At 39.0% G+C, this 72,089-nt stretch overlaps 1 long non-coding RNA gene across 1 annotated transcript; it reads left to right on the forward strand.

Moving 5' to 3' along the window:
* Positions 1 to 23,846: 23,846 nt before the first annotated feature.
* LOC138891851 (uncharacterized) lies at positions 23,847 to 30,331 on the forward strand. The gene is made up of 2 exons (XR_011408189.1): positions 23,847 to 24,138; positions 30,112 to 30,331. It is a non-coding gene; the product is annotated as an uncharacterized lncRNA (long non-coding RNA).
* Positions 30,332 to 72,089: the final 41,758 nt, after the last annotated feature.

Raw genomic sequence — 72,089 nt, forward strand, 5'->3', positions numbered from 1 at the left:
CAAATAATTCTTTCACAATGTAATAAATTCCAAATATATTCCCGTCATTGATAAGTGTAACCTTATAAGTTACAACATAATTTCAAGTATGATTAGGCTCCGAGTATTATTAAGCACGATTTATGTCGAGGTCGTACGACCCAATCCAAAATAACGTGTACATTGCCGAGGGATGTGCGTCACGATCCATAGATGAATTTATCTACTGCCGAGGCGTTCGGCCCACTCCACAAGAAGAGAGGATACTTTATAAGCATTTGACTTAAACATTATAACATGGCTAATACACAATATAATAAAATTTCTATTAACGATCAAGTAATCCGCTAAAACTTTAAGTAAGTGAAATTCGGTCTTTTACAATTCCTCTAACAAGTTCTAATATAATTTTGGCACTTAAATTAACAAATAGGGTACAAACATTACAAGTAATCCATGATTTGGGTCCTAAGCTACCCGGACATAAGCATGAATAGTAGCTACGCACAGACGCTCGTCATCTCGTGCGTATGTAGCCCCCACAATTAGAAGTAGATATTAATTTAAATCACCTATGGGGTAAATTCCCTCTTACAAGGTTAGACAAGAGACTTACCTCGTCTCAAGGCTCACTTTCCGATCACAATTTTGCTCTAAAGCCCCAACTTGGTGCCGAACAATACAAAACTAGTCAAATGTTATATAAATTAATCAATACATGTTTAAAATTCTAACTATTAGAGTGATTACCCAACCCCAATTGAAGGATTCCTAAAATTTATCCCCCGGCCCACGTGCCCGAATTTCAAAAATATTTGAAGAAAGTTGTTACTCATAACCTCACGAACTCAGATATATAATTTTTACTCAAATCCCTAATCATTTTCGTGGTTAAATCCCATTTTTATCAAACTCTAGGTTTTTTATCTAAACCCATAATTTTCACAATTTACATGTTAAAATCTATCCTTAATCTATGTATTTAACTCACATTAGATAGAATTTACTTACTTCCAAGTACTAGGTGAAATCCCCTCTCCAAGAGCTCCAAAATCGCCCAAGAGGTGAAAGAAAATGAGTCAAAATTGTCTAAGTCCCGCATTAAATGGACCATTCTGCCTCCAGGACTTCCGCATCTGTGGTCCCTGGGCCGCATCTGCGGAAGGTTCATCGCAGATGCAGTGCTCCCTTGACTGGATTAAGTCTGCATCTATGGAATGAGGGTCGCTTCTGCGAGGCCGCTCCTGCGGCAGATGAGCCGCACCTATGCAAGTCTCGCTTCTGCGGTCGCTTGGGTTTCTGGCTGCCTATGCTGGGCTACTTCTGCGGCTGTTGGCTGGCTTCTGCGAGCTCACACCTGTGGTTGGCCCTCCGCAGGTGCGGTTACACCAGAAGCTAGGTGCTTCAGCTGTTCACCCATGGCTAAGCGACCTCCGCGCATCGTCCGAATGGCATCCGAGGCCCCCAAGGCCCCGTCCGAACTAGCCAACAAGTTTGAAATCATAAAACGCACTCGTTCGCATCCTCAAAACGCGTAAAACAACATCAAAACTAAGAGTCACACCCCTGACCAAATTGAATCAACTTATGAACTTCAAGTTCTTCTAACTTATTCCGAACGCACCGAAACATACTTAAACTACTCGGAATGATACCAAATTTCGCGTGCAAGTCTTAAATAACCATACGGAACTATTCCTAGGCTCGGAATCCCAAACAGACCTCAATAACACCAAAACCTACTCTAAACCAAATTTAAAGAATTTTTAAACCTTCAATAAGCTAACTTTGAACCTTAATCGCCGAAATGCTCCCGTGTCATCCAAAACTCTATTCGAACATACGCCCAAGTCCAGAATCATCATACGAACCTATTGTGACTGTTAAATCTCGGTTCCGAGGTCGTTTACTCAAAACGTTGACCAAAGTCATACTTTGCCCGTTTTGCCAACCTTAAGGAACCATGTGTTCCGATTTCAACCCGAACCCTTCCAAATCCCGAACTAGCCATCTCCGCAAGACATAAAACATCAAAAGCACATAGTTTAGGGGAACGGGGACCTAGGAAGAAAAACGACCAGTTGGGTCGTTACAGTTTCGCATGGACCTGGCACATTTCAGGTCAATTGGAGTCCGACAACATATTGACCTCTGATTTTCTGGCCAATTCGACCAAATAGCAGCTTTTGCGTTTTCCTCGGATTAACAAAAATTTTAGATTATACTAATCAAATATCATCAACATTAAGTAGATATTACATGATTTTCAAAATAATCAAAATTCTCGGAACAAATATTCATGCTCAAAACAGTGCAGTTTTACAAAAAAACAATCTTTGCATGTAATTCAAAACTTGCATATCAACATGATGCTCCTTTTCATGTTCATCCAAATTATTTAATTAGATGTGAATAGGCTCTGATACCAATTGTTGGATTATATATCGTAGCGAAAGCAATTTCAGTATCCTATTCATGTGTAAATTAAACAATTAGCACATACAGAGATTATACGAGTAAGCACTTGAAGCGCGAACAAAGCAGATTAATCTCAGTCTCCAGTTCCAGAGTAGCAAGACCGCGATCTCAGCAAAACATTCCACAGTCTTCTACTGTGTTACCCAAATAATATCCGGAAAGAGAGAATTTCAGGTGGGCGAAATTCCAAGGCAAAAACGAGTGCAAAAATGGCCAGCCCTATATTGGATATTGTCACGACCCAAAATTCCCACCTTCGGACCGTGATGGCGCCTAACATTTTACTTGCTAGGCAAGCCAATGTTAGAATAATATTATCCATTTTTAAACAATTTTTAAATGTATTAATAACAAGAAAACAAATGCGGAAGCAAAATTTGAAATATAGTGAAATAATCCATCAAATAACGGTGTCTAAATACCATCCCAGAATTAGTGTCACAAGTGCACGAGCTTCTAGAATAAATACAAATAAAGGTCTGAATAAAGTAAAGCTATCTAGAAATAAACACACAGCTAAAGTGAAATAGACGGGGACTTCAGAACTGCGGACGCCATGCAGTTATACCTCAAGTCTCCTCCGAGTAGCTGAAATCCGAGCAAAACTACGGCACGCCGCTGGGACCAACTCCAAAATCTGCACAAGAAGTGCAGAGTGTAGTATCAGTACAACCGACCCCATGTACTGGTAAGTGTTGAGCCTAACCTCGATGAAGTAGTGACGAGGCTAAGGCGAGTTACTTACATTACCTGTACGCAATATTAGATACAACAATAATAATAGAAATAAATCAAGTAACTCATTTATAATAATTGAAGCCAACTCAGCAGTCATAACCTATTATCATTTCCATCAATTCAGTTGCATCGTGCAACCCACTCTCACAATATATTCACATTCAATTCTGTTGCAGCGTGCAACCCGCTCTCACAATTTATTCATTTTAGTCAGGTCTGTTGCGGTGTGCAACCCGAACCTCCAATATCGACTTTTAATAAGTCTGTTGCGGCGTGCAACCCGAACCTCTAATATCGACTTTTAATAAGTCTGTTGCGGCGTGCAACCCGATCCTCCAATATTGACTTTTAATAAGTCTGTTGCGGCGTGTAACCCGATCCTTCAATATTGACTTTTAATAAGTCTGTTGCGGCGTGCAACCCGATCCTCCAATATATTCATTATAATCAATCATGTTGCGGCGTGCAACTCGCTCCTCCAACATTTTCATTTACCAATTCTTATAGAAGAAATTTTCCCAATAAATGTATCAATTAATATAAAATTACAAGACAACAAGCATACAATAATTATGGTTTAATTATAAAGCAAACAATGACAAATAGCAAATTATTATGGAAATACGGGAGCAAATAGGCAGTTTAATATTTATTATGCTAAATGTCAAATAACAATTAAGGCACATAATTCAAATAACATGTAACAAATAATGCAGGAATTCAAGAATTTATATTTACAAACAATTAATTTGACGACGTATAGACACCCGTCACCTTGCCTATACGTCGTTTACATGTAATTTACATAACAAACAATTTAAGGGTTCTATTCCCTCAAGTCAAGGTTAACCCCGACACTTACCTCGCTGTGCAAATTCCAATCAATTATTCAACCACAACTTTTCCTTTTAAATTTGCCCCTGAAAGCTTCAAATATATTCACAAACAATTCAATATATTCAATACTAATCATAGGAATTAATTCCATATGAATTTACTAATTTTTTGGATAAAATCCGAAATTCATTAAAATATTCGGCAGTGGGACCCACGTCTCCAATCTCATAAAAACTCGTAAAATCCGAACACCCGTTCCGATACGAGTTCAACCATACCAAATTTGTCCAATTCCGATATCAAATGGACCTTCAAATCTTAATTTTTCGTTTTTGGTAAGTTTTACAAAAATTCCAATTTCTTCCATCTAAATTCGAAATAAATGATGAATATAGACATGGATTTGTGAAATATAATCACTTTTGGTTAAAGAACACTAACCCAATTCAAAGTCGTGAAAATTCCCCTTGAAATCACCCAAATCCGAGACTTAAAACTCAAAAATGAGTAAAAATGGCTAAGATCCGATTTTATGTATTCTGCCCAGCATTTTCGCATTTGCGGGCTATATTTTCGCACATGCGGTCTCGCATTTGCGAAATGGGGCTGCCAGGCGAGGTTCCGTATCTGCGGACAAAAATGTCGCACCTGCGATGCCCGCTTCTGCGCAAAAGGGCCGCACCTGCGAAGACCGCATCTTCGATGGAAGTCTCGCTTCTGCGAGCTCGCACCTGCGGTCAAAATTCTACAGGTACGATTACACTAGAACCCAAAATTTCAGATTTTGCTTAAGTCCAATTCTTGTTCCGATTTCGATTCGAATCACACTCGGGGTACTCGGGACCCAATCTGAATATACCAACAAGTCCCGTAACATAATACGGACTGACTCGGGGTCTAAAATCACGTCAAACAATAATGAATTTACAATTCACACCCCGATTCGAATTTTGAGTTTTAAACTTTCAATTTGCAAATCTCGTGCCAAAACATATTAAATGAATCCGGAATGACTTCAAATTTGGCACACAAGTCATAAATGACATAACAGAGCTGTTCAAATTTCCAGAATCGGATTACGGCTCCGATATCAAAAAGTCAACCCCGTGGTCAAACTTGGAATCTTTAGCCTTAAATTGCTGGTTCCGTTAATTGGTCATAATTTGAGCTAGGGACCTCCAAATTAAATTTCGGGCATACGCCCAAGTCCCAAATCACGATACGGAGCTACCAGAACTGTCAAAATACTGATCCGTGTCCGTTTGCTAAAAATGTTGACCAAAGTCAACTCACTTGAATTTTAAAGCTCTATTTCAAATTTTAATCTATTTTTCACTTAAAAACTTTTCGGAAAAATGTACGGACTATGCACACAAGTCGAGGAATGATGAATGGTGCTTTTCGAGGTCTTAGAACATAGGATTACTTATTAAATTCAAAGATGACATTTTTGGGTCATCACATTCTCCACCTCTAAAACAAACGTTCGTCCTCGAACGGAGTTAGAAAGTAGTACGTGAGCTTTTGAATAAGTGTGGATATTTACTCCGCATGTCCGACTCGGACTCCCAGGTAGATGCCTCTACCGGCTGACCTCTCCATTGCACCCGAACTGAAGGATAACTCTTAGACCTCAACTGTCGGACCTGCTGGGCTAGAATAGCCACCGGCTCCTCCTCGTAAGTCAAATCTTTGTCCAATTGGACTGAGCTGAAATCTAACACATGGGACGGATCACCATAATATTTCGGGAGCATAGACACATGGAACACCTGATGAACTGCTGATAAACTAGGTGGTAATGCAAGCGTGTAGGCTACTTCACCCACCCTTTCAAGAATTTCAAAGGGTCTGATATACCTAGGGCTTAACTTGCCCTTCTTTCCGAACCTCATTACACCTTTCATAGGTGAAACCCGGAGCAATATTCTTTCTCCAACCATGAATGCAATATCACGAACTTTACGGTCGACATAACTCTTTATCCTAGACTGAGCTGTGCGAAGTCGATCCTGAATAATCTTGACCTTTTCCAAGGCATCCTAATCAGTACCCAACAACCGAGCCTCTCCCGGTTCAAACCAACCAGCTGGCGATCGGCATCGCCTTCCATATAATGCCTCATATGGAGCCATCTGAATGCTCGATTGGTAGCTATTATTATAAGCAAACTCCGCAAGTGGCAAGAAATGATCCCAAGAACCTCCAAAGTCTATAACACAAGCGCATAGCATATCTTCCAATATCTGAATAGTGCGCTCTGACTGTCCGTCTGTCTGTGGATAAAATGATGTACTCAACTCCACCTGTGTGCCTTACTCACGCTGTACAGCCCTCCATAAATGTGAGGTAAACTGCGTACCTCGATCTGAAATAATAGACACGGGCACACCGTGAAGGCGGACAATCTCACGAAAGTAAATTTCAGCTAACCTCTCTGAAGAATAGGTAACTGCCACTAGAATGAAATGGGATGACTTGGTCAACCTATCCACAATGACCCAAACTGCGTCAAATTTTCTATGAGTCCGTGGGAGTCCAACAACAAAATCCATAGTGATACGCTCCCACTTCCACTCAGGATTTTCTAACTTCTGAGGCAAACCACCAGGTCTTTGATACTTGTACTTAACTTGCTGACAATTCAGACACCGAGCTACATATACAACTATATCCTTTTTCATTCTCCTCCACCAATAATGTTACCGCAAATCTTGATACATTTTGGCGGTACCTGGATGAATAGAATACCTGGAACTGTGTGCTTTTTCAAGAATTAATTTACGAATTCCATCCACATTAGGCACACAAATACGACCCTGCATTCGCAGAACCCCATCTTCCCCCACAGCAACCTGTTTGGCATCATCGTGCCGCACAGTGTCCTTAAGGACAAGTAAGTGAGGATCATCATACTGCCTCTCTCTGATGCGCTCATATAAAGAAGACCGAGCGACTGTGCAAGCTAGAACCCGACTGGGTTCTGAAACATCTAACCTCACAAACTGATTAGCCAAAGTCTGAACATCTGTAGCTAATGGCCTCTCACCAACCGGAATATACGCAAGACTGCCCATACTCACAGCCTTTCTACTCAAAGCATCGGCCACCACATTGGCCTTTCCGGGGTGATACAATATGGCGATATCATAGTCTTTCAACAACTCCATCCATCTTCTTTGCCTCAAATTAAGATCCTTTTGTTTGAATAGATACTGGAGGCTACGACGATCAGTAAATACCTCACACGAGACACCGTAGAGGTAATGCCTCCAAATCTTCAGCGCATGAACAATGGCTGCTAATTCTAAGTCATGAACATGATAATTCTTCTCATGAACTTTTAACTGACGCGACGCATATGCAATTACCTTTCCATCTTGAATTAATACTGCACCAAGCCCAATGTGAGATGCGTCACAATATATCGTATACGATCCTGAACCTGTGGGTAATACCAATACTGGCGCCGTAGTCAAAGCGGTCTTGAGCTTCTGAAAGCTCAACTCACACTCATCTGAACATCTGAATGGGACACCCTTCTGGGTTAGTCTGGTCAATGGGCTTGCTATAGATGAAAACCCTTCCACGAACCGACGATAATAACCTACTAGACCCAGGAAACTCCGGATCTCTATAATTGAAGTAGGTCTAGGCCAATTCTGAACAACCTTAATCTTCTTAGGATCCACCTTTATGCCCTCTGCCGATACAACATATCCAAAAAAGGCAACCGAGTCTAACCAAAACTCACATTTTGAAAATTTGGCATATAACTTATTATTCTTCAAGGTGTGAAGCACACTTCGAAGATGCTGCTCATGCTCCTCTCGACTGCTGGAGTAAATCAAGATATCATCAATGAATACAACCACAAAAGAATCCAAATAAGGCTTGAACACCCGATTCATCAAATCCATAAATACTGCTGGAGCATTTTTCAACCCAAATGACATCACTAGGAACTCGTAATGCCCATACCGTGTCTGAAAAGCTGTCTTAGGGACATCAGATGCCCTAATCTTCAACTGATGGTAACCAGATCTCAAATCAATTTTTGAAAATACCTTGGCACCCTGAAGCTGATCAAATAAGTCATCAATTCTTGGCAGCAAATATTTGTTTTTGATAGTGGCCTTGTTCAACTGCCGATAGTCTATACACATCCGTATCGAGCCATCTTTCTTCTTTACAAATAATACTGGTGCACCCCAGGGCGAGACACTGGGTCTAATGAATCCCTGATCAAGCAAGTCTTGTAACTGCTCTTTCAATTCTTTCAACTCTGGCAGGGCCATACGGTATGGTGGAATAGAAATGGGTTGAGTGCTCGAAGCCAAATCAATACAGAAGTCAATATCTCTGTCGGGTGGCATCCCCGACAGATCTGCAGGAAATACTTCTGAAAATTCACGAACAACTGGCACTGAGTCCATAGAAGGGACATCCATACTGGGATCGCGAATATAAGCAAAATAAGCTAGACATCCTTTCTCTACCATACGCCGAGCTTTCATATAAGAAATAACCCTGCTGGCAGAATGGCCAGGAGTTCCTTTCCAATATAACCGAGGTAGCCCCGACATAGCTAGGGTAACTGTCTTGGCATGACAATCCAATGTAGCATGATAAGGAGACAACCAATCCATACCCAAGATGACATAAAAATCTACCATATCAAGAAGTAGAAGATCCATACTAGTTTCAAGATTACCAATAGTAACCACACACGAACGATAGACATGATCTACTACCACAGAGTCTCCCACCGGTGTAGATACACACACAGAAGCACTCAGAGAATCACAAGGCACAACCAAATATGAAGCAAAATAGGAGGACACATAGGAATAAGTAGATCCTGGATCAAATAGAACTGAAGTATCTCTATGGCAAACTGGAATAATACCTGTGATCACAGCATCAGATGACTCGGCCTCAGGCCTAGCTGGAAAAGCATAAAACCGGGGCTGGGCCCCACCACTCTGAACTACGTCCCTGGGACGGCCTCTGACTGGCTGGCCTCCACCTCTAACGGTCTGACCTCCACCTCTAATGGCCTGACCTCCACCTCTAATGGCCTGACCTCCAACTCTAATGGCCTGACCTCCACCTCTAGCTGCCTGACCCCTGACTCTAGCTGGCTGAGCAGGCGGTGAAGCAACCGGTGCCTGTATGATGGCACGAGAATCTTGCCGAGATATGTTACTCGCCAATCTAGGGCAATACCTCCTGATGTGACCAATGCTCCCACACTCATAACACCCATCCTGATGCCGTGGCTACTGAAGCTGACCCAGATGGGCTAGTTAACCACTGTAGTAACTCTAGAGTGGTGGTGCACTGATATGAGCTGAATGTGCACTAAATACTAGCTGCCTAGAGTAAGGCATAATAGGACCGTGACTCCCTGAAGCACCAGGAGATACATGAAGTGCTGAATGAAACGGTCTGGGAGGATGACCCCTACCAAAATTACCCCTGCTTCCAGACGAGGCACCACTGTAACCACCGAACTGACGAGGCCTCTTATCGGACCTCTGCCCTCTTTCCTGTGCAAGAACCATCTCGATCCTCCTTGCGACATTAGCAGCTGCCTAAAAAGAAATCTCACTTCTGGTGTCCTTGGCCATCTGAAGTTTGATAGGGTGAGTGAGTCCCTCAATGAACCTTCTCACTCTCTCTTCCTCCGTAGGTAGTAAAAGGAGAGCATGACGGGACAAATCTACAAAACGGGACTCATACTGAGTAACAGTCATACTGCCCTGCTGTAGACACTCAAATTGCTTGCGGAATTTCTCTCTCAGTGTGACAGGGAGGAATTTATCTAGAAATAGCTGAGAGAAATGCTCCCATGTAAGTGCAGGCGATCCGATTGGTCGGGTTAATGTATAATATCTCCACCACCGCTTGGCGGAACCCATCATCTGAAATACAGCAAAATCAACCCCATTGGTCTCAACTATACCCATGTTCCGCAGCACTTCATGGCAGCGCTCAAGATAATCATGTGGGTCCTCAGAAGGTGTACCACTGAAGTGAACTGGAAAGAGCTTGATAAACTTATCCAGTCTAAATAAGGCCTCAAAATACATGGCGGGCCTATCACCGATCTGTGCCGCAACAACTGGATGAACTACCCCAACTGGCGGGGCTACTGGAGCCTGATTCTGGGAGCTATCTACTCCGGAGCGGGAGTAGTGGGAGTTTGTGCTCCCCCCAGCCTGTGAGACGGCTGGTGCCACTGGAAATGTACCATTCTGGGACACACCCTCCATAAGACTCACCAATCGGACTAGAGCGTCCTGAAGCACTAGAGTGTCTATGAATCCTTCCGGGACCTGAACTGGTCCAACTGGTACATTCTGGACTGGGACCTCCTCCTGAAGGTCTATCTGAGGTTCTTCAACAGGTGCAGCTGCTCGGGCTATGGACTGATCTCTACCTCGGCCTCGGCCTCTAGCACGGCCTCAGCCTCGACCTCTACCCCTGGCCATAGTTGCCATCGGGGGTTCTGGTCCCTGTACATCGGTAAAAGTATTACGTGTTCTCACTATCTGCGAGAGAACAAGAGTAGAATGGTTCAATCATCGATGATAGAAAAAAATCACACGAGAGAATAAGAAATAAGTGATATTGTTCCTAAACTTCATAGCCTCTGAGAGATAAGTACAGACGTCTCCGTACCGATCCTTCAGACTCTACTAAGCTTGCTCGTGACTCGTGAGACCTATGTAACCTAGTGCTCTAATACCAACTGTCACGACCCAAAATTCCCACCTTCGAACCATGATGGCGCCTAACATTTTACTTGCTAGGCAAGCCAACGTTAGAATAATATTATCCATTTTAACACAATTTTTAAATGTATTAATAACAAGGAAACAAATGCAGAAGCAAAGTTTGAAATATAGTGAAATAATCCATCAAACAACAGTGTCTAAATACCATCCCAGAATTGGTATCACAAGTGCACGAGCTTCTAGAATAAATACAAATAAAGGTCTGAATAAAGTAAAGCTATCTGGAAATAAACACACAACTAAAGTGAAATAGACGAGGACTTCAGAACTGCGGACGCCATGCAGTTATACCTCAAGTCTCCTCCGAGTAGCTGAAATCCGAGCAAAACTATGACACGCCGCCGGGACCAACTCCAAAATCTGCACAAGAAGTGCAGAGTGTAGTATCAGTACAACCGACCACATGTACTGGTAAGTGTTGAGCCTAACATCGACGAAGTAGTGACGAAGCTAAGGCGAGTCACTTACATTACCTGTACACAATATTAGATACAACAATAATAATAGAAATAAATCAAGTAACTCATTTATAATAATTGAAGCCAACTCAACAGTCATAACCAATTATCATTTCCATCAATTCAGTTGCAGCATGCAACCCGCTCTCACAATATATTCATTTTAATCAAGTTTGTTGCGGTGTACAACCCGATCCTCCAATAGGGACTTTTAATAAGTCTGTTGCGGCGTGCAACCGATCTTTCAATATTGACTTTTAATAAGTCTGTTGCGGTGTGCAACCTGATCCTCCAATATTGACTTTTAATAAGTCTGTTGCAGCGTGCAACCCAATCCTCCAATATATTCATTATAATCAATCATGTTGCGGCGTGCAACCCGCTCCTCCAATATTTTCATTTACCAATTCTAATAGAAGAAATTTTCCCAATAAATGTATCAATTAGTATAAAATTACAAGACAGCAAGCATACAATAATTATGGTTTATTTATGAAGCAAACAATGACAAATAGCAAATTATTATGGAAATCAGGGAGCAAATAGGCAGTTTAATATTTATTATGCTAAATGTCAAATAACAATTAAGACACATAATTCAAATAGCATGTAACAAATAATGTAGGAATTCTAGAATTTATATTTGCAAAGAATAAGAGAGAAATAATTATTATATTAATTAATTTATGATTAAAAATAATTTATGATTTTTTAAGTAAGCAGGCAAACAATTAATTTGACGACGTATAGACGCTCGTCACCTCGCCTATATGTCGTTTACATGCAATTCACATAACAAATAATTTAAGGATTCTATTCCCTCAAGTCAAGGTTAACCCCGACACTTACCTCGCTTTGCAAATTCCAATCAATTATTCAACCACGACTTTTCCTTTTAAATTTGCCTCCGAAAGCTTCAAATCTATTCACAAATAATTCAATATATTCAATACTAATCATAGGAATTAATTTCATATGAATTTACAAATATTTTCGGATTAAATCCAAAATTTATTAAAATATTCGGCAGTGGGACCCACGTCTCAAATCCCAGAAAAACTCACGAAATCCGAACACCCGTTCCGATACGAGTTCAACCATATCAAATTTGTCCAATTCCGATATTAAATGGACCTTCAAATCTTAATTTTTCGTTTTTGGAAAGTTTTACAAAAAATTCAATTTCTTCCATCTAAATCTGAAATAAATAATGAATATAGACATGGATTTGTGAAATATAATCACTTTTGGTTAAAGAACACTTACCCAATTCAAAATCGTGAAAATCCCCCTTGAAATCGCCCAAATCCAAGACTTAAAACTCAAAAATGAGTAAAAATGGCTAAGACCCGATTTTATGTATTCTGCCTAGTATTTTTGCATTTGCGGGCTATATTTTCGCACCTGCGGTCTCGCATTTGCAAAATGGGGCTGCCAGGCGAGGTTCTGCATCTGCGGACAAAAATGTCGCACCTGCGGCGTCCGCTTCTGCGCAAAAAGGCCGCACCTGTGAAGACCGCATCTGCGGTCAAAATTCCGCAGGTGCGATTACACTAGAACCCAAAATTTCAGATTTTGCTTAAGTCCAATTCTTGTTCCGATTTCGATTCGAATCACACTCGGGGTACTTGGGACCCAATCCGAATATACCAACAAGTCCCGTAACATAATACGGACTGACACGGGGTCTAAAATCACGTCAAACAACACTGAATTTACAATTCACACCCCGATTCGAACTTTGAGTTTTAAACTTTCAATTTGCAAATCTCGTGCCAAAACATATTAAATGAATCCGGAATGACTTCAAATTTGGCACACAAGTCATAAATGACATAACAGAGCTGTTCAAATTTCCAGAATCGGATTCCGGCTCCGATATCAAAAAGTCAACCCCGTGGTCAAACTTGGAATCTTTAGCCTTAAATTGCTGGTTCCGTTAATTGGTCATAATTTGAGCTAGGGACCTCCAAATTAAATTGCGGGCATACGCCCAAGTCCCAAATCACGATACGGAGCTACCAGAACTGTCAAAATATTGATCCGTATCTGTTTGCTAAAAATGTTGACCAAAGTCAACTCACTTGAATTTTAAAGCTCTATTTCACATTTTAATCTATTTTTCACATAAAAACTTTTCGAAAAAATGTACGGACAGCGCACACAAGTCGAGGAATGATGAATGGTACTTTTTGAAGTCTTAGAACACATAATTACTTATTAAATTCAAAGATGACATTTTTGGGTCATCACAGATATATATAGCCACTTTTTTTAGGTTAAAACCTTTTTCCAAAACCTGTTAGGTTTTCTTCCACTAAGGAAATGTTTCCTTTATTTCCTATTATTTAGGCACAATAGAGACCACAAAAGTTTATTAACAAGGCTCCCTATTATGGAATTTATTTTGAAATTAATTCCTACCATATTAAATTAAGAATTATTCCACTAAAAATTCGTAATTGCACTCCTTAGTTCAATTTCGAAATTCTTTCATAAAATCTTATTTAACTCCCCATGTTAAGATTCAGATACTATTCAGTCAAATTAAATTACTGATAATTTAATTTATTGATTACTTCCTTTAGACTACTTCAAACTACATCAAACAACATCAAAACGACGAATCACACCTCAAATCAAAATCAATGAACTTTGAACTTTCAAAGTCTATATCTTGTGTCGAAACACATCAAATCAATTCGGAATGACTTCAAATTTTACACACAAGTCATAAATGATATAACTGAGCTATGAAAATTTTCAGAATCGGATTTCAAACTCGATATCAAAAAGTCAACCTCTCGGTCAAACTTCCCAAAAATTCAACTTTCGGCATTTCAAGCCTAATTCTACTACGGACTTCCAAATAAAATTCCGATCACGCTCCTAAGTCCAAAATCACCATACGGAGCTGTTGTAATCTTCAAAATTCTATTCCGGGGTCATTTGCACATAATTTGACATCCGGTCACTATTTGAACTTAAACTTATAATTTTTCATCAAAATTCCATATCTCGGGCTAGGGACCTCGGAATTTGATTCCGGGCATACGCCTAAGTCCCAAATCACGATACGGACCTAACAAAATTATCAAAACACTGATCCGAATCCGTTTGCTCAAAATGTTGACCAAAGTCAACTCAGTTGAGTTTTAAAGCTCTAATTCACATTTTAATCCATTTTTCACCTGAAAACTTTCCGGAAAATTTTATGGACTGTGCACGCAAGTCGAGGAAGGATAAATAGTGCTTTTCGAGGTCTTAGAACACAGAATTAATTATTAAATTTAAAGATGACATTTTGGGTCATCACATTCTCCACCTCTAAAACAAACGTTCGTCCTCGAACGGAGTTAGAAAAAGTACTTGAGCTTGTGAATAAGTGTGGATAACGGCTACGTATATCATGCTTGGTCTCCCAAGTCGCCTCCTCGACCGGATGACCCCTCCACTGAACCTTCACGAAAGCAATATTCTTTGACCTCAGCTTTCGAACCTGCCTATCTAAAATAGCCACTGGTTCCTCAATATAAGATAGATCCTTGTCCAACTGAACCGAACTGAAGTCTAACACATGAGACGAATCCAAGTGATATTTTCGAAGCATAGAAACATGGAATACCGGATGAACTGCAGAGAGACTAGGTGGTAGCGCAAGTCTGTAAGCCACCTCTCCAACTCTTTCAAGAATCTCTAAAGGCCCAATATACCTAGGGCTCAAATTGTCCTTCTTCCCGAACCTCATCACACCCTTCATAGGCGAAACTCGGAGCAATATCCGCTCACCAACCATGAATGCAACATCACGAACCTTCCGATCCGCATAACTCTTCTGTCTAGATTGGGTTGTACGAAGTCGATCCTGAATCAACTTAACTTTTTCCAAGGCATCCTGAACCAAGTCTGTACCCAAAAGTCTAGCCTCGCCTGGTTCGAACCAACCCACTGGAGACCGGCACCGCCTACCATACAAGGCCTCATACGGAGCCATCTGGATACTTGACTGGTAACTGTTGTTGTAAGCAAACTCCGCAAGTGGTAAGAACTGATCCCAAGTACCCCCAAAATCTATCACACACGCACGAAGCATATCCTCCAGTATCTGAATAGTGCGTTCGAACTGCTCGTCCGTCTGAGAGTGAAATGTTGTACTGAACTCTACCCGAGTACCCAACTCACGTTGTACTGCCCTCTAGAACCGTGATGTAAATTGCATAACCCGGTCAGAGATGATAGATACCGATATGCCGTGAAATCGGACAATCTCGCGAATATAGATTCGAGCCAACTGCTCGGAAGAGTAGGTAGTCATCATAGGATTGCAATGAGCTGACTTGGTCAATCTATCCACAATCACCCAAGCTGCATTGAACTTCCTCTGAGTCCGTGAGAGCCCAACAACGAAATCCATAGTGATCCTCTCCCATTTCCATTCTAGAATCATTAACTTCTGAAGCAATCCACTCGGTCGTTAATGCTCATATTTCACTTGTTGACAATTTAGACACCGAGCTACATATTTCATTATGTCTTTCTTCATCCGCCTCCACCAATAGTGTTGTCTCAAGTCTTGCTACATCTTCGCAGCACCCGAATGTATGGAGTATCGCAAACTGTGAGCCTCCTAGAGAATCAATTCACGAAAACCATTCATATTTGGCACACATAGCCTGCCCTACATCCGTAATACATCTTCATCTTCAATAGTGACTTCCTTGGTATCGTCATACTGAACTGTGTCCTTAAGGACAAGTAGATGGGGGTCATCATACTGACATTCCCTGATACGATCATAAAGAGAAGACTAAGAAATCACACAAGCCAAAACTCGACTCGGCTCGAAAACATCCAAACTGACAAACTGGTTGGCCAAGGCCTGAACATCCAAGGCCAAAGGCCTCTCTGCTACCGGTAAATATGCTAAGCTGCCTAAACTCTCTGCCTTACGACTCAAGGCATCGGCCACCACATTGGCCTTCCCAGGATGATAGAGAATGGTGATATCATAATCCTTAAGCAACTCCAACCATCTTCGATGCCGCAAATTAAGATCCTTCTGTTTAAACAGATATTGTAGATTTTGGTGATCGGTGTAGACCTCACAATGGACACCGTACAAATAATGGAGCCAAACTCTTCAAGGCACGAACAATAGCTGCTAACTCAAGGTCGTGGACTGAATAATTCTTCTTATGAACCTTTAACTGTCTGGATGCGTAGGCAATCACCCTACCGTCTTGCATCAACACTGCGCCGAGTTCAATACGCGACGTATCACAATACACAATATAAGATCCTGAACCTGTAGGTAATACCAACATTGGTGTTATAGTCAAAGTTGTCTTGAACTTTTGGAACCTCTCCTTACATTCCTCGGCCCATATGAACGGAGCACCCTTCTGGGTCAATCTTGTCTTAATAGTTGTTCATAATCAATTACAAAAACATCAATTAACTTCATGTTAACAAAAATCTCGTTTTAAACCTTCACAATAATGATAACGAGATACGAGACATGAAGACCTCATAATTATTTACCCGAATTAACGAGTCACCTTTAACGTCACCTAGGAGGGAACCTACCTCGTAGGTTAAAACTCAATAATTACAACATAAAATTGGCAAGTATGCACAGAGAATTTCATATAGAATTTTCAAATAAGCCTAACAGGCATGACTCCCTATTAGTACTATAATACAAGTTAAAATTCACAAGAGAGAACTTAAACACAAGAATTTTCCTCACAAGGATCTCGTCCTTATATAACTTCCACCGCAGCTCGTAGCCCAGTTTAAACATATCAGTTTATATTAAAATGCGAGGATCTTGTCCTCGGTTCTGAATCACAAGTAATATGCACATTGTGCCAATTGAAAATTTCCATTTTCTCCCTTTAAATAATTTCGGTTACACCAAATCACAACACATAATGAACCCCATACCGGTAAGGCATATAATTCACAATTTGTAATTAATTATTCGGAATTTACATCAAAATTTACCGAAATGAGTAACAGAAAGCCACATTTAGCCTCGCAGCTCTTATTAGTGACCAACACGAAATGATAGGCGTAGTTATCTCCATAAAATCTCCCAACAGGGGTAAACACATAAGTAAATTATAGAATTATGAAGCTCACTCATAAGTGGAGCACAATAGGAAGACTCGTTTCGATATTGAGAACCAAATCAACTTAAGGAAATTATTCCTTTATATTAAATCGAGGTCGTACCTGTAACGACACCATCTGATGTAGCGACCTCTGCCATACCGTAAAATAAATATATCAACGGCTGGGTCTCCACCTCTAGGACGCCTTTTACTCGTCTGTCCTCCACCCTTAACTGGTCGTGTGGGTGGTGTAGTAACTGCAATGGGGCACGTAGCCTGAGTGCTTTGATGAAATATGTCTCTCCCAAGTTTGGGACAATTTTCTCATAATGTGCCTAGTATCACCGTATTCATAACAACCCTTTTGCGGGTTAGGCTGATCATATTGAGTCTGTGCAGATAACTGGAATAACCATTGTAGGAACTCATGTCGGTGGTGCATTAAAAGAACTTACTGGAGCACCCCGAGTAATCCGATGTGCGGACTCGGCTGGCCGACTGCCCGAGCCCCCTCCATAATGATTTATACTTGCAGAGTAGAATCCACCGAATCCCCCAGAACCTTGAGACCTCTTGGTCTCCTTAGTTTCCTTTTTCTTTACCCCGAACACGTTCTAATATTTTGGCAATTTGTACAACTAGCATAAATAAAGTATCAGCTTATAGCTCCCGAGTCGTACAAAATTTTACGATTATAATTAAGTCCTTTAATGAGTCTGTGGACTTGCCCTCTGGCTGTAGGAAGAAAAGTAGGAGTATGACGGGCTAACTTATTAAACTTGATGGCATATTCTGACATCGTCAATGGTGACATGATGCAAGCGTTCAAACCCTATGCACCACGCATTACGGAGAGTACGGGAAATAAACTCTTTCAAAAGCGTTTCTGAGAACTAAGCCAAGTGGGCGGTGTTGCATTGGCTGGCCTGCCCTCTTCATAGGCTTACCACGAACACCGATGGTGAAATATCTCTCCCAAGGCAAATTTCTTCTTTTGTTATGCTGACTTAACATTGTTGAGCTGACCCATTTCTTAACATACTCTTCGACTCTTCTTTGGGGTAACCCTTACCCTTATTTATACACAATGATCACAAAAGTAGAGCTCCATACAGACAAATCTTGGCACGAACCACATAGTCCATAATCTCGTCAACAACTATACTTACTCCGAAGCACCCCAAAATCCGCAACAGTGACGTCCACGCTGAGTAGACCTTCTATAAATTTAGAGTTCTTTCTATAATGGTATTGAAGTATAGGATTATTAAGGAGGCTTACATACCGCAAGTCCTAAGCTTATCCTCCACAAAATCCCAGGTCTTAAACATGTGTAAATTTTAGGGAACCTTTCAGTACCACATATATACATTTCAGGCCAAAACTGATATAATACATGACCCCGCAATCCACCCATTGATAGTGGACTCCCTCTACTCGGCGCGAAGTCATAGGTCACAACGTCCAATGATCCTCAATAATAACCTTCACAGCTTGTATAAATCAACCAGAAGCCAACGTCCGTTGCACCCCCACATGATTCACTAGGTGATCTCTCAATACGTCCGTATCTTCAGTCGGAACCACACGTTGAGGTAATGTTTGAGCATCTCTGGCTCCCTCATAGTCCATATACGGCATTACGAACCGTCGACACACAACTGATATCGAGTGCGCAATGTCATACACGAGTGGATACAAAGGAATATAAGATATATGTTTCAAGCTAAATCAATGCCGCACGATAAGGAGTCAAAGAAGTGAATATTTCCTAACAGTTCCATAGCCTCTCGAAGATAAGTACAGACGTCTCCATACCGATCCGCAAGACTCTACTAAACCTGCTTGTGACTCATAACACCTATGAACCTAGTGCTCTGATACCAACTTGTCACGACCCCAAATTCCCTCCGTAGGATGTCGTGATGGCACCTAGTCTCTAAGACTAGGTAAGCCTATCAATGCGGAATAATAATAAATATCTTAAATAAATAAACTACAATTCAAATAATTTTAACTCCCAAAACCCGGTAGAAATAAGTCACAAGCTTTTAAGAATTTATTCTCAATGTCTCTATATGTCAAGGTCTAGATAAAATATAAGGAAGCAACATAAAATGATAGAAGGAGACTCCGGAGTCTGCGGACGCTGGCAGATATACCTTGAAGTCTCCGTGCACAGGTAACTCAATGACGTCTAGGCTGGTAAAATGTACCTGGATCTGCACAAAAAGATGTGCAGAAGCGTAGTATGAGTACACCACAGCGGTACCCAGTAAGTGCCAAGCCTAACCTCGGTAGAGTAGTGACAAGGTCAGGTGAGGCCCTACTAAAATATAATAATGGCATGATAAAATATTTATCAATGTAGTAAAATAAAATAACATTGGAAATGAATCAAATAGTATGTCACATTTAATGACATCAAATAATTACAAATAATATCTCGTGGAATCAAAACAGAATTTCCTTCAACTTTATGAAAATCACAATAATAATCAAAGGCAACTACGGCCATAAATCAATATCAACAAGGGCACTCCCGAGGTACCGCCTCGTAGTCCCAAATCATAAATAAATTCACAATATCTCATTTCCTTATATCACCGCGGGAGCCTTCACAATTTATTTAAAGAAAATATTTTTCCCGAAATAGCATCCCGCATTTTAGCCGTCCTTATCACACCGCATGACTTCTAGTAGTTCCCCTACTAGCCACGCATATCAAGCCACCCTTATCTCACCGCATGCGTTTCAACACCCAGACCTTATACCACCGCATGCGTATCAATATCACAATATATCACAATTTGCACCTCAAGTGCTCAAATAATTTAACTTGCCAAAATAATTCAACAACAATATTTTTTCACAATAAAGAGCTCACGGCTCATGCCAAAATAAATCATCAATAATAGTTTGTCACAATAAAGAGCTCACGGCTCATGCCAAAATAAATCATCAATAATAGTTTTCCACAATAAAGAGCTCACAGCTCATGTCAAAATAATTCATCAATAATATTCTTCCACAATAAAGAGCTCACGGCTCCCTCACAATGAGTATAAAAATATTCAGGAGTAAATAATTTAGGAAAATAATATTTCAAAATCTTTACTACGTTGCTTCAATATCAAGTTTAAAAATGTCAAATACTTCATATTAATAATATTTAATTTAAAGAAAATTAACCTTCAAATAATGCACAGAATAAAAGAAACCAAGTTTCAACTAAACAGGTAAAACAATTAGTAAGAAAAGATCAAACAAATTTGAAGTATATATCTCACATCAATGATAAAGAATATAACAAAATAAAATAATTTAATAAATGCGCAACAGTGATCTACACAATTTAAAAATATAATCTTTCGCAAATTAACCCGTGTACACACTCGTCACCTCGTGCACATGACTTTCAACACATTTCAATAATCACATCAATACCAATTCTAGGGGAAATTTCCCCACACAAGGTTAGACAAGTCACTTACCTCGACTTGCTCCAATTTAACCAAGTATTATGCTTTTTCCTCGAATTTCCGACTTCGATCGACTCGTATCTAGTCATAATTAATTCGATACAGTCAACAAAAATTATAGTAATCACTTTTATAAGAAAATATTATATTTTCATTAAAATCCGAAATTAGCTCAAAATTTGCCCGTGGGGCCCACATCTCGGAATCCGACGAAACTTACAAAATCCGATAACCAATTCAATTACGAGTCCACCCATACCAATTTTACCAAAATCCGATAACAACTCGACCTCCAAATCTTAAATTTTCGTTTTTTGAAGATTTTGCAAAAATCTTGATTTTTCATCCATAAATTCACGGATTCATGATGTAAATGAGTATGGAATCATGAAATATAATCAATATAGGATAAGGAACACTTACCCCAATATTTTTCCGTGAAAATTGCCCAAGAACCGTGCTCCAAAAATCCAAAATGAAATGAATGAAATGACCATTTTTGGTCCTCAAGTTTATGCCAATCCGTCACTAAAAGTCTATTTTTCGTCACTAAAAGTCCACCAGAAATAGCTCTACCAGTCTTACTTCAATTGATCATAACTTTATGTACAAATGTCCAAATGATAAATGGTTTACCTTTCTGGAAACTAGAATCTACCGACTACAACTTTCATGTTTCGCAATTATTCTGATTCCTTATACATTGCGAGATATAGGCTCCCAAAGTCGGCTGCATGCATCAGAATTTCTGGCGAAATTTCTGGCGAAACTGCTCTACCAGCCTTCATTCAATCCATCATAACTTTCTGTACAAATGTCCAAATAATGCATAGTTTAACTTTCTGGAACCTATAATCCAACGACTACAACTTTCATGTTTTGCACATTTTCTGATTCCTTATGCATTGCGAGATATAAGCTTCCAAACTTGGCTCCACACACGGAATTTCTGCAACAGAAATTTCTGCTGCAAACAGAAATTTCCAGCACTTTGTCCGAAATCCATTCCGTTTACCTTCCGAAATCCACCCGAGACTCTCGGGACCTTAACCAATTATTCCAACATGTCCCAAAATACCATACGAACTTAGTCGAGGCTTCAAACTACATCAAACAATATCAAAACGACGAATCACACCTCAAATCAAAATCAATAAACTTTAAACTTTCAAATTCTATATCTTGTGTCGAAATATAACAAATCAATTCAGAATGACTTTAAATTTTGCACACAAGTCATAAATGACATAACTGAGCTATGAAAATTTCAGAATCGGATTTCGAACTCGATATCAAAAAGTCAACCTCTCGGTCAAACTTTCCAAAAATTCAACTTTCGGCATTTCAAGCCTAATTCTACTACGGACTTCCAAATAAAATTTCGATCACGCTCTTAAGTCTAAAATTACCATACGGAGCTGTTGTAATCTTCAAAATTCTATTCCGGGGTCATTTGCACATAATTTGACATCCGGTCACTATTTGAACTTAAGCTTTTAATTTTTCATCAAAATTTCATATCTCGGGCTAGGGACCTCGGAATTTGATTCCGGGCATACGCCTAAGTCCCAAATCACGATACGGACCTATCAAAATTATCAAAACACTGATCCGAATCCGTTTGCTCAAAATATTGACCAAAGTCAACTCATTTGAGTTTTAAAGCTCTAATTCACATTTTAATCCATTTTTCACCTGAAAACTTTCCGAAAAATTTTATGGACTGTGCACGCAAGTCGAGGAAGGATAAATAGTACTTTTCGAGGTCTTAGAACACAGAATTAATTATTAAATTTAAAGATGACATTTTGGGTCATCACAATATCTTAGTGCAAATGGTGCACTAATGTATCTTTCTAACATTACAATGTCTTACATAACTTTTTCAGTTAATGTCTTAATAAGATATAACTCTGCTCCTACAAGGAGACATTGGAATGGAATCAAATACATATTACGGTATCTAAAAGAGACTACCGATTTGAGATTATTTTATGGCAATGATTGCAATCCTGATCTTATTGGTTATGCTGATGATGGGTATTTATCTGACCCACATAAGGCTCGATCTCAAACAGGCTATGTGTTTATATATGGAGGCACTGCCATATCTTGGTGATCGACTAAGCAATCAATTGTGGCTACTTCATCTAATCATGCTGAGATAATTGCTATTCATGAAGCAAGTCGAGAATGTGTATGGTTGAGGTCTATAATACACCTTATTCGAGACAAATGTGGTTTGAAGTGTGACAAACTACCCATAATTTTGTATGAAGACAATGCAGCATGCATAGCCCAATTGAAGGGAGGATTCATAAAAAAGGATATGAAAAAGCACATTTCACCAAAGTTATTTTTTCACACATGATCTTCAAAAGAATGGTGATATCAATGTGCAACAGATCCGTTCAAGTGATAATATCGCTAATTTGTTCACTAAATCTCTACCGACGTCAATCTTCAAGAAACTAGTGTACAAGATTGGGATGCGAAGACTCAAGGATGTGAATTGATGCTCTCATCAGGGGGAGTTAATACGCGTGGTACTCTTTTTTCCTTACAAGATTTTGTCCCACTGGGTTTTCCTTACAAGGTTTTTAACGAGGCAACCAAAATGCGTATTTCTAAACATGTGTACTCTTTTTCCTTCGCTAGAATTTTTTTTCCATAAGGGTTTTTCCTAATAAGGTTTTAACGAGGCACATTATCTATGGACATCCAAGGGGGAGTGTTATAAGAAAAATCAAATTATGGTGGATGTCTACTCTTCCTCCATGATCTTCTCAAATGATTAATGACATATTCAATGACATATTTCTATGCTTAATGACATATTCAATGACATATTTCTATTCTTAATGACATATTCAATGATATATTTTTCTTCACTTTTCATGCCTATATAAAGGCCTTATAATAGATAGAAAAATACACACAATTGAAGAAGAAAATCTCTTCCTTCTCTCTATCTCCATTTCTTGTTCATGTTTTGCTAAATTGCTTTTATTTCATAATAACATTTCTTATTCATGTTTTACTAAATTGCTTTTATTTTATAACAGTTTGCACTTTTTTCCTGCCTGTTGCAATACGCATAATGATATCTGATCTGCAATACAAAGTTTTTGTGGATCTACTCTTTCCATCGGAATTTATTTATTACTATGACACAAAGGCAAAGAAACGCAATGGAAAAAAGGGATTCATATTGTGCGTTCATGTCGGAAAGGCTGGCTCTCTCGAGGTATTTTTTCCCTTTTTCCTCTTTCTGAGTTGGGTCACCACTTATTTAATATTGGTTGAAATTTTACTGCTGATTTTCTTGCAACTTATTGAAGAGAAGGCACTTTGTTTTCTAGATTTGACGTTTAGTGTTGAGATTAGATTTTAACAAAATCTATGCAAGGAATTTTGATTTTTTGATAAGTAAATCTGGGTTATTCGCAAGCTTGAACTATGTTAGACGCTATTTATTCATTAATATATGAGTAAAAGGAAATTGTTTGTTCCATTCTGATTTTTAGTTCGCTGGTACTATATTTTTGGTTATGTTGTTATTATTATTCTATTGTTGCATTTCATCTTCTTGTGCCGAGAGTCTATCGGAAACGTCCTCTCTACGCTAGCGTAGGGATACGGTCTGCGTGTACACCACTTATGAGATTATACTGGGTTATTGTTGTTGTATTATGAGATAACAAAAGATTTTTTTTGGTTTGACGTTTAGTGCAGAGATTGATAATGTTGTATACTCATTTTACTGTGGTTTTTGAGAAATTATGGCCATGTGAATGAATGGTGCACAAACAGGGAAAATGCTCCCATGGAGTAGGAGTTTGGGGGTCCATTAGAGCTTTATGGACATGTATTCTCTCAACACATTGGTATAAGACAATTGGGTGGGGCATTTACCTCTCAAGGAATGATTTCCCACTTTTTATTACCTTACAAAAATGTAATTCTTGGAGAATCAAATTCAAAAGGAATTTAAATGACTGGGAATTGAATAGAATTTTAGAGTTTTCTAGCATCCTCTCATCATTCCAAGGTTGCAGTAGCAGAGAAGATTAAATGGTATGGAAAAGGAAGGGAATAACATCTACATTGTAAGATCATGCTACTCCATATCCTAACGATGCCAACCAACTTATTCATGGACGTGGAAACAAATCTGGAACTCTAAGACACCTGTTAAATTGAGGTATTTTATGTGATTAGTAATTAAAAAAGTTTTTATGCAACTAAAGAACATGAAGTTTTCATAAAAGTGACTGTATACAAAAACCTCACAAATGCGAATTTGAATATTTGAAAGTTTACCAAGTATATTGGAGAACCCATCTATATAAAAGAGGCTTACCATATCATTCATGTAAAGAATGACTGCGGATATATTTGTATATGCACAAATAATATGTTATTACATTTACGGATTTTGAATTATATTATTTCAAATAAATAGTTTTAAATGTCATGAATTTTTATATGTCATTGTTAACACCGAATGAAAAAGGTGCAAATTTAATGTAATTATTTTTCTTTTTTTATTTCACATACCTTCTTTGTTTTAGAACTTAAATAAGAATATAAAACTATAATAATAATTATTAAGGTTGGGGAATAGAAAGAAGATAAACTCTTCCAAGAATAACATCTAATTTTTTAAATTATAAAAATTATAAAATTATTTAATTATATTTTAAAATTCATTACGCGCAGGGAAATTAACTAGTTCCATTTATACTTTTGAGTACTAAATTTCTCCATTCTCTTTCTAATTAGGTTTAGGAGACTTCTTTTTGTAGTTAATACAATTTTGCCTAAACTAGGAAAGTTTGTCTTTCAAATGCATTTATATTTTGCATTATTAAAATTTACCTTTTATCTTTCTAAGTTTAGGAGATTTTTTTGTAATTAATAAGATTTTGCCTAATTCTTTCTAGAAAAAATAGTTATTTAATAGTTTTGTTAATATTTAGGATTTTGAGATACTAAAAGTTTAGTTGTTAAATTTTTTCTTGTCCGTGTCGACACTATAAACTTTTTGATAGGCGAATTTAATTTGAATAGGAATGGATCGAATAGTATTTATTATATATTCCTAATAAGATTGAAAATTATTTTGAAAATATTATAATTATTCTAGGACGATTATGTATATTTATTTTATTTTTTGTATTACAGATATTTTATTACCAAGTAAACATTATGTACAAGAAATAAAAATAAAATTGATTGAGAGCTGGACACTCCCCAAGTCTCAGTTAAGTAAACCTCCTACTACTCCAAAACAACTAGACAACAACAAACAATCACAAAGAATTTTCAATCACAACTCATAGTTCCGATGTAATAAGCAATGTTCATCTCATATATAACCGTAATGCGCTAATAAGTACTCCCTCCGTTTTAATTTAGATGAGCTAGTTTGAGTCGGCATGGAGTTTAAGAAAAACAAGAATACTTTTGAAATTTGTGATCTTAAAAGCTTAAGGGGTAAAAGCTTGTGGGGCAATGACATTTGTGTGGTAATAAAAGCTTCTCATTAAGGGTAAAATGGGTAAAATAAATAGTTTAAAGTTGAATTATTTCCAAATTTAAAAATGTGTCATTTATTTTGGAATAAACTAAAAAGGAAAGTACCTCATCTAATTTGAAACAGAGCGAGTAGCAAACTCCATATATAACATATATTGAAATATTTTGGCAATTGCAACATAAAAGTTAAGTAAGGAATTTATACTTATTGTCTTTGCCAAATTTCTTGTGAAAAATAACTTTAATTGTATAATTAGCAATTTAAAAATACATGTGCTATATTAAACCGTTAGAGTTATTATCTCAGATGCAAATAGTAGATGTGTAATTATTTTATCTAAGTCACCATGGTAAATACTAAAAATCTCTTATCAATGTTTTCAAAATTTTAAATCCAAATATTTAAATTCACGATAAAAATGAAAAACTAAAATACTCATTTTCTTATTTAAACAAATTATTTTATTTTATTATAAAAGTATTTTAGATATTATAAATGATTAAATATTTTTAATCAAACCATACTTACCTTTAATCAAATGAGAACTAACTATAGACACATATAGAAACTAAACATTAACCGAAAACTGATGAATGAATTTTAATTCTAATTTTTAACATGTATTTCATATTTTTATTCCTTCTAAAATAATATGAACATACTATCCATTCAAATCAATCAATAGTAAGCAATTCAATTTTAGTCATACATTGCTTACATAAGAAGGCATCTTCCGGATGCATCAGGATGTAGAATCTGGAAGCTTGCTTATAAGAGAACAAGCTCACTCAAAAATGAAAAAGAATAAATTAATCTAAATGTAATTTTTTGTATTCTACTTTTATGATAGTGATTTATATTAATTACGTGTGATGACCCAAAATATCATCTTTAAATTCAATAATTAATTTTATGTTCTAAAATCTCGAAAAGAACTATTTAACATTTTTCGACTTGCGTGCACAGTCCGTAAAATTTTCCAGAAAGTTTTTATGTGAAAAATGGATTAAAATGTGAATTAGAGCTTTAAAACTCAATTAAGTTGACTTTGGTCAACATTTTGAGTAAACAGACTCGGATCAGTATTTTGACAGTTCCGGTAGATCCGTATCGTGATTTGAGACTTGGGCGTATGTCCGAAATCAAATTCCGAGATCCCTAGTCCGAGATACGGATTTTTGATGAAAAATTAAAAGTTTAAGTTCAAATAGTGGGCGGATATCGAATTATGTGCAAACTATCCCGGAATAGAATTTTGATGTTTCCAACAGCTCCGTATGGTGATTTTGGACTTAGGAGCGTGATCGGAATTTTATTTGGAAGTCCGTAATGAATTTAGGCTTGAAATGGCTAAAATAGGAATTTAAGTTTGAAAGTTTAATCGGGGAGTTGACTTTTTGATATCGGGGTTGGAATCCATTTCTGAAAATTTTCACAGCTCCGTTATGTCATTTATGACTTGTGAAAAAAAATTGAGGTCAATCGGAGTTGATTTGATAAGTTTCGACATCGAATGTAGAAGTTGAAAATTCTTGAGTTTCATTAAGCTTAAATTGGGGTGTGATTTGTGATTTTAGCATTGTTTGATTTGATTTGAGGTTTCAAATAAGTTCGTATGATGTTTTAAGACTTGTTGGTGTATTGGGTTGAGGTCCCGAGATCCTCGGGTGAGTTTTGGATGGTTAACAGATCAAAAGTGGGACATAGCTGCTGCAATTTTTCTGCTGGAAATGCTGTCAAAATCGGGATGCCTGTCAAAATTGTGCTGCCTGGAATGCCTGTCAAAATCGGACTGCCTGTCAAAATCGGACTCCCTGTCAAAATCGGACTGCCTGTCAAAATCGGGCTCCATGTCAAAATCGAGCTCCCTGTCAAAATCGGGCTCCCTGACAAATTGAGCTCCCTGACAAATCGGGCTCCCTGACAAATCGAGCTTCCTGACAAACCGGGCTCGTTGACAAATCGAGCTCCCTCATAGATCTATAAGTTATAAAAACAAGGGACTTCGTCCCATTTGCCACTTTTGACGAATTGGAGCTTGAGGAGAGACGATTTTGATATATTTTCAAGGAAAAACATTGGGGTAAGTGCTTCTAACTCGGATTTGGTCAATATACACGAATATATCATTATTTTTACCAATTAATTAGTGTTTTGAGATAGAAATTTGAAAACTTTTTAGAAATCTCATAGAAACGAATTTTTTGAGATTTCGGTGTCGATCCAGAGTCAGATTTGAGTGAAACTGGTATGGCTGGACTCGTAATTGAATGAGTTGTCGAATTTTATAAGTTTCATCGGATTCTGAGATGTGGGCCCCATGGGCAATGTTTGAGCTAATTTCGGATTTTATTGAAAAATATAATATTTTTTTATGAAATTGATTCCTATAATTTTTGTTGACTGTATTGAATTAATTATGACTAGATACAAGTCAATCGGAGTCGGAAAATCGAGAAAAAAGTATAATACTTGGTTAAATTAGAGCAAGCCGAGGTAAGTGACTTGTCTAACCTTGTGTGGGAGAAATTTCCCCTAGAATTGGTATTGATGTGATTATTGAAATGTGTTGAAAGTCGTGTACACGAGGTGACGAGTATGTACACGGGATAAATATGAAAGATTATATTTTTAAATTGTGTAGATCACTGTTGCGCATTTATTAAATTATTTTATCTTATTATATTCTTCATCATTGATTTGAAATATATACCTTAAATTTGTTTGACCTTTTCCGGCTAATTGTTTTACCTGTTTAGTTGAAACTTGGTTTCTTTTGTTCTGTGCATTATTTGAAGGTTGATTTTCTTTAAATTAAATATTATTAATATGAAGTATTTGACAAATTTAAATTTGATATTGAAGCAACGTATTAAAGATTTAAAAATATTATTTTCCTTAATTATTTATTCCTGAATATTTTTGTAAGATTTTCGTACTCATTGTGATGGATCCATGAGCTCTTTATTGTGGAAAAATATTATTGATAATTTATTTTGGCATGAGCCGTGAGCTCTTTATTGTGGAAAAATATTGTTGTTGAATTATTTTGGCAAGTTGAATTATTTGAGCACTTGAGGTGCAAATTATAATATTGATACGCATGCGTTGTTATAAGGTCTGGTTATTGAAACACATGCGGTGAGATAAGGGTAGCTTGATACGCGTGGCTAGTAGGGGGAACTACTAGAAGTCATGTGGTGTGATAAGGATGGCTAAAACGCGGGATGCTATTTCGGAAAAAATATTTTCTTTCAAATAAATTGTGAAGGCTCCCGCGGTGAGATTAGGAAATGAGGTATTGCGAATTTATTTATGATTTGGGACTACGAGGCGGTACCTCGGGAGTGCCCTTGTTGATATTGATTTATGGCCGCAGTTGCCTTTGATTATTTGTTGTGATTTTCTTGAAGTTGGAAGGAAATTTTATTTTTTTCCACGAGATATTAATTGCCATTATTTTGTGTAATTAAATGGTGAATTAAATGGTGACCTGCTACTTGATTCATTTCCATTGTCATTTATTTTGTTATATTGTTAAACATTTTTACCATGCTATTATTATTTTCTAGTAGGGCCTGACCTGACCTCTTCATTACTCTACTGAGGTTAGGCTTGGCACTTACTGGGTACCGCTGTGGTGTACTCATACTACGCTTCTGCATATTTTTTGTGTAGATCCAGGTACTCTTTACCAGCTCCGACTTCAGTGAGTTACCTATGCACGGAGACTTCGAGGTATATCTACCAGCGTCCGCAGACTCCGGAGTCCCCTTCTATCATTTTTATGTTGCTTCCTTATTTTTCTTTAGATCTTGACATATAGAGACATTGAGAATAAATTCTTATAAGCTTGTGACTTATTTCTACCGGGTTTTGGGAGTTGTAATTATTTGAATTGTAGTTTAATTATTTTAAATTTTGCATTGATAGGCTTACCTAGTCTTAGAGACTAGGTGCCATCACGACATCCTACAGAGGAAATTTTGAGGTCGTGACAAGTTGGTATCAGAGCTCTAGGTTCATAGGTGTCATTAGTCACAAGCAGGTTTAGTAGAGTCTTGCGGATCGGTACAGAGACGTCTTTACTTATCTTCGAGAGGCTATGGAACTGTTAGAAAATATTCACTTCTTTGATTCCTTATCGTGCAACATTGATTTAGCTTGAAACATATATCTTATATTCTTTTGTATCTACTCATGTAAGAAATTGCGCACTCGGTATCAGTTGTGCGTCGACGGTTCATGATGCCGCAGATGAACTACGAGGGAGCCAGAGATGCTCAAACATTGCCTCAACGTGTGGTTCCGACTGAAGATGCAGGCGTATTGAGAGATCACATAGTGAATCATGTAGGAGGTGCAATAGACATTGGCGTCTAGTTGATTTATACGAGATGTGAAGGTTATTATTGTGGATCATCGGACGTTGTGACCTATGACTTCGCGCCGAGTGAGGGGAGTCCACTATCAATGGGTGGATTGTGGGGTCATGTGTTATATCAGTTTTGGCCTGAAATATATATATGTGGTACTATAAGATTCCCTAAAATTTATACATGTTTAAGGCCTGAGATTTTGTTGAGGATAAGGTTGGGACTTACAGTATAGAAACAACTCTAAATTACAAAAGGTCTACTCAACGTGGACATTACGGTTGCAGATTTTGGGGTGCTTCGGATGAAGTACAGTTGTTGACGAGTTTCTGGACTATGTGGTTCGTGCCAAGATTTGTCTGTATGGAGCTCTACTTTTGTGATTGTTGTGTATAAATAGGGGTAAGGGTTACCCCAAAGAAGAATCGAAGGGTATGTTAAGAAATGGGTCAGCTCAACAGTGTTGAGTCAGCATAACAAAAGAAGAAATTGGCCTTGGGAGAGATAATTCTCCACTGGTGTTCGTGGCAAGCCTATTAAGAGGGCAGACCAGCCAATGCAACACCGCCCACTTGGCACAGTTCTCAGAAATGCTTTTTAAAGAGTTTATTTCCCGGACTCTCCGTAATGCGTGGATCATAGGGTTTGAATGGTTGCGTCAGGTCACAATGACTGTGTCATAATATGCCATCAGGTTCAATAAGTTAGCCCGTCATATTCCTACTTTGCTTCCTACAACCAGAGAGCGAGTCCACAGACTCATTAAAGGACCCAATTATAATCGTAAAATTTTGTACGACTCTAGAGCTATAGGCTGATACTTCATTTCCGCTAGTAGTAGAAATTGCCAAGATACTAGAACGTGTTCGGGGTGAGGAAAAAAGGAAACTATGGAGCCCAAGACGTCTCGAGGTTCTGGGGGATTCAGTGGATTCTACTCTACAAGTATAAATCATTATGGCGGGGGCTCGGGTAGTCGGCTAGCCCAGTCTGCACAACGGATTACTCAGTGTGCTCTAGTAAGTTCGTTTAATGCACCACGGACATGAGTTTCCTACAATGGTTATTCCAGTTATCTGGCACAGACTCAATATGAGCTTCCAAACTCGCAAATGGGTTGTTATGAATACAGTGATACTAGGCACATCATGAGAAAATAGTCCCAAACTTGGGAGAGACATATTTCATCAAAGCACTCAGGCTACGTACCCCATTGCAGTTACTACACAACCCACACGACTAGTTAGGTGTGGACGACATGCGGGTAGAAGGCGTCCTAGAGGTGGAGACCCAGTCGTTGATATATTTGTTTTACGGTATGGCGAAGGTCACTACATCATATGGTGTTGTTACAAGTATGACCTCGATTTAATATAAAGGAATAATTTCCTTAACTTGATTCATTTCTCAGTATCGAAACGAGTCCTCCAATGGTGCTCCACTTATGAGTGAGCTTCGTAATTCTATAATCTACTTATGTGTTTACTCCTGTTGGGATATTCCATGGAGATATCTACGCCTATCATTCCATGTTGATCACTAATAAGACATGTGAGGCTAAATGTGGCTTTTTGTTATTCATTTCGGTAAGTTTTGATGTAATTTACGGATAATTAATTACAAATTGTAAATTATATTCCCTATCGGTGTGGGGTTCATTATGTGTTGTAATTTATTTAACGGAAATTATTTAGAAGGAGCAAATGAAAAGTTTCGATTGGAACGATGTGTATATTACTTGTGATTCAGAACCGAGGATGAGATCCTCGCATTTTAATATAAACTGATATGCTTAAACCGGGCTACGAGCTACGATGGAAGTTATATAAGGACGAGATCCTTGTGAGGAAAATTCTTGTGTTTAAGTTCTCCATTGTGAAATTTAATATGTACTATAGTACTAATAGGGAGTCATGCCTGTTAGGCTTATTTGAAAATTCTATATGAAATTCTTTGTGCATACTTGCCAATTTTTTGTTGTAATTATTGAGTGTTAACCTACGAGGTAGGTTCCCGTCCAGGTGACGTTAAATGTGACTCATTAATTCGGGTAAATAATTATGAGGTCTTCATGCCTCATGTCTCCTTATCAGTATTGTGAAGGTTTGAAACGAGATTTTTGTTAACATGAAGTTAATTGACGATTTTGTATTTGATTATGAACAACTATTAAGACTAGATTGGCCCAGAAGGGTGCTCCGTTCATATGGACCGAGGAATGTGAGGAGAGCTTCCAAAAGCTCAAGACAACTTTGACTACAGCCCCAATGTTGGTATTACCTACAGGTTCGGGGTCTTATATTGTGTATTGTGATGCACCGCGTATTGATCTCGGCGCAATGTTGATGCAAGATGGTAGGGTGATTGCCTGCACGTCCAGACAGTTAAAGGTGCATGAGAAGAATTATCATGTACACAACCTTGAGTTAGCAGCTATTGTTCATGCCTTAAAGATTTGGCGGCATTATTTGTACGGTGTCCATTGCGAGGTCTACACCGATCGCCGAAGTTTACAACATCTATTTAAATAGAAGGATCTTAATTTGCGGCAGCAGAGATGGTTGGAGTTGCTTAAGGATTATGATATCACCATTCTCTATCATCCTGGGAAGGCCAATATAGTGGACGATGCCTTGAGTCGTAAGGCTGAGAGTTTGGGTGGCTTTGCATATTTATCGATAGATGAGAGGCCTTTAGCCTTGGATGTTCAGGCCTTGGCCAACTAGTTTGTTAGACTGGATGTTTCCGAGCCGAGCCTAGTTTTGGCTTATGTGGTTTCTCAGTCTTCTCTTTATGACTGTATTAGGGAACGTCAGTATGATGATCCCCATTTGCTTGTCCTTAAGGATACAGTTCAATACGGTGATGCCAAGGAAGTCACTATTGGAGATGACAGTGTACTACAGATGTAGGGCAGGATATGTGTACCCAATGTAGATGGCTTGCGTGAGTTGATTCTCCAAGAGGCTCACAGTTCGCGGTACCCCATTCATCCGGGTACTGCAAAGATGTATCAGGACTTGAGACAACACTATTGGTGGAGGCAAATGAAGAAAGACATAGTGGAGTATGTAACTCGGTGTCTATATTGTCAACGGGTGAAATATGAGCATCAACGACCAGGCGGATTGCTTCAGAAGTTAGAGATTCCAGAATAAAAATGGGAGAGGATCACTATAGATTTCGTTGTTGGGATCCCACGGGCTCAGAGGAAGTTCGATGCAGCTTGGGTGATTGTGGATAGATTGACCAAGTCAGCTCATTTCATTCCTGTGATGACTACCTACACTTCCGAGCAGTTGGCTCGAATCTATATTCGCGAGATTTCCAGACTTCACGGCGTACCAGTATCTATCATCTCTGACCGGGGTACGCAGTTTACATCACGATTCTGGAGGGCAGTAAAGTGTGAGTTGGGTACTCGGGTAGAGTTGAGTACAACATTTCACCCTTAGACGGACGGGCAGTCCGAACGCATTATTCAGATACTGGAGGATATGCTTCGTGCGTGTGTGATAGATTTTGGGGGGTGCTTGGATTCAGTTCTTACCACTTGCGGAGTTTGCTTACAACAACAGTTACTAGTCAAGCATTCAGATGGCTCCGTATGAGGCCTTGTATGGTAGGTGGTGCCGGTCTCCAATGGGTTGGTTTGAACCAGGCGAGGCTAGACTATTGGGTACGGACCTGGTTCAGGATGCCTTGGAAAAGGTTAAGTTGATTCAGGATCGGCTTCGTACAGCCCAATCTAGACAGAAGAGTTATACGGATCGGAAGGTTCGTGATGTTGCATTCATGGTTGGTGAGTGGGTATTGCTCCGGGTTTCGCCTATGAAGGGTTTGATGAGGTTCGGGAAAAAGGGCAAATTAAGCCCTAGGTATATTAGGCCTTTTGAGATTCTTGAGAGAGTTGGAGAGGTGGCTTACATACTTGCACTATCACCTAGTCTCTCTGCAGTTCACCAAGTATTCTATGTTTCTATGCTTCGGAAATATCACAGTGATCCATATCATGTGTTAGACTTCAGTTCGGTTCAGTTGGACAAGGATCTACCTTATGTTAAGGAACCAGTGGCTATTTTAGATAGGCAGGTTCGAAAGCTGAGGTCAAAGAACATTACTTCCGTGAAGGTTCCGTTGAAGGGTCATTCGGTCGAGGAGACGACTTGGGAGACCGAGCATGGAATGAGCAGCTATTATCCACACTTATTCACCATCTCAGGTACTTTTTCTAACTCCGTTCGAGGACGAACGTTTGTTTTAGAGGTGAATAATATGATGATCCAAAATGTCATCTTTAAATTCAATAATTAATTCTATGTTCTAAGACCTCAAAAAGCACTATTTAACATTCCTCGACTTGCGTGAGCAGTCCGTAAAATTTTTCAAAAAGTTTTTATGTGAAAAATGGATTAAAATGTGAATTAGATCTTTAAAACTCAACTAGGTTGACTTTGGTCAACATTTTGAGCAAACAGACTCGGTTTAGTGTTTTGACAGTTCCGGTAGGTCCGTATCGTGATTTGGGACTTGGGCGTATGCCCGAAATCAAATTCTGAGGTCCCTAGTCCGAGATACGGAATTTTGATGAAAAATTAAAAGTTTAAGTTCAAATAGTGACCGGATGTCGAATTATGTGCAAACGACTCCGGAATAGAATTTTGATGATTCCAACAGCTCCGTATGTTGATTTTGGACTTAGGAGCGTTATCAAAATTTTATTTGGAAGTCCGTAGTGACATTAGGCTTGAAATGGCTAAAATAGAAATTTAAGTTTGGAAGTTTGACCGAGGAGTTGACTTTTTGATATCGGGGTCGGAATCCATTTCTGAAAATTTTCACAGCTTCGTTATGTCATTTATGACTTGTGTGCAAAATTTGAGGTCAATCGAACTTGATTTGATAGGTTTCGACATCGAATGTAGAAGTTGGAAATTCTTGAGTTTCATTAACCTTGAATTGGGGTGTAATTTATGATTTTAGCGTTGTTTGATTTGATTTGAGGTTTTAAATAAGTTCGTATGATGTTTTAGGACTTGTTGGTGTATTGGGTTGAGGTCCCGAGGTCCTCGGGTGAGTTTTATATGGTTAAAAGATCAAAAGTGGGACATAGCTGCTGCAAAAGCCGCCGCAATTTTTCTGCTGGAAATGCTATCAAAATCGGGCTGCCTGTCAAAATCGGGCTGCATGTCAAAATCGGACTCCCCGTCAAAATTGGACTCCCTGTCGAAATCGGGCACCCGGTCAAAATCGGGTTGCCTGTCAAAATCGGGCTGCATGTCAAAATCGGGCAGCCTGTCAAAATCGGACTCCCTGTCAAAATCGGACACCCTGTCAAAATCGGGCTCCCTGTCAAAATCGGACTCCCGTCAAAATGGGACTCCATGTCAAAATCAGACTCCCTGTCAAAATCGGACTCCCTGTCAAGATCGGGCTCCCTGTCAAAATTGGGTTGCCTGTCAAAATTGGTCTCCATGTCAAAATCGAGCTCCCTGTGAAAATCGGGCTCCCTGACAAATCGGGCTTCCCTGACAAATCGGGCTCCCTGACAAATCGAGCTCCCTGACAAATCGAGCTCCATGACACATCTGTAAGTTATAAAAACAGGGGACTTCGTCCTATTTTCCATTTTGAAGAATTAGAGCTTGAGGAGAGGCGATTTTGATATATTTTCAAGGAAAAACATAGGGGTAAGTGATTCTAACTCGGATTTGGTCAATATACACGAATATATCATTGTTTTCACCGTTTAATTAGTGTTTTGAGATAGAAATTTGGAAATATTTTAGAAATATCCTAGAAATGAATTTTTGAGATTTCGGTGTCTATCCGGAGTCGGATTTGAGTGAAACTGGTATGGTTGGACTCGTAATTGAATGGGTTGTCGAATTTTGTAAGTTTCACCGAATTCCGAGACGTGGTCCCCACATGCAAGTTTTGGATTAAAATGTGAATTAGAGCTTTAAAACTCAACTGAGTTGACTTTGGTCAACATTTTGAGCAAACAGACTCAGTTTAGTATTTTGACAGTTCTGGTAGGTCCGTATTGTGATTTGGGACTTGGGCATATGCCCAGAATCAAATTCCGAGGACCCTAGTCTGAGATACATAATTTTTATGAAAAATTAAAACTTTAAGTTTAAATAGTGACCGGATATTGAATTATGTGCAAACGACCCCAGAATAGAATTTTGATGATTCTAATAGCTATGTATGATGATTTTGGACTTAGGAGCATGATCGAAATTTTATTTGAAAGTCCGTAGTGAAATTAGGCTTGAAATGGCTAAAATAGGAATTTAAGTTTGGAAGTTTGACCAGGGAGTTGACTTTTTGATATTGGGGTTGGAGTCTATTTCTGAAAATTTTCACAGCTCCGTTATGTCATTTATGACTTGTGTGCAAAATTTGAGGTCAATCGGACTTGATTTGATAGGTTTCGACATCGAATGTAGAAGTTGGAAATTCTTGAGTTTCATTAAGCTTGAATTAGGCTGTGATTTGTGATTTTAGCGTTATTTGATTTGATTTGAGGTATCAAATAAGTTCGTATGATGTTTTAGGACTTGTTGGTGTATTGGGTTGAGGTCCCGAGGTCCTCGGGTGAGTTTCAGATGGTTAACGGATCAAAAGTGGGACATAGTTGCTGCAAAGGCTGCTGCAATTTTTCTGCTGGAAATACTGTCAAAATCAGGTTGCCTGTCAAAATCGGACTCCCTGTCAAAATTGGACTGCCTGTCAAAATCGGGCTCCATGTCAAAATCGAGTTCCTTGTCAAAATCGGGCTCCATGACAAATCGAGCTCCATGACAAATCGAGCTCCCTGACATAACGGGCTCCCTGACAAATCGGGCTCCCTAACAAATCGGGCTCCTTGACAAATCGAGCTCCCTGACAAATCTGTAAGTTATAAAAACAGGGGACTTCGTCCCATTTGCCTTTTTCGACGAATTGGAGTTTGAGGAGAGGCGATTTTGATATATTTTCAAGGAAAACATTGGGGTAAGTGATTCTAACTTGGATTTGGTCAATATACACGAATATATCATTGTTTTCACCATTTAATTAGTATTTTGAGATAGAAATTTGGGAAAATTTTAGAAATCTCATAGAAACGAATTTTTAAGATTTTGGTGTCGATCTGGAGTCATATTTGAGTGAAAATGGTATAGTTGGACTCGTAATTGAACGAGTTGTCTGATTTTGTAAGTTTCGCCGGATTTCGAGATGTGGGCCCCATGAAAAATATTTGAGCTAATTTCAGATTTTTTTGAAAAATGTAATATTTTCTTATGAAATTGATTCCTATAATTTTTGTTGACTGTATCGAATGAATTATGACTAGATACGAGTCAATCAGAGTTGGAAAATTGAGGAAAAAGCATAATACTTGGTTAAATTGGAGCAAGTCGAGATAAGTGACTTGTTTAACCTTGTGTGGGGAAAATTTCCCCTTGGATTGATATTGATTTGATTATTAAAATGTGTTGAAAGTCGTGTACACGAACTAAATGTAAAAGATTATATTTTTAAATTGTGTAGATCACTGTTGCGCATTTATTAAATTATTTTATCTTGTTATATTCTGCATCATTGATCTGAAATATATACCTTAAATTTGTTTGACCTTTTCCTGCTAATTGTTTTACCTGTTTTGTTGAAACTTGGTTTCTTTTACTCTGTGCATTATTTGAAGGTTGATTTTCTGTAAATTAAATATTATTAATATGAAGTATTTGACAAATCTAAATTTGATATTGAAGCAACGTATTAAAGATTTTAAAATATTATTTTCCTTAATTATTTATTCCTGAATATTTTTGTAAGATTTTCGTACTCATTGTGATGGAGCCATGAGCTCTTTATTGTGGAAAAATATTATTGATAATTTATTTTGGCATGAGCCGTGAGCTCTTTATTGTGAAAAAATATTAGTGTTGAATTATTTTGGCAAGTTGAATTATTTGAGCATTTGAGGTGCAAATTGTGATATATTGTGATATTGATACGCATGCGGTCGTATAAGGTCTGGGTATTGAAACGCATGCGGTGAGATAAGGATGTCTTGATACGCGTGGCTAGTAGGGAGAGCTACTAGAAGTCATGTGGTGTGATAAGGATGGCTAAAATACGGGATGCTATTTCGGAAAAAATATTTTCTTTCAAATAAATTGTGAAGGCTCCCGCGGTGAGATAAGAAAATGAGATATTGTGAATTTATTTATAATTTGGAACTACAGGATGGTATATCGGGAGTGCCCTTGTTGATATTGATTTATGGCCGTAATTGCCTTTGATTATTTGTTGTGATTTTCTTGACATTGAAAGAAAATTTTGTTTTGTTTCCACGAGATATTAATTGCCATTATTTTATGTAATTAAAGGGTGATCTGCTACTTGATTCATTTCCATTGTCATTTATTTTGTTATATTGTTAAACATTTTTACCATGCTATTATTATTTTTCAGTAGGGCCTGACCGGACCTCTTCATTACTCTACTGAGGTTAGGCTTGGCACTTACTGGGTACCGCTGTGGTGTACTCATACTATGCTTTTGCACATCTTTTTGTGCAGGTCCAAGTACTCTTTACTAGCCCCGACTTCAGTGAGTTACCTGTGCACGAAGACTTCGAGGTATATCTGCCAGCGTCCGCAGACTCCGGAGTCCCCTTCTATCATTTTTATGTTGCTTCCTTATTTTTCTTTAGACCTTGATATATAGAGACATTGAGAATAAATTCTTAGAAGCTTGTGACTTATTTCGACCGGGTTTTGGGAGTTGAAATTGTTTGAATTGTAGTTTAATTATTTCGGATATTTATTATTATTCCGCATTGATAGGCTTACCTAGGCTTAGACAATAGGTTCCATCACTACATCCTACGGAGGGAATTTTGGGGTCGTGACATTACGTTAAATTTTTAGTTGAGTATATCGATAGAGATGATTAAGAACATTTACATAACTTCTTTCTTTATTGAGTTAGCTAAATGTGATCAACAATCATTAATTTTAAAAACTTACACTTTTTTGTTTAACTTTTAAGTAATATTTAACTCAAATATATTTTTTATATAATAACTACTATATGATCTTTTAAAATCTTGTATTCATAGAGACCAGGTACACGCGCAACGCGAGTACCAGAAAACTAGTAGTTTTCAAAAGGTGCAGGGTTGGATTCTATCTCAAACACCTTCGGCGGAACTCTCATCCTTTAGTTAGTGGCACCAAATGGTCATTTGTTAATGCCGGTGCCACCATTTATATTTACTAGTTTTAGTGTACGTGCGTTGCACGTGTGCATTATGTTAATCAATATAAAACGTATACAAATTATTAAAACATAGCAATGGAGGTCAAACTTTACGCATTATGTAATGACCCAACCAGTCATTTTAACTTTTACAATCCCGTTCCCTAAAATAAAACTTCTCGTAGGAGCTTGTAATAATTTATGACTTGCGGGGATAGTTGGTTCGGGATTTAAAAGTGTTTGAGGTAAAACCGGAACACTTGGTTCCTTAAGTTGGCCTTAAAGTGCTAAGTTTGACTTTGGTCAACTTTTTGTGAAAAAGACCCCGGAATAGAATTTTGATTATTCCAACAGCTCCGTATGGTAATTTTGGACTTAGGAGCGTGTTCGGAATTTTATTTGGAAGTTCGTAGTTAAATTAGGCATGAAATGGCTAAAAACAAGAACTTATGAAGTTTGACCAATGAGTTGACTTTTTGATACCAGAGTCGGAATCCAGTTCTGAAAATTTTCATAGCTCTGTTATGTAATCTATGACTTGTGTGTAAAATTTGAGGTCAATCGGAGTTGATTTGATAGGTTCCGGCATTGAATGTAGAAGTTAAAAACTCTTAGTTTCATTAAGCTTGAATTGGGTATGATTCATGGTTTTAGCGTTGTTTGATGTGATTTAGAGGTTCGACTAAGTTCGTATGATGTTTTAGGACTTGTTGGTATATTTTGTTGAGGTCCCGAGGGCCTCAGGTGAGTTTCGGATGGTTAACAGATCAAAAATTTGAGTTAAAAAGCTGCTGCAATTTTTCCTCTTCTGTTGGACATTCTGGGCTCTGATCGAGCCCAGATATCGAGCCCAAGTATCGAGCCCAGGGTTGACGAGGTACAGGCTCGAGCTAGTGTATCGAAGCCATGATCGAAGGTCCAACTCGAGGGCGATGATCGAAGGTCCAGCTCGAGGGCCATGATCGAAGGCAAAGCTCGAGGGCCAGGATCGAGAACCAAGATCGAGGGTCACAATCGAAGGCTCAAGCTCGATGCCATGATTGAGGCTATGATCGAAGGCCTAACCTCGATACCCTGATCGAGGCCATGACCGAGGTCCAGGCTCGAGCCTGTGATCGAAGCCGCGATCGAAGGCAAGGCTCGAGGGCATGATCGAAGGTATGGCTCGAGGGCTAGGATCGAGACCCAAGCTCGATGCCCTGATCGATGGCACATGTTCGATGCCGCGATCGAGGCCCAGTTCGAGGACTAGTTCCGAAGGCTGCTGGGCAGTTTTATAAAAAGAGGGCATTCGTTCCATTTGCCATTTTTGACGAACTTGAGCTTGAGCAGAGACGACTTTTGGTAGATTTTCAAGGGAAAAATATTGGGGTAAGTGATTCTAACTCGGATTTGGTCTACATATACAAGTGTATCATTGTTATTCATAATTTAATTAGTGTTTTGAGATTTGAGATTTGGAAAAGTTTAGAAATCTCATAGAAACGAAATTTTGAGATTTCGGTATCGATTCGGAGTCGGAATTGAGTGAAACTGGTATGGTTGGACTCGTAATTGAATGGGTTGTCGGATTTCATAACTTTTGCCGGATTCCGAGATGTGGGCCCCGCGGGCGAATTTTTTATTTATTTCGGGATTTTTATTAAAAATGTTGTATTTCCTTATAGAATTTATTTCCTATAATTTTTAGTGATTGTATCGAATTGTTTTGGCTAAAATTCGAGCCGGATAGAGTTGGATAATCGTGGAAAAGGCAAAATTACGGATTAAATTGGAGCAAGACGAGGTAAGTCTCTTGTCTAATCTTGTGAGTGGGAAATTACCTCATAGGTGATTAAAATTAAATAATTGTTGCTAATTGTGGGGGGCTACGTACGCACGTGGTGACGATAGTCCGTGCGTAGCTACTATAAATTCTAAAGTCCGGGTAGTTTAGGACTCAAAGCATGCCTTACTTGTGTAAATTGTATTCTTTGATTTATTTATATTAATTGATATTTATATGAATATATTGTGAATTGTTAGATAAAGATATTAAAGGATGGAAATCTAATAGGCTTGATTGTCTGTTTAAATCAATTAATTGTTAAAAGAAATTATTCTCCTCCCAAATTCATCTTATAATGAATATACTCTCCTTCCGGAGGCACATAAGAAAATGTCCTCCTTTCTTGTGGAGCGGGCCGAACGCCTCGGCAGGATAGATACATGTATGGATCGCGCCGCACGTCCCTTGGCAGTGTACACGACACTCTGGATCGGGTCGTACGTCCTAGGCAGAAATCGTGCTTAATAATAATAATTACACGATACTTTAATAATTTATTTCAGCTTGTGAAGCTAAGTAATAAATTAGAAAATCCTTGGAATTTAATGAATTATTATTCTTGCTTGTTTAGGAATTAATTGTTACTCCTGTAAATGAGATTTAATTGATAAATTAGAATTTATTTGAATTGAAGGAATTTAATTAATATATTGAGAATTGTTACATTTGAAGGAATTTGATTATTTTCGCTGATTAAATAAATTATTTGTAAATTCTGTAAATCATGCTGATTTGAATATTCTAATTTTATTTCAACTATTATTGACCCATAGTGAGTGTCAAAGTCGGCCATCTCGTCTCTACTACTTCGAGATTAGGCTTGATACTTACTGGGTACACCTTGTTTACGTACTCATACTACACTTGCTGCACTTTTTGTGCAGGATCTGAGACAGGTACTAGTGGAGGACTTATCATCACATACCCACGTCATCCCGAGGCATAGTGGTGAGCTGCCTTTCTAAGCCGTTCTGCAGCTACTAGTGTCTTTTCTGATATTTATATTCTGTCTATTTCATTTCAGATAGTATTTGGAGTTTTGTATAATCTACTAGATGCTCATGCACTTGTGACACCGGGTCTTGGCACACACATTTGTAGAAATTGGTATTTTATTTTTTTATTTTTTTTGAATAAAAGTTTTAACCAATGTACGTTTGACTTATTAGTTGGCTTGCCTAGCTGTAGTGTTGGGCGCCATCACGACCTATAAGTAAATAATATGTCTATGTGACTTTGTTAAATTTTATAGGTAAATATATAGTTGGTAAAAATTAAAAAGAATTGACAAATATATGATATATTAAAATATTCTTATGGGAGAATTTTCTTAGTGACTCATGATAGTTATATTTTTAGCTGTCTGACAATAAATGTTCGTTAATGTACACTTTCATAGTTAATCTAATTTAATAATTAAATATAAAAATCAATATGATACCCAAATAATGATATGTTCTATTTAATTTTCAATTATCGAAATAGCACTTCAAATTAGAAAAAGATATACGAATATAATAGATCTTGACATATGAATATGAAAAAATAAAGAGATTGACACATTTCAATAACATTTGATAAGAAAGATCATACAACACATATTTAAAGTTAATAAAAATGGAGCACTTCATATTCTATACAATATTACACCCCATAAGAGAATTCTAAATATTTTTAGATATTATTTAAAGAAAATTATATATAAAGTCTTAAAAGTATATATAAAAATTATATATTTATATGTCGTGTCTGGTTCGATTTTGTTTTACTCAATACCAAACCAAGTTAAAAAGCAAACATCATCGGGTTTTTTAATCGGTTTAGTGTGATTTTGCCGTTCAATTTGTACACCCCCAATTGATATAATATATAGCGGAATTCAACATTTTCTGAATGAATTTAGTTGTAATTAGTTCTATAGTATTTATAGTTATAAATATTTTATTATATAAGATACACGTATGATATGTTGTTGTATCTTATCCAGCATCTCTTTGTAAACTCTACGTTCATAATGTTGTTATACAAAAAAATATTTCTTCATTCAACGTTAAACAAAATTATAGCCAAATGAACCTCTTCTTGTGTAAAAAGGTTGCCTGGATTCTTATTGATTTCAGTCTAAATTTTCTTCTTTGCACGTTCATTCAATACCAAATAAAAATCAATAATATCTTAAACTCACTATGAATGCACTCTACCAATAACAATTTTAAAATTTCAAGAGTTCACAATGTTGAGGTCAATTTTCAAAATTATTGGGTGGGGGGGGGGGGGATGATAAATTTATAGTTATTTCAAGGGTTCCAAATACATTAGTTTAACTTAAGTTTAAAAAATTAACTGTAGTTGCAAATTCACATAGTATGGTTATAGCTTAATTTACTTCTAAATTAACATCATATTAATTCAGACTTCTAGAAATTTAAAGTTAAGATTAAATCAAAATTCTTAAAAATTTAACAGGAAAAAGCGAACATACATTGCTGATGGATGTTCCTTATTTTTAGGTAATCAATTATTGGCAATTTGGAGAAAAATATACTATTATATACCTTAGAGGCTAAGATTTAAAAAAAAACTTTAACAGTCACGTACTAAACTCCATAAGGATATTTATAAAAACTGGTCAAATAAGGAAAACAATTAATAAGGTAAATTTTAATTAAATTTGAAGACATAAATATTAGGATATTCTTAAATAAAATTTTAGTTGATTTTGAAGTCTTAAATAATATAAAAATAATTAAATGACTATTTTGTTTAGTGTAAAATTAACTTTTAAATGGTAAAAAAGGCGAACGACATTTCGATAAGGGTTTCGTGCTTTTAATATAGTATAGATATATATAGATAAATTTAGGCTTGTATATTTTTTTTTATAAATAAATATGATATTAAATAATTATTTTGGGTGCTTAATTGAACATGAATTAATTACTTTATATGATTAAATAAGAATACTTAAAATACATATTTAATTATTCAGCATTGAAATATAATTAGACGTTATTGTATTAAATAATTTTAATTTAATGTATCCATTTTTTAGTTTTTAATTAGAAATTAATTGAAGTCTTCATCGTTCTCATCTTGATTTTATACGTATTGCACAAAGGATGTATTGTCAATTAGTACAATTTACATAAGGTAAAATATTTATTGATTTTAATTTCTAAATATTAGTACTTCCTATCTATTTTAATAAGGAAAAATTTAATATGCAAAATTTTAATTGATTTCAAAGTCCTAAACATTTGAAAACTAACCGAAGTTACAAATTTGTCCATTGTAAAAGTTATTTTTTAAGGGTAAAATGCGAACGACATTTATTATTTTCTGGGCGTGTAATATAATAGAAATAAATTTTACATAATTTACCTAGGAGAAATAATTTGGTATATTTTTTTTCTTTTTTATGATTCACACCCTCGTCCTCCCTTTCTTTTTGCCAAACGTATAGTAAAAAAACTCCCAAGTAAAAGGATTGAAAGTAATGGATTATTTCTCAAAACAAAAAAGAAGAAAGTAATGGATTATAACCTAAAATATATATGAATACTTTATGAAACTTTTACCTAAATATTTTTTTATAGAAATATAATTGGTTAATGTTTAATAAAAAGGACTCTTATAGGTAAAATGATTCCAAAGTGCTCATATGTTTCCTAATATGACTTTAGGAATTGTGTAACGACCCGGTCAGTCGTTTTAAAAGTTGTAGCCCTATTTTCCTATTTATTGCTCATTCTGTACTTTATAACTATTATATGACTTGTCGGGATAATTAGTTCGGGTCCAATGCGGTTTTTAGAATGAATTGGAATACTTAGTTCCAAAGTTTAAAACTTAAATTGAAAAGGTTGGCTGGATGTCGACCTATGTGTAAATGACCCCGGAATAGAATTCTGATGAATTCAATAGCTCCATATGGTGATTTTGGACTTAGGAGCGTGATCTGAATTTTATTTAGAAGTCTGTAGTTAAATTAGGCTTGAAATGGCTAAAATAGGAATTTAAGTTTGGAAATTTGACCGGGGAGTTGACTTTTTGATATCGGGGTCGGAATCCAATTCCGAAAATTTTTATAGCTCTGTTATATCATTTATGACTTATGTGCAGAATTTGAGGTCAATCAGACTTGATTTGATAGGTTTCGGCATCGAATGTAGAAGTTAAAAATTCTTAAGTTTTATTAGAATTTGGGTGTGATTTGTGATTGTAGCGTTAGTTGATGTGATTTGAGGCTTAGACTAAGTCCGTATGATATTTTAGGACTGGTTGGTGTATTTGGTTGAGGTCCCGAGGGCCTCGGGTGAGTTTCGGAAGGTTAACGGTTCATTTTCGGACTTGGGAACAACTGAAGGATTTCTGATGTCCAGCTTTGGTTTCCTTCTTCGCGTTCGCGAAGGGGAACTGGGGCAGGCGAGAAATTTCTCTTTGCGTTCGCGAAGAAGGGATCGACAGTGTTCATCGCGAACGCGTGAAGGCGTTCGCGTAGAAGGGCGGGGCCAAGCTTGGGTATTGGTCATTAAAGCTTCGCGTTCGCGAAGAGTAAAGTTGGGCAGCACATTTTTGTGCTTCGCGAACGTGAGGTACTGACCGCGTTCGCGAAGAAGAAATGTTTGAGCAGAAAGTTTAAGTTCAGAAAATGGGACCATTTTTGACGAATTGGAACTCGGGGAGAGGCGATTTTCGGGAGATTTTCTGAGAAAATATCGGGGTAAGTGTTTTTAACTCAAATGTAGTATTTTCCCATGAAAATATCGAGGTAAGTGTTCTTATGGGCCCCACAGATGATTTTTGAGTTAATTTTGGATTTTATTAAAAAATGTAGTATTTTCTTATGAAATTGATTCTTATAGTTTTTGTTGACTGTATCGAATTATTTTGACTAGATTCGAGCCATTCAGAGTTGGATAATCGAGGAAAAGGCCTACTAGAGGATTAAATTGGAGCAAGTCGAGGTAAGTGACTTGTCTAACTTTGTATGGGAAAAATTTCCCCTAGGATTGGTATTGATGTGGAAGTTGTAATGTGTTGAAAGTCGTGTACACGAGGTGACGAGTGTGTACATAGGATAAATGTGGAAGATTATGTTTTTAAATTGTGTAGATCATTGTACATATTTATTAAATTATTTTATTTTTTTATATTCTTCATCATTTATCTAATTTTTATACTTTAAATTTGCTTGACCTTTTTCTGCTAATTGTTTTACCTGTTTAGTTGAAACTTGGTTTTTTTATTCTATGCATTATTTGAAGGTTGAATTTCTTTAATTTAAATATTATTAATATAAAGTATTTGATATTTTAAATTTGGTACGGATGCAACGTATTAAAAATTTTGAAATATTATTTTTGCTGAGTTATTTATTCCCGAATATTTTGTGAGATTGTTTTGTACTCATTGTGATGAAGCCGTGATCTCTTTTTTATGAAAAAATATTGTTGTTGATTTATTTTGGCAAGTTGAAATATTTAGGCACTTGAGGTGCAAATTGTGATATTGATATGCATACGGTGGTATAAAGTTTGGGTGTTGAAACACATGCGGTGAGATAAGGGTGGCGTGATACGCGTGGCTAGTAGGGGAACTACTAGAATTCATGCAGTATAATAGGGGCGGTTAAAACGCGGGATGCTATTTTGGAAAAAATATTTTCTTTAAAATTGATTGTGAAGGCTCCCGCGGTGATATAAGGAAATGAGATATTGTGAATTTATTTATGATTTGGGACTACGAGGCGGTACCTCAGGGGTGCTCTTGTTGATATTTATTTATGGCTGTAGTTGCCTTTGATTATTGTTGTGAGTTTCTTAAAGTTGAAAATTCTGTTTTGTTTTCGAGAGGTATTATTTGCCCTTATTCTGTGTAGTTAAATTGTGACATACTATTTACCTGATTCATTTCCATCGTCATTTTATTGTTAGTATATTGTTAAACATGTCACCATGTCTTTTATTATTCTTGTAGGGCCTGACCTGACCTCGTCACTACTCTACCGAGTTTAGGCTTGGCACTTAGTGGGTACCGTTGTGGTGTACTCATACTACGCTTCTGCACATCCTTTTGTGCAGATCCAAGTACTCCCTATCAGATCAGGCATCCGTGAGCTACCTGTGTACGGAGACTTCGAGGTATATCTGCCAGCGTCCGCAGACTCCAGAGTCCACTTCTATCCTTATTATGTTGTTTTCTCTATTCACATTAGACTCTGATGTATAAAGATATTCGTACTACTTCTATAGAGCTTGTGTGTCATGACCCAAAATCCAACTAGTAGTGATGGAACCTAACCCAACCCGCTAGGTAAGCCAACTTTAAACTATCCAATTCCAATAATAATTATTAAAGCAATTTAAGTAAATAAAGATCTTAATCTTATACATTCCTCAAAAACTGGTAGTACAAATCATGAGCTTCTAAGAATAGAGTATACAAAGCTGGTATGAACTAAATACATCATCTATTTGAAAAGTACATAAATAGAGTTTTATGAATCTAAGGCTACCATGAACAAGAGGCATCTATAATAGGAACACATGTACATCTTCAAATCCGGTAACCATCGATTAAAGCAACAACAACAGCCAACATCTGCACTGATGGAAGTGGAGGGGGAACTGGATGTGCGGTTTCCCTAGGAATCTCCGTAGTTGGTGGAGGAGCCGGTAATGGCTGAGTAGGGGTCTCACCTTGAGCCTCAGACTGGGCCCCATCTACTGGGGGTACCCTGCTGGTCCCCTCACCTACTGCTGTATCTCTCCTCTGGCTAGCCGTAGTCTTCCTAGTCACCGTCATCTGTGCATGCAAACACCAACACATAAGTTTAATTCAAATTTCCTATAACTCAGTTCTGTAGCACGATTTAGATTTCAAAGAAGGGTAACCAACTCCTAAATGCCCTGTAGTGCCCTGCTTATATAATGTGGTGCACAACACATCTATAAACAAGACCCTACTAGACACGGCTTGTAGACTCCCTAGGACAGAACTGCTCTGATACCAAGTTTGTCACGCCCCGAACCTAGGAGCGATACAAGCACCTGGTGCCTCACCTAACCTGGCGTACCAAATTGCGACTAAGGGACTCTGAACACATAATGTCATACTTTGGCCATGGGGCCACCTTGCAAGACAATTTGCGAAGCAAAATATAAAACTGAATGGAAACTAGCGCTAACTAAACATCAATATAAAGCTAGGCTGAAAAGGCCGTCATAGCTACTACAGCTGACAAACCACCAAATTATACATACCAGGCCTACAAACCCAACATACTGCACTAACCAACAGGATATGTCTACAAGCCTCTACTGATAGATGTACTATGATCGGAACAGGGCCCCGACCTACCCATAACATATATACAGATATACATAAGATGTACACAACACTCTAGACCTGGCAACTCCGAAAGACGTGGAGCTTACCGATCAGGCTGAACTCGGGAAACACCTACTGAGGAGATCTACTCGTCTGTCTATCTGAACCTGCATGCATGAAATGCAGCGTCCCCGGAAAAGGGACGTCAGTACGAAATAATGTACCGAGTATGTAAGGCAATAACATAACTGAAAATCGAAACTGAACTGATAATATAATAACTGGAAGTAACTGGGAGTCAAAGATGATCTGGAGATATACTTACCTGCTGATACTGACTCAACTCCTTCAATATAGTAAGTAAAATAATTGTACGGCCTTATAAGGCTCGGTATATATAACTGCTCTGCCATAGTAGGCTCGCTCATAGGCGCTCGGCCATACTAGGCTATGTATCTCGACCATGCTGGGCTCGCTCATAGGTGCTCGGCCACAGTAGGCTCGGTATATAACTTTCCATCTGATCAGAGGTTGCCCAATAGGGGCCTGCCCATCGATTATAGCTCGATGGTAATGAAAATACTGTAATACTGTATATATAGGCTTGCTGCTCTCTTGACTGGAAGAAGACAATACTAAAATTGAATATAGAGTCTCGATAAGGAATAATATTGTAACTTATGAGACTAGAATAGTGTGAATAAATTCATGAATATGAACTTCTCTTTTGTCTCATTACTAACACATGTAGCTACGAGATCATGCCAAAATGAAGGAAGACTTAGCCTTAACATACCTTATCACAATCTTTCCAATCACCAAGTTGAACTCACCTCTTCGCACCTTAATCTACAAGAATGATAATAATACTATCGTTAAGTTACGAAAGGTACAACTATCGCACAACGAACGACAAACCTATTTTGTATTAAAATGGGCAGCATCTCCCCTATAATCCTTACTTCCTCCAAATTCAAGATAACACCAACAATACAAGAACAGAACAATAACAACATATATACATCATTTTTCAGCCCTATATACACCATCAAATACTACAAAACAGCCCAACACACCCCAATCTCTTCATACACAAAACGACCACCGTAGTAGTGTCAAACGACCCGAAAATGTTATGACGAACGACCAGCCAACCACCCTACATTTATATGGTGTTTATAAACCCCCTTCCTCCTCCAAAACTCCACAAAATAGTAGTAAAACACGCAACCCAACAGCAACACAAAACAGTCCACAAAACAGTCCGCTACAAGTGAATAACTCGAACTCACGGCTTCCGATCACCGTCCCGTGAGTTCTTACAAGTATAGAACGACTTACCATGAATTTACAGAAGAAAAATTGGATGAAAGAGAGAAGTAAACTCACCTTATTTGTTGGATAACTCAGCTCTTATCTTGGTTCTTCAAACTCTAGGTTTTACCTCCAATTGGAACTTGAAAGGGAGAGAAAATCAATTAGGGTTTGTGGGAAATTTTTGGGAGGATTCTTTGTAGAGCTTATGTCTGGTTATTATGCTCTATTTTAAGTCTAATATATGAAGAAAATAGGCCCTTAAAAGGCCTCTTTGGACGACCCTAAATGGCCCATTTTTTTGGGCTCTCATTTAAGCAAGTAGGTTCACACCTACATGTCACCTAGCAGCTTGCGCAGTATCGCACATATGCCCATATCTTTCTACTCCAATGTTGTATTGACAAACGGTTTAATGCGTTGGAAAATAGACTCATAGATCTTTAATTTTATGGGTGGAACACCTTATAAATCTAAGTATATTGGGAGAAAATCGCAGTTACATTTGACCCAAAGTTTCAGTAAAACTTATGAATGTAACTTGTGATGACTTTCATCGACTTTTGTTCCACAACTCGCTTGACTTCAAAACATAACACACGGATGTCATACGACTAATATAAATCATAACATAATCTCCTTATCATGTTAAGCACCCTAGTCTCACCCCAAAGGTATATGTTATAACATTTCCAACTTGTCGACTTTCGACGAAACATTATTTTCTTCAATTGCTTTAGCTTCTGAACCGTCCAACCCTCTTTGTACTTGTTGTTCATGATCTTCAATATTTGTAACCTCAGAGGTAACATGATTAAATTACTTTATATACTTTTAAATATTATCTCATTTTTGGTCCTACATTAGTTTGCTTACGATGCATTTTTACGTACAAAAATATAGGGTGTAACAACTCAGTCCTCAAAGTCTCTCAGTTCTCACGGTCACTCAGTCCTCCCAATCGCTCGACACTAGCACTCGGCACTCGCACTCAGTAGGTACCTACGCTCACTGGGGGTATGTATAGACTCCGGAGGGGTTCCTTCATCCCAAGCGCTATAATCTGCACGGACAACTCACGTGCTATAATAATATCTGGATCAGCACGGACAACTCACATGCTATAATAAGGCCTATAAGGTCTGTTGCAGGCGGGCAGCCCCGATCCACATAATAATCCTCACAATCAGGCCCTCGGCCTCACTCAGTCATCAATCTCTCCAATCTCTCTCTCATGGGCTCACAATGTCATGAAAATAGCCCAAAAATTATGATATGATGTATCAATAAATAATAACAGAGACTGAGATATGATATGTAATGACATGAATATGATTGAGTATAAATTTTCAATTTAAAACAAATAATTCACATCAATATGACCTCTGTGGGTCCCAACAATACTTGCACATAGCCTCAACATGATTTTTAATATGATTCTCAGCTCAATTTCTTTAGCACATAAAACTATATAGAAAATTCCAAGATTATTTGGCTACAAAATTCCACAGAAACAATTGTGTCATAAATTTTATGGTGCACGCCCACACGCCCGTCACCTAGCATGTGCGTCACCTCCCAACAATTCACATAATACATATATTTAGGGTTCATACCCTCAGCTCCAAGATTAGAAGAGTTACATACCTCGAACAAGCCAATTCCAATACCGAACAAGCCAAGCAATGCTCCAAGAATTCCATCATCCGCGTAGCGACCTCCGATCGGCTCAAAACTAACCAAAAAAACTCAAATATATCAAATAGAGCCCAAGGAAACAATTCCAAATAAAGATCGAATCCTAAATCAAATCCCAAATCCGGCCAAAAATCACACCCTGGCCCGCACCATGGAACCCGACAAAACTCCCAAAATTCGATAATCCATTCAATTACGAGTCCAACCATACTAGTTTCACTCAAATCTGACTCCAAATCGGTGTTCAAAACCCAAAAATTCATATTATGAAACTTTAGGCCAAAACCCCCAATTTCTCTTTAAAATTCCTCAACCAATAGCCAAATATGAAGATAGATTCATGAAATGTAATTAAAGCTGAGTAGAGAACACTTACCCCAATCCTTGTGATGAAATTTTCTTCAACAATCGCCTTAATCCGAGTCCCACATCTCAAAATATGAAGAAAGAACAAAACCCTCGGTTTTTATAATTCTGCCCAGCACTTTCCGCATTTGCCTTCAAATTGTCGCATCTGCGACCACCTTTTCTGCGGTGATTCCTCGCTTATGCGAAACAGCCTCACTCAGCAAAACCTCGTACCTGCGGTCCTTAAGCCGCTTCTGTGATCGTGCTTTTGCGCACTTGAACAGCATCTGTGGTTGCTCAGGTGCGTCCAAGCACGCGCACCTGTAATCCTCACACCCAGCTCCCTTTCTCGCTTCTGCGATGGCACTGCCGCTTTTGCGGCTCTGCACCTTCTCTATACACTCCGCAGGTGCGGTCATACCAGAACCAGAAAATACCCAGCAATGCAACATGGAATGAAAATGGTCCGAACCTCGTCCGAAACTCACTCGAGCCACTCGGAACCCCGTCCAAATATACCAACAAGTCCCATAACATAACACGGACCTACCCGATGCCTTAAAACATACATAACAACATCGAAACGCCGAATCACACCTCAATTCGAAATCATTAAACTTTGAAATTTTAACTTCCACAACCGATGTCGAAACCTATCAAATCACGTCCAATTGGCCTCAAATTTTGCACACTAGTCACATTTGATATTACGGACCTACTCCAACTTCCGAAATTGAAATTCGACCTCGATATCAAAAAGTCCACTCCCTGTTAAATTTTCCAAAATTTAAACTTTCGCCATTTCCAGCCAGATTCAACCACAGACCTCCAAATCACAATACGGACGCGCTCCTAAGTCCAACATTTCCCAACGGAGCTAACGGTACCATCAAAATTCCAATCCGAGGTCAAATTCTAAAAAGTCAAACTTGGTCAACTCTCACAATTTAAAGCCTTAACAATAAAAATCATTCTTCCAATTCGATTACGAAATACCTGAAAACCAAAACCGACGATTCACACAAGTCAAAATACATCATACAGATCTACTCATGCCCTAAAGTACCGAGCGAAGTGCAAACGCTCAAAATGACCAGTCGGGTCATTACATTGTGACTTGTATTTCACCGGGTTTGGGAATTTCTTTATGTACTTAGAGGATTGAGATTTTAAAAGTTTTTAAATTGTTATGTTGTTTATTGCGCATATTAATAGGCTTACTTAGTTTTAGATACTAGGTGCCATCACGACATCCTACGGAGGGAAATTCGGGATCGTGACAAGTTGGTATCAGAGCTCTAGGTTCATAGGTGTTATGAGTCACAAGCAGGTTTAGTAGAGTCTCGCGGATCGGGACGGAGACGCCTGTACTTATCTTCGGGAGGCTATGGAACTGTTAGGGAAATATCACTTCTTTGACTCCTTATCGTGCGCAATTGTTGACTTCAAAATTGTAAACCAATGTCTTTTTATTCTCTCAAAGATGGTGAGGACACGCACAACTGGATCCGATGATCAGACACCTGCGCCCCATGTTGGAGCCGCAAGAGGTCGGGGTCGGGGCAGAGGCCGAGGAAGATCACGTGGTGCAGTCAGGACACCTGCACGAGCTACTGTAGAGGAGCCACCAGCAACTCCAGATGGAGAGTAGGCTCCTGAGACGCCAGTTACTACCCCTACACTTCAGGAGACTTTTGACCAGGTTTTGAGCATGTTTGGAACTCTAGCTCAGGCAGGGCTAATTCCACTTGCTCCTGCCACATCTCAGACTGGGGGAGGAGCACAGACCCCCGCCGCCCGTACCCCAAAGCCACGGGCCCAAGTTGACCATGCCCTAGAGGTTATACCAGTGCAACCAGTTGTCCCAATCAGCCCAAGGTTAGGGCCGCAGTTTTAGAGGGGGAGAAGCTCAGGCTCGAGAGGTACAAGAAGTACCACCCTCCCACTTTCAATGGTTTGGCTTCCAAGGATGCTCAGGGTTTTCTTGAGGAATGTCACTGTATCCTCTGTACTATGGGTATTGTGGATTCCAACGGGGTTTGTTTCACACCATTTCAGCTTAGAGGAACGACCTACCAGTTGTGGAGATACGAGTTGGATAGTCCGGCTGAAGCAGCTTCACTCACTTGGACTCAATTTTCAGATATGTTTTTGAAGGAGTATGTTCCTTAGAGTCTTAGAGATGCATGGTGCACAAAGTTTGAGCTGCAGCGCCAGGGTTCTATGACTATGTCAGAATATGCGGTCCGATTCAATGATTTGGCTAGGCATGCACCAGCTTTGGTTGCTACTGTTCGAGAGCGGGTCCGTCGATTTATTGAGGGGCTCCACCCTAGTATCAGATTCAGTATGGCTTGAGAACTGGAGATGGACATCACATACCAACATATGGTGTCAATTGTTAGGAGATTGGAGGGTATGTGGACTTGGGAGAGAGAAGAGAGGGAAACTAAGAGACCTCGAGATTCTGGCACAAATAATAATTCTCGTGCCCCAGCTGCAGCCCGTCATGGTAGAGGTTATGCGAGTTGTCCTATTCATTCAGCACTTCCGACATCCAATGGTATTCCGGAAACTCCCAAACCTCAGGTTCCATATTATGCACCGCTAGTGTCTTCTGTACCTTCTGTACGAGGTGCCTTCGGCGGGCAATCTAGTCAATCATGCCCGAGCCAGTCCTAGCATCCACGTTGTCACGACCCAAAATACCACCATAGGAGCCAGCCCTCCTCTGAGGTCCACACTTTTCTGCAGTAGTCCGTACCCTTATGTGCGGTCTGCACCTCTCCTTCGCCTCAGCACCTCAAAATATGCGGTCCGGACCCCCAAAAGTGCCAGAACAATATTAGAGTGCCGAAATGCCCGAACTCGCTCAAAACTCACCCCGAAACTCATTCGGAACCTCCCGGACACAAACCATATATGAATTTCAATCATAAAACATGCTACGTACCTGCTCGTGCACTTAACACAATGAAAAGAGGTTGTCTGGCTCCGATATTGATCATGGCCAAACTCCCAAATTTCTTAACTTTACTAATCTCTCAACCAATGATCCAAGAATATACCCAAGCCCCTCGGGACCTCAACCAAATATACCAACACGTCCCAAAATACAATAAGTACGTCAAAATTATGAATCGCACCTCGAATCGAATTATGAGTTTTCGAATCTCCCACCTTATATGTTTTGCGCCGAAACATATCAAATCAATCCGGAATGACTTCAAATTTTGCACACAAGTCATAAATGACATAATGTAGGTATTCAAATTTTCAGAATCAGATTCCGGCCACAATATCAAAAAGTCAACTCCCCGGTTAACTCTTTTCTTTTAAACTTCTTAAATAAGAATTGTTCTTTTAAGTAAATTCCGAATCCTTCGAAAATTAACCTCGACCACACCCGCAGGTCATAATACTTATCACGAAGTTTTTCGAGACCTTAAGTCACTGAACGGGGCATTAATTCTTAAAATAACAAGTCGGCTCGTTACATTCTCCATCTCTTTAACAAATGTTCATCCTCGAACGTTCTAAGAATTATTCTGAGGTTACCAAATTGATGATTTTACTTTTACACATATACTCACGGTTGATCCCACGTTACCGCATTTGAGATAAGCCCGACAACACCGTCTCATTTGAGATTATTTCTTTTATTTACACTTATAATCCTCAAAACCAATTTCTTACACTCCAAACATTTTTAAAAGGCCTGGTTTTTCACATCAACGCACGGTATTAGTCCCAACTAGCTATAGCCACTCGTGCCTACACACACATTAACTTTTTTGATAGTGTTGAAGTACTTCAAAATTATTCCGGGGTGTTACATTCTCCCCCAAACACATAACATAACTTATCTATTCTTTTGCAAATCTCAATCCCCCAAATTTTTCTAACTCCCAAATTTTCCAAAAATTTCGGCAGAGCCTCCCCTGTAGTTGGGCCTATCCACCTGCCAGAGTAACACCAAAACAACTCCTATCAACACATCCACAACCCAACAAAATACCACAAGGTATATATCAATAAATCTCATATTAACCACCACATCATTTTGAATTTTTACAACACTGACAACAAAATGTGAGGCATGAAGACCTCATAACTATTTACCCGACTTAACTAGTCAGATTTAATGCCACCTGGGCACTCACCTCGTAGGCTAAAACTCAATGTTTACAGCATGAAAGTGGCTGAATATGTACAGAAAATATACAAGAATTATCAAATAGGCCTAACAAGCATGACTCCCTATTAATATTATTATACAAATTAAATTTCACGCAGGGAGAATTTTAAACTCATAATTATTTCACCACAAGGACTTGTCTTTATATAACTTCCACCGTAGTTTGTAGCCCGGTTTAAATATTTCACATCATATAAAAATGCGCGGATCTCGTCCTCAACTCCGAATCACAAGTATTTAGCACATTGTGCCAACTGAAATTTTCCTTTTCCTTTCTTTTCTTCTGTTCAATATAATTCATAAACAGTTTTCACAACATATAACAAACCCTCATATCGGTAGGGCATATAATTCATAAAAATTTGAATCAATTATTCCAAAACACATAAAACCCACTGTAATGAATAATAAAAATTATTTTTGCATTTATAGCCCTCAATGGTGCACAAAATAAAAATGACAGACACGGGCTCACATCCTCAATTCTCCCAACAGGGATAACGTATAGGTGGGTCACAAAATTACGAAGCTTACCCATAAGCGGAGCATAGTAGGAGGACTCATCTCAATATTTAGATCTGAATCAAACTAAGGGAAAATACTCTTTTATAACAGTTCGGGATCCTACCTGTAACGACACCATCTGGTGTATCGGCCTCAGCAAAAACATAGCGATTATATCAACGGGTCGAGCCTCCACCTCTTAGGCGCCCACTACCCACATGTCCTCCACCCCTAGCTGACTGTGCACGTGGAGTATTAACTGGAATAAAGCTCGTAGCTGGAGTGCTATGATGAAATCCACCCCTCCCAAGTCTGGGAAAATCTCTCATGATGTGCCTAGCTCTGAGGTCGCGGATGCTCGTACTGAGTTTGTGCCGGATAACTGGAATAACCACTGTAACAATCTCGTGTCGGTGGTGCACTACAAACTGGAGCACCACGAGTAATCTGATATGTGGACTGAGCTGACCGACTGCTCGAGCCTCCGCTATAATGGGTCATAGTTGAAGAGTAAAATCCACTGAACCCTCCAGATCTTCGAGACCTTTTGGCCTCCTTAGACTCCCTTTCCTTGCCTAAAACACCCTAAATCTCCCTTGCAATCTACACTACTTGTTGAAATAGAGTATCCGTTTTCCATTCTCGAGCCATGCATATTTTATTATCATAATCGAGCCCTTCAATGAATCTGCGGACCCTCTCTCTGATGGTAGGAGCCAAGATCGGTGCATGACGGGCTAACTCACCGAACCTGATAGCATATTCTGACACTGTCATAGTGCCCCAACGCAACCGTTCAAACTCTGAGCGCCACGCATCTCGGAGAGTCTAGGGAACAAACTCTTTCAAGAACATTTCCGAAAATTAAGCCCAAGTTGGTGGTATTGCATCGAATGATCTACCTTCTTCATAGATTTGCCACCACCGATACGTTGTGCCTCATAGTTGAAATATAGTAAAGGCAAATCCACTCACTTCCACAATACCCATGGTACAGAGAATACGGTGATAATTTTCTAGAAATCCTTGGGCATCCTCTGTAGATGTGCAACTGAAAGTAGGTGGACTATACCTCTTAAACCTTTCAAGCCTTTTTTGTTCTTCTTCTGATGCCTCTGGCCTGACCTCAGGCCGAACCGAAATAACAGGTTGTACATGTATTGCACCCGGAACCTGACCTACGTGAACCTGCTTCTCTGGAGTTATGGTAGGAGTCTGAGCTACTCCCCCAATCTGCAAAATATTTGGTGCAACAGAGATCAATCCCGCATGAGTTAATGTACCAAACATAGTCAGGAACTGTGCTAAGGTCTCCTGAAGTCCGGGGGTAACAACAAGTGTTTCTGGTACCTGTCCCCTAACTGGAGCTACTGGTGGCTCCTCAACTGTTGTTCTGATAGGTGCTCTTGTCGCAGCACGTGCCCTTCCTCGACCTCTACCTCGGCCGCTGCCTCTTGCAGCCTTAACAGTATGTGCGGATGCCTGCTCAGCAAACCCAGTAGCACGTGTCCTCACCATCTATGAGAGAATGGAGATACAAAGGTTCAAATTTCAAATTCAACAAATTTCGCACGACATGAATGAAAGAAATGGAAATTTCCTAACAGTTCTGTAGCTTCTTGAAGATAAGTAGATACGTCTTCGTACCGATCTGCAAGACTCTACTAGACTCGTTCGTGACTCGTAGAACCTATGAACCTAGAGCTCTGATACCAACTTGTCACGACCCAAAATCCCACCACAGGCGTCGTGATGGCACCTAGTCTCTAAGACTAGGTAAGCCAATTTCAATTATATTTTTGAAGCTTTATTTATTTATTTATTAAATAGGTAATCAAAACTAACAGTGGAACAAATATGAATATACAACCTCCCAAGACTGATAGTACTGAGTCACGAACCCTAACTGAATACATGGGATGATCATAAGGACCGAGTATGCAATACTGTTTGATTACAAATTAACAATACAATGAAATGAAAAGATCCCAAGGGACTGCGACGACCAAGAAGCTCTACCTTGAATCCTTACGATCCCGCTTTAACTATGCTCAAGTTCGATATCTCCAATACCTGGCTCTGCACAAAAATGTGCAGAAGTGTAGTATGAGTACACCACGGTAGGTACCCAGTAAGTATAAAGACTAACCTCAATAGAATAGAGATGAGGTACAGTCACGACACTCACTACTCTAATAACCTATGCAATATAATATACAAAATAATAGGAAACAAATAACATCAAGGCAACATAAAACAACCAATGATATGCACATCAAGACAATAAAATCACCATTTAGTATCGCTCAACGATTAATAAATACAATTACACCCAGTTAAATCAAGTTCTTCAATTAAATATCTTTCACATATAATTCTTACGAATAAAACTCTTTTTCAAATATAATTTTGTAGAATATATATCTTTCAAATACAATTCTTTCATATAATTCTTCTTGAATAAAAATACTTTCAAATACATATTTTGAATATAATTCTTTCGATTAAAGAGTCACCATGTGATACCTCATTTCAAAATCATAAAAATATGGGTCTCAGCCCCTTTCCATATTTTTCGTAAACACGGGTCTCAACCCATTTTTCATATTTTCACGACACCTCGTGCTTATAATTAAATCATCATATTTTCCCAGCACCTCGTGCCCTCATTTTATATCACAACTGCACGAACAATTCATGTGCCAAATATCATTATCATTTCATCACAGCACCCAGTGCCCACATTTCATATCACAACTGCACGGACAATTCACGTGCCAAATATCCTCATTATTTACTCACGGCACCTCGTGCCCACATTTCATTTTATAATCCTCCTGACAATAGCCACATGCTCTCAACATAAATCAGATTGTTATCAATTTACCAACAACAAGACAAATTGCACAAGGTATAAAAATAAACACAAGAAAATCACAACGTCATATGAAAATCATCAACACCACAACCCCAAATCATCACATATCGTCACTCACAATAGCCACCCTTATCGCTCCTATTTCCACCATTATCACTCCTATAGCTACCCTTATGTGCGGTCTGCACCTCTCCTTCGCCTCAACACCTCAAAATATGTGGTCCGGACCCCCAAAAGTGCCAGAACAATATTAGAGTGCCGAAATGCCCGAACTCGCTCAAAACTCACCCCGAAACTCATTCGGAACCTCCCGGACACAAACCATATATGAATTTCAATCATAAAACATGCTACGTGCCTGCTCGCGCACTTAACACACTGAAAAGAGGTCGTCTGGCCCCGATATTGATCATGGCCAAACTCCCAAATTTCTTAACTTTACTAATCTCTCAACCAATGATCCAAGAATACACCCAAGCCCCTCGGGACCTCAACCAAATATACCAACACGTCCCAAAATTCAATAAGAACTTAGTGGAGGCTTCAAATCTCGTCAAACAATGTCAAAATTATGAATCGCACCTCGAATCGAATTATAAGTTTTCGAATCTCCCACCTTATATGTTTTGCGCCGAAACATATCAAATCAATCCGGAATGACTTCAAATTTTGCACACAAGTCATAAATGACATAGTGTAGGTATTCAAATTTTCAGAATCGGATTCCGGCCACAATATCAAAAAGTCAACTCCCCGGTCAACCGTTTTCTTTTAAGCTTCTTAAATAAGAATTGTTCTTTTGAGTAAATTCCGAATCCTTCGAAAATCAACCTCGACCACACCCGCAGGTCATAATACTTATCACGAAGTTTCTCGAGACCTTAAGTCAATGAACGGGGTATTAATTCTTAAAACGACAAGTCGGCTCATTACACACGTCCTCCGAGGGCTTTTTTTGAGTGTGGTGACATTCGTCATATCATGAAGGATTTCCCCAGACATAGGAGGGGTGCACCTGCATAGATTTGTTAGGCCCCACCTATTCCACAGTGCCCTCAGGCTTCTCATGCCATGATTAGTGCACTAGTTCCCACCCCACTTGCACAACCAGCTAGAAGTGGAGGACGGACGGGTAGAGGCCGTCCTAGAGTGGGAGGCTAGGCCAGATATTATGCCCTTCCTGCTAGGACAGAGGCCATTGCATCCGATTCTGTTATCACAGGTATTATTCTGATCTATCATAGAGATGCATTAGTCTTATTTGATCCAGGCTCCACTTATTCTTATGTGTCATCTTATTTTGCCCCATATTTGGGCGTATCCTGTGATTCTTTGAGTTCTTCTGTTTATGTATCTATACCCGTGTGTGAATCTATTATTGTGGACCGTGTGTATTGGTCGTGTTTAATTATTATCAGTGGTTTTATGAGTAGAATTGATTTATTATTGCCCAGTGTGGTGGATTTTGATATTTATTTTGGGCATGGACTGGTTGTCGCCCTATCACACTATCCTTGATTGTTATGCCAAGACGGTGACATTGGCCATGTCAGGTCTACCGCGGCTAGAGTGGAGAGGTACCTTGGATCATGTTCCTAGTAGAGTTATTTCATTTCTTAAAGCTCAATGAATTGTTGAGAAGGGGTGTGATGCGTATCTGTCCTATGTGAGAGATATTAGTGTTGATACTCCTACCGTGGAGTCAGTTCCTATAGTAAGGGATTTTCTTGATGTATTTCCAGCCAATCTTCCGGGTATGCCACCCGACAGTGATATTGACTTTGGCATTGATTTGTTACCGGGCAATCAACCCATTTCTATTCCACCATATCGTTGGCCCCAACAGAGTTGAAAGAATTAAAAGAACAGTTACAAGAGCTGCTTGATAAGGGTTTTATTCGGCCCAGTGTATCTTCTTGGGGTGCTCCTGTCTTATTTGTGAAGAAGAAGGATGGTTCTATTCGGATGTGTATTAATTATCGTTAGCTGAACAAGGTTACAGTGAAGAACATGTATCCATTGCCACGTATTGATGACCTATTTGATCAGCTTCAGGGTGCCTGTGTATTCTCTAAAATTGACTTGAGTTTAGGCTATCATCAGTTGAAGATTCAGGAGTCAGATATCCTGAAGATTGCTTTTAGGACTCGGTATGGTCATTATGAGTTTCTTGTAATGTCATTTGGGCTGACAAACGCCCTAGCATCATTTATGCATTTGATGAACAATGTATTTCAACCCTATCTTGACTCCTTCATCATTGTATTTATTGACGACATTCTGGTGTATTTCCGGAGTCAGGTTGATCATGAGCAGCACTTGAGAAATGTGCTTCAGACTTTGAGAGAAAAGAAGTTATATGCAAAATTTTCAAAGTGTGAATTCTGGCTTGATTCAGTGGGACTTTTGGGTTATATAGTTTCGTGTAAAGGGATCAAGGTAGATCCGAAGAAAATTGAAGCAGTGCATAGTTGGTCCAAACCGTCCTCAGCTACGGACAACGAGTTTCCTTGGTTTAACAAGGTATTATCGCCGATTTGTAGAGGGTTTCTCTTTTATTGCTGCACCTATGACTAAATTGACCCAGAAGGGTGCTCCGTTCAGGTGGACCGAGAAATGTGAGGAGAGCTTCCAAAATCTCAATACAGCTTTGACTACATCCCCAAATTGGTGTTGCCTACAAGTTTAGGGTCTTATATTGTGTATTGTGATGCATCGCGTATTGGTCTCGGCGCAGTATTGATACAAGACGGTAGGGTGATTGCCTATGCGTCCAGACAATTAAAGGTACATGAGAAGAATTATCATGTCCACGACCTTGAGTTAACAGCTATTGTTCATGCCTTGAAGATTTGGAGGCATTATTTGTATGGTGTCCATTGTGAGGTCTACGCCGATCACCGGAGTCTACAACATCTATTTAAATAGAAGGATATTAATTTGCGCCATCGGAGGTGGTTGGGGTTGCTTAAGGATTATGATATCACCATTCTCAACCATTAAGGATTATGGTTGGGAAGGCCAATGTAGTGGACGAGGCCTTGAGTTGTAAGGCGGAGAGTTTGGGCAGCTTAGCATATTTACCGGTACCAGAAAGGCTTTTAGCCTTGGATGTTCAGACCTTGGCCAATAAGTTTGTTAGATTGGATGTTTTCGAGCCGAGCCGAGTTTTAGCTTGTGTGGTTTCTCAGTCTTATCTTTATGATCGTATCAGGGAGCGTCAGAATGATGACCCCATCTGCTTGTCCTTAAGGATACAGTTCAGCATGGTGATGCCAAGGAAGTCACTATTGGAGATGACGATGTATTACGGATGCAGGGCAGGCTATGTGTACCCAATGTAGATGGCTTGTGTGAGTTGATTCTACAGGAGGCTCACAGTTCGTGGTACTCCATTCATCGGGGTGCCACGAAGATGTATCAGGACTTGAGGAAACATTACTGGTGGAGGAGGATGCAGAAGGACATAGTGGAATATGTAGCTCGGTGTCTAAATTGCCAGCAGGTGAAGTATTGTCACGACCCAAAATTCCCACCACATGCGTCGTGATGGCACCTAGTCTCTAAGACTAGGTAAGCCGATTTCAATTACATTTTGAAGCCATTTTGTTTTAAAATAAGTAATCAAAACTAACAGCGGAACAAATATGAATATACAACCTCCCAAGACTGGTAGTACCGAGTCATGAACTCTAACTGAATACGTGGGATGATCACGAGAACCGAATATACAATGAAATGAAAAGACTCCAAGGGACTGCGACGACCAAGCAACTCTACCTTGAATCCTTACGATCCCGCTTAAACTCTGCCCAAGTACGATATCTCCAATACATGGCTCTGCACAAAAATGTGCATAAGTGTAGTATGAGTACACCACGATCGGTACCCAGTAAGTATCAAGACTAACCTTAGTAGAGTAGAGACGAGGTACAGTCAAGACACTCACTAGTCTAATAACCTGTGCAATATAATTTACAAAATAATAGGAACCAAATAACAATAAGGGCAACATAAAACAGCCAGTGATATGCACAGTAAGACAATAAAATCACCATTAATATCGCTCAACAATTGATAAATACAATTACACCAGTTAAATCAAGTTCTTCAATTAAATATCTTTCAAATATAATTCTTATGAATAAAACTCTTTTTCAAATATAATTTCCTCAAATAAATATCTTTCAAATACAATTCTTTCATATAATTCTTTTTGAATAAAAATCTTTCAATTAAAAAGTCACCATGTGACACCTCATTTTATAATCATAAAAATACGGGTCTCAGTCCATTTGTATATTTTTCGTAATCACGGGTCTCAGCCTATTTTCATATTTTCAGGACACTTCGTGCCCATAATTAAATTATCATATTTCCCCGGCACCTCGTGCCCACTTTTCATATCATACCTGCACGGACAATTCACGTGCCAATATCTTCATTATTTACTCACGGCACCTCGTGCCCACATTTCATTTTATAATCCGCCTAGCAATAGCCACATGCTCTCAATTTCAACATAAATTAGATTGTTATCAATTTACCAACAACAAGACAAATTGCACAAGGTATAAAATAAACACAAGAAAATCACAATATCACATGAAAATCACCAACACCACAACTCCACAACATCACATATCGTCCCTGATAATAGCCACCTTTATCGCTCATATAGCCACCCTTATCGCTCATATAGCCACCCTTATCGCTCCGCCCATACAATATCAATAGCCACCCTTATCGCTCCTCACAGACAATATTCCAACAAACACAACAACACTGAAATGCCACCTTTATACCCACATAATATCAACAGTGAAATGCCACCCTTATCTCCCCAAAATAATAACTCACACAACACAACAATTTACACGTGAAATTATCACGGCAACATAAGAAAATCAATTCATATCACAATTTGCCCAATGGCCACAACTAAATTCCAAAGATATAACAAAGTCAATTAATTTCACAACAAATAGCCCAAGGCTCCACACAATGTATATATAAAACCTGAAAAAACAATCAACAAAGATAGAAAAATAATCAACATAAGGAACACCTTCATTAATCCAAATTTAGATAATTATATTAACACCTCTTCTTAAGTTCATTTAATTAATTATTTGCAGAGGGAAAATCCATAATGAAATTAAATCCCACGAATATCAAACTCATGGAATTCACATAAATATACAGGTAACATGAACATCAAATTGTCATATAAAAGCAAATTCAATAAATGCGAATTGAAGCATGGCAAACAAATGACTAATTAAATGCCAACAATTATCCAATTTACTACACGATATGCCCAAGACTTTAACTCAATAAAATTTGCACATATAAGCCGAGTACGTACTCGTCACCTCGCGTACACAGCTTTTCACATTTCACCAATGGCACATAAGACTCGATGCCTAAGGAGTAATTCCCCCACTCGAAGTTAAGCAAGACACTTACCTTTATGAAGTTATGCCGATATTCTAAAATCGCCTTCTTGCTTGAATTGACCTCCAGACCGCTCAAATCTATCCAAATTAATTGTATAGCTTCACTAAAATTCATCGGAAACAATTCCGACCAATAATACGTCGACTTAAAAATTTATTCCAAAAAGTCAATAAAAGTCAACGGGGGAGCCCGCCCCTTGGAACCAAACATAATTTTCATGAAATCCGAACACCCATTCTGATACGAGTTCAACCATACCAATTTTATCTAATTCCAATAACAACTCGACCTCCAAATCTTAATTTTTTTGGAAGATTTTACAAAAATCTTGATTTTTCTCAATTTAAATATGAATTAAATGATGGATTCAAAGGCATAATCATGGAAATTAATCAAAGCTGGATAAGAATCACTTAACCCAAACACCCACGCAAGAATCTCTCCAAAAATCGCCTTCTACCGAGCTCCCAATTTGATTTTTGTGTTATGAACTCAAACCCCGTTTTTGGGACTTGTAATTCTGCTCAGATGGGTCTTCTTCGCATTCGCGACCTCTATTTCGTGTCCGCAAAGGCAAAAACCCAGCTGCCGCAAATGCTTCTTTGCGTTCGCGTGAGCAGTGTCGCGTTTACGAAGGCCAACTGTTCCTGCTCCCACATTTCTTGTTCACGCTCGCGACCTCCTCGTCGCGTTCGCGATGACCATTGACCCGCTCCTTCGCTTTCGCGTTCCATGCTTCGCATTCGCGAAGACCAAATGACCTCAGTCCCAACTCCTCCATTTCCTTCTACGTGTTCACGACTGGCCCCTCACATTTGCGTAGACTCCTCATGCATCTCTCTGCATTCACGAGTCCTCCTTCGCGTTCGCGAAGGCCAAATCCAGCACCCCAAAATTTCTTCTTCGCGTTCGCGAAGATGGAAATCAGATACCAGATACAACAGTTCTAAAACAACCCGAAATGATCCGATAAACCAGGCCCATGCGTGGGTTATGGCACACGAAAATATATGAATTAGGCTGAATTCTAGTTGTATGACCGTAAAATGCTAAAACACGAGGAACGGTCATGGTGGGGTGGTGTACGAGGTTCATTAGGTCGTTTCTGATGGTTCGTAAATGTTTTGGGCGGTTAGGTTTTGGCGAACCGGGACCATGCGAAAGGCATCGGCTATAGCATAAAATACGAGAATCGGCCGAATTCTAGTTTTATGGGAGTAAAATGCCAAACAATAAGGAACGATTATGGAATAGTGGTGAATGATTTTCCATAGGTCATTTATGATGGTCCGTAAAATATTTGGGCGTTCTGGGTCTAGTGCACCGGGCCCACGCGGAAGGCATAGGCTATAGCATACAAAAATATGGAAATATGGTTGAATTCTAAGTTTATGGCCATAAAATGCCAAAAATGAGGAATGATCATGGTGGGTCGGTGAGAGATGTTCCTTAGTTTGTTTTTGATGGTTCGTAAAATTTTGGGATGTCTAGGTCTAGTGGAACGGGCCCACGCAGAAGGTGTGGTCTATACCACAAAAAAATATGGGGTTCTGGCCGAATTCCAATTTTATGGCCGTAAAACGCCAAAACATGAGGAACAGTCATGGCGGGGAAGTGACCGATGTTCCTTAGGTCATTTTTGATGGTCCGTAAAAATTTTGGGCATTTTGGATCGAACAACCCGGGCCCACGCAGAAGGCATGGGCTATAGCACACGAAAATATGGGAATAGAGTCGAATTCCAGTTTTATTACCGTAAAACGCCAAACACTGAGGACCAGTCAAGGCGGGGTGGTGATCAATGTTCCTTAGGTCATTTGTGATGGTCCGTAAAAAGTTTGGGCAATCCAGGTCTTATGGTCTGGACCCATGCGGAAGGCGTAGGCTATACAAAAATTAGGGAATCAGGTCGAATTCCATTTCTATGGCCGTAAAACGCAATAATGCAAGGAACGGTCATGGCGGGATGGTGACCGATATTCCTTAGGTCATTTTTGATGGTCCGAAAGAATTTTGGGCATTTTGGATCGGGTAACCCGGGCCCACGTGGAAGGCAACACACAAAAATATGGAAATGGCCGAATTCTAGTTTTATCGCCATAAAATGCCAAAAAACAAGGAACGGACATGGCATCATCGTGAGAGATATTCCTTAGGTCCGTAAAACATTTGCGCTGTCCGGGTCTTGTGGACCGAGCCCACGTGGAAAAGGTATGGGCTATAGAACACGAAAATATGGGAATGAGGCTGAATTCCAGTATTATGGCCATAAAGCACCAAACAACGAGAAACGGTTATGGCAGGACAGTGAATGATATTCCTTGGGTATTTTATATGGTCCATAAAAATTTTGGGTGGTCAGGATTGGGGGGCCTGGGCCCACGCGGAAGGCGTGGGCTATAGCACACGAAAATATGGGAATCGGGTCGAATTCCAATTTTATGGCCGTAAAATGCCAAAACAACGAGGAATGGTCATGGAGGGACGGTGATCACCGTCGATATTACTTAGGTCATTTTGATGGTTAGTAAAAATTTTGGGCATTCTGGATCGGGCAGCCCGGGGCTACACGAAAGGCGTGGGCATAACACACGAAAATATAGGTACCGGTCCGAATTCCTATTTTATGGTCGTAAAACTCCAAAACACAAGGAACGGTCATGGCGGGGCAGTGACCGATGTTACTTAGGTTGTTTGTTATGGTTCATAAAAATTTTGGGTGGTCCGGGACTGGTGTCATGGGCCCACGCGGAAGGCATGGGCTATAACACACGAAAATATGGGATTAGGCTGAATTCCAGTTTTATGCTCGTAAAATGCCAAGAAACAAGGAACGGTCATGGCGGGGTGGTGACCGACGTTCCTTAGGTCATTTGTGATGGTCCGTAATAATTTTGGGCGGTCCGGGTCGAGTTGCCCGATCCCATGCAGAATGCGTGGACTATAAATATGGAAAATATGGGTATGAGGTCGAATTCAAGTTTTATGGACGTAAAATGCCAAAACACGAGGAACGGTCATGGCGGAGCTGTGACCGACATTCCTTAGGTCCATTTTGATGGTCCGTAATAATTTAGGGTGGTCCGGATCGTGCATCTTGGCCCCATGCAGAAAGCATTGGCGAAAGCACACGAAAATATAGGAATCAGGCTAAATTATAGTTTTATGGTCGTAAAATGCCAAAAAATGAAGAACGGTCATGGTAGGGCAGTGACCGATGTTACTTAAGTAATTTTTGATGGTCTATAATAATTTTTGGCGGTCCTTGTTGGGTGTCCCGAGCCCATGCAAAAGGGGTGGGTATAGTACATAAAAATATTGTAATCAAACCATATTCCAGTTTTATGGCCGTAAGACTCCAAAAAACGAGGAAAGGTCATGGTGGGGCAGTGACTCGATGTCCCTTAGGTCATTTTTGATGGTCCGTAAATATTTTGGACAGTCCGGGTCGGGTAGCCCGGGCCTATGCGGAAGGCATATGGTATAGCACACGAAGATATGAGAATCGGGCCCAATTCCTATTTTATGGTCGTAAAACGTTAAAAAATGAGGAACAGTCATGGCGGGCAGAGAACGATGTTCCTTATGTCATTTTTTATGGTCAGTAAATATTTTGGATGATCCAGATCGAGTAGCTCGGGCACACGCGGATGGCGTGGGCTGTAGCACAAGAAAATATGGGAATCAGATCGAATTCTAGTTGTATGGCCATAAAATGCCAAAACATGAGGAACGGTCATGGCGGGGCGGTGGACGATGTTGCTTAGGTCGTTTTTGTTGGTATGTACTAATTTTGGGCGGTCTGGGTCGGGTGTCTAGGGCCCACGCAAAAGGCGTATGCTATAACACATGAATATATGGGAATCCGACTATATTCCAGTTTTATTGTCGTAAAACGCCAAAAAATGAGGAACGGTCGTAGAGGAGCAAATACTGATGTTCCTTAGGCGTGGCCTATAGCACACGGAAATATAGGAATCGGGACGAATTCCAAGTTTTATGGTCGTAAAACGCTAAAAATTGGAACAGTAATGGTGGGGCAATGACCGATGTTACTTAAGTTAATTTTGATGGTCTATAATAATTTTGGGCAGTCCGGGTCAGGTGTCCCGAGCCCATGCGAAAGGCGTGGGCATATCACATGAAAATATGGCAACCATACCGTATTCCAATTTTATGGCCATAAAACTCCAAAAAACAGGAAGATCATGGCGGGACAGTGACCCGATGTACCTTAGGTCATTGTTATGGTCCATAAATATTTTGGACAGTACGGATCGGGTAGCCCGGGCCTATGCGGAAGGCGTAGGGTATAACACACGAAGATATGGGAATCGGGCCCAATTCCTATTTTATGGCCGTAGAATGCTAAATCAAGAGGAACAGCCATGGAGGGGTGGTGACCAATATTCCTTAGGTCGTTTTAGAAGGTCTAGATCGGCGGCGTGGGCCATATACACGAAAATATGGGAATCAGGCCGTAAAATGCCAAAACATGAGAAACAGTCATGGAGGGGCAGTGAGAGATGTCCCTTAAGTCATTTTCGATGGTCCGTAAAAATGTTGGGCGGTACGGGTCGGGTGTCCCGGGTCCACGCGGATGGCTGAAATCCAGTTTTATGCCCGTAAAATGCCAAAATATTTGAAACAGTGATGGTGGGACGACGACAACGGTTTCAGGTCATTTTTTATGGCCCGGAAAAATTTAAAGACATCCGGGTCCGGGGGCCGGGGAATATGCTGAAGGCATGGGCTATAGCATACGAAAATTTGAGAATCGGGCCGAATTCTAGTTTTATGGACGTTAAACCATAAAACACTTCGAACGGTCATGGCGGGGTGGTGACTATGGTTTTTTTAGATCAATTTTCAAGGCTAGAATAAATTTATGACGATCCGAGTCCATAGGGCCCGGGCCCATGCATAAGGCGTGGGCCATAGCGTATAAAAATCAAGGAATCGAGCAGAATTTTGGTTTGTTTGGCCATAAAACACAAAACAACTAGGAACATTCATGGCGCGGTGATGACAATGGTTTCAGGTCATTTTTTATGGCTCAGAAACATTTAAGGAGATCCGGTTCTGGGGCCCAGGCCCATGCAAAAGGCGTGAGCGATAGCATACGAAAATTAGGGAATCAGGCGGAATTCTAGTTTTATGGCCGTAAAATGACAAAAAACTTGGAACGGTCATGGCAGGGCGGAGACTATGGTTCCTTAGTTCATTTGTTATTGGCTAAACGTTTTTAAGGAGATCTGGGTCCAGGGGGCTGGGCCCATGCGGAAGGTGTGGGCTATAGCACACAAAAATTAAGGAATCAGGTGGAATTTTGATTTAATGGCCGTAAAACGCCAAAAAACTTGGAACGATCATGGCACGGCGGAGACTATGGTTCCTTAGGTCATCTTTGATGGCCCCAAAAAATTTAAGTCGATCATGCTTCAGGGGCCCGGGCCCATGAGGAAGGCGTGGGCAATAGCACACGAAAATAAAGGAATCAGGCAAAATTTCAGTTTTATGTCCGTAAAATGCCAAAAAACTTAAAACTATCATGGCCGGGCAATGACTATAGTTCCTTAGATCATTTTTATGGCACAAAAATTTTAAGGTGATCTGGGTTAAGAGACTTTGGCCCATGCGGAAGGCGTGGGCCATAGCACACAAAAATCATGGAATTGAACGGAATTCCAGTTGGATGGTCGTAAAATGCCAACAAACTTGAAACGGTCTTGGCGGGGCTGCGACTATGCTTTCTTAGGTAGTGTTTGATAGCTCGAAAAAGTTTAAGGCAATCCAGGTCCAGGGGCTCGGGCCCATACAGAAGGCGTGGGCTATAAGCATACGAAAATATGTGTATCGGGGGAATTCCAGTTTTATAGCCGTAAAACATCAAAAGATTTTGGAACTATCATAGCCGGACAACTACTATTGTTCCTTAATTGGTTTTTGATGGCATGGAAAAAATTAATGCGATCCGGATCCATTGGCCCGGACCTGCAAAATTATAGTTTTATTGCTTAAAATGCTAAAAATTTGAAACTGTCATGGCGGGGCGGCGACTATGGTTCCTTAGGTTATTTTTGATGGCCTAAACAAATTTGAGGTAATCCAGGTCTGGAGACTTAGGCCCATGCAAAAGGCGTGGGCAATAGCACATGAATTTTAGAGAATCGGGCGAAATACAAGTTTTATGGCCGTACAATGCCAAAACGTTTGAACGACCATGGAGGGGTAGCGACTATGGTTCCTTAGGTCATTTTTGATGGCTCGAAAAACTTTAAGGCGATCAGGGTCCAGGGGGCTCGGGCTCATACAGAAGGTGTGGTTTATAGCGCATGAAAATCAAGGAATCTGGCAGAATTTCAATTTTATGGCCGTAAAATGCCAAAAAACTTGGAACGGTCATGGCTGGGAGGCGACAATGATTTCAGGACATTTTTTATGGCTCGGAAAAATTTAAAG

Source organism: Nicotiana tomentosiformis, chromosome 5 (genome assembly GCF_000390325.3).
Source record: "Nicotiana tomentosiformis chromosome 5, ASM39032v3, whole genome shotgun sequence".
Taxonomy (NCBI): Eukaryota; Viridiplantae; Streptophyta; class Magnoliopsida; order Solanales; family Solanaceae; genus Nicotiana; species Nicotiana tomentosiformis.